At 31.4% G+C, this 72,089-nt stretch overlaps 1 protein-coding gene across 1 annotated transcript; it reads left to right on the top strand.

The window, feature by feature from the left end:
* The first annotated feature begins 18,198 nt into the window (after positions 1-18,198).
* LOC124539867 (muscle segmentation homeobox-like) lies at positions 18,199-43,004 on the top strand. Its single transcript, XM_047117227.1, has 3 exons — positions 18,199-18,903; positions 41,535-41,719; positions 42,222-43,004. The coding sequence occupies exons 1-3, from the start codon at positions 18,309-18,311 to the stop codon at positions 42,462-42,464; spliced, it is 1,023 nt and encodes a 340-aa protein (XP_046973183.1). The 5' UTR covers positions 18,199-18,308; the 3' UTR covers positions 42,465-43,004.
* The last annotated feature ends 29,085 nt before the right edge of the window (positions 43,005-72,089 follow it).

Here is a 72,089-nt window from a genome sequence, read left to right on the forward strand (position 1 = left end):
GCAGATGCACATACAGATGCTTCACATTGAAAAAACAATACTCACTTTTTAGTAGGGCTTTGTGCAAGTACATCTGGGTAGGTTACCATCTACACGTGATATATTCTAGCGGCAGGCATCCATACTTAGTATTGCTGCCAGTTTAACTGGCACAAAGGACGTAATATCACATTGCATTAGGATGATAACGCGTTGCTTATAAAATTTTATGTGGTGCTTATATTTATTACGTGGTACCAAAAAACTTTTTTGACAAATTTTGTCTGTCTACCTGTCTGTTTGTTCCGAATAATCTCTGGGACAACAGCACCTATTTTGATGGGACTTTCACGGGCAGATAGCTGATACAATAAGGAGCAACTTAGGCTACAGCAAGAATTTTTTCGTTTAATTTAAACTCGAAAAAGTCGACACAGTTAGTATATTCATGTGCCCTATGTTTTTTTCGAAGGCTTATATTTATTTCTGTTAATAGTGTCAACCTTTAAGTTAAATAATTGATACAACTTTCGAAATAAACCTAATGCTATCTCAGCATCGCTTCAGCACGCGACGTCGTCAAATTTGTAATTACGCGAGCTTTGCCTTGCCTATTAACTTATTACTGCGCGATGCACGCCAACACGATTAGCTTTGAAAACCATTTTAAAATAAAAATAACACGAAAAAGTTTTTATTCTACTATTTATAAATCCGTTTTAAGTCATGGCTTTTTATATCTGTGTTCTATTTTTAAATAAAAAAAGGACATTTCTCGCTTGGAGTAAAATATATATAGGAATAAAGTGAAAGAATAAAATTGTGTAACAATTAAGTAAGAACTGAAAAGGATATTTCAAATATTTATCATTTTAATCTCCTTATTTTATTGGCGTTCTTGTAGCTTTTAGTCGTATTTCCGTTTCGTTATTTAGCCCCGTTATTAAGATAAAAGTTACATTAATATAATTGTAATTTATATATTTAATATATTAAATTCATTGTTTCGTTTGGTTGATTACGATTGTGCCCATTAAAAATGCTACAACGACAACGATAAATTTATTTAGCTCTAAGTTTGCAAATATATAAGAGATTATCTTTAGAAAATAATAAAATTGATGTGCCTATTTGTAATGATAATACCCGCTTTTAACTAAATACTTATTACATGCATAATATGTAAGTACGAACGGTACATAAACCGAAAATGTGTTTTTGTATGTCTGTCTGTTTGTTCCGGCTAATTTCTGGAACGGCTGGATAGATTTTCACTATAAGACTATCACTAGCAGATTACTGATGTAATAAGGAGTATCTTAGGTTACAACGATAACTTTTTTTTTTTTAAATTAAAACGTGGACGAGGTCTCCATATATACATACCTAGTTATAGTATACTGAGATCTTGATCGCAATGACTCACATTGTTAATTGCAATCTTCAAATCTTAAAAAAAAATGCATTATTCAAGTGTTTATACTACTGTTATACAAATAATTTTAACTGAAATTTAAATTATTTTTAAGAATTCTATATTATCTAAGAATATTTAATCTATTTACAGACGTACCGTGTTATTTACATGTTTCAGCTATTAACATTAACATATATGGATTAGTATTAGGTAAGGGAGATAAATCGAAGTGATTAGCTTTTTTCCATTTCTAATTAGTAAAGATAAGAATTAAAGATTTAATTATACTACATAATAAGAAAAAAAACGTACTCACGTACGTAACATTTGTCAAAGTATGAGTACATATAGTACATTGAGTAAGCATACTAAACACAAGCTTTGAGACTCGTAAGCAACAGAACCTTCTAACCCTTGGACCATCCAAGGGTTAGAAGATGTGAATTTTAACCGACGATTCTGAGTGCAAGCCCACATATAATAGCTGAACATTTATGCGGTTAATTTTTGTTTAAAATTAGTCTTATGTGAAGGAAAACGTCCTGAGGAAAATTTCATGATGTGTGAATGGTACGTGTATACACTTACCCAAATTTTGTAAAATCCAAACCTTCTCTTCTTCAAGGAGAGGAGATCTTAGGACTGCAGTCACATTTACAGGTTGTAAGTCCCCATCACAAGAGATACGTAGTATTGGCAGTTTCTCAAGTGAGTCAAACTATTTGTGCAGGATTTATGGAAGTGTGTGCGCGAACACACATATGCAATTTAATAATCTGATGTCAGATCCGATCAGACAGAGTTTAGTCCAATATGACCAACCGCTTTCCGATCTATTGTCAAGTTACGTGAACCGGCCTGCTATTAAGAAGTATTCTAATCAATAGGGTACCATTGAAAGTCAGCGTAGATTCTGAACTTGGAAGCTGAATGGCACAACTGTATAGGACATGATTGCTATCATTGCGATTTCCTTCTTAATCTACAAATTGTTCCTTATATCTGCTTTTTTATACTTTTTTATAATTGTGCCGTGTCCTAAATATACATTTTATTTCTATTCGTACGACTGGAGCATGAGCTCAAGTCCTCGGCATCTACCCGATAGACCAACGAGTCACATACAATCTGTATAATTTAAATAACGTAAGTTCTGATTTAACACGAATCTGAGAGGAAACGAATGATGAGATAATGAAGCATTTTGTTAATTACACGCGTCTCGGAGGCGCATAAAACGTCTTAATTGTTTTGATTAAAACACTCACTCCCCAGACGTATGCTATCAACACACACAATTAGTGTTTCTGCTTGCCTCGTGTGACAAGCCATAAGCTTAGGCGGGTTTCAAATTTTACCCTTAGTAAGTTTTGGCATGTAAAAAATTTTAATTATGTATTTTTATAATATTTTATAGTTAAATTAATTTGACACCCCGTTGCCGAAAAAGGGTGTTGTTAAAAGTCTATACGCATGAACCGATTTTGATGTAATTTTTTTTTAATATTTTCAGTTTGAAAGGATAAGTCAAGTGAGAGAGTGTTCATAGCTGTGAATAAAGAGTATCTTATTTTTGAGATTATTTTGTTGTTACAGTATCTATAATGTTTCCAACATTAACTATAATTAATATAAAGAAAAAATCAAAGCTTTTCGTGGGGTGTATACATTTTTTTATGGTATACGTTGGCGGACGAGCATATGGGCCACCTGATGGTAAGTAGTCACCATCACCCATAGACAATGAAGCTGTAAGAAATATTAACTATTCCTTATATCGTCAATGTGCTACAAACCTTGGGAACTAAGATGTTATGTCTCTTGTGCCTGTAGTTACACTGGCTCACTCACCCTTCAAACCGGATCACAAAAATACTGAGTACTGTTATTTGACGGTAGAATAACTGATGATTGCGTGGTACCTACCCAGACGGGCTTGCTCAAAAGTCCTACCACCAAGTAAAATAAATGAAAGTAAAACACGATTTTAATAGTGTGATGCATAGGGATCGTCAAACCAAAAAAGTTGTGGTGGCCATTGAAAACAAGCTGTGCTTTCAAATATAGTAAAAACAGATAGAAAAATAAAAATCCTTATCTCCATTTTTATTTACCCACTTATAGTAAACAGGCGGGCAAGTACCTCATGGTAAGTGGCTTAGTTAATTCCTCCCAACGTCAATATATCACTAACAATGGAAATTAAAATTTGTTTTTGTAGTTACTCTGACTCATTCTGGTTAGTATATTTTTAAAGCGACAATGTATATTGTCTACTTTGCATCAATTAGCTCATTTGCAATTTCACCTAACTATATTCAATCTAAAAAAAAAAATACACTTAGTATCGCTAATTTCTAATATTTTACGCCAAATTTTGCTAAAACGGTCAAGTGTCAATTATTAAGTTTAAGCATTTTAATTAACGTATATAAACTAAGATACAACACAATCACACATACTTAAGCATTCCTTTTATGCTAAAGGAGTACTCTTTAGAAGTCAGTTAAGTCCTATATTTTATTTTACAATTGAATTAATTGATGAATATATCTAGTTATGCGAATCAAGTATTAAGCATTTGTTTTTGGAACGAAATAACACGGCTTACAGTAGAGTGAAATGGAAGATATTATAACCTTTCCCTCTCTTTTTTTCTCTATCTCTTGTTTTATATTCGGTTTTAAAAGCAACATTTAACTTTATACATACTATTTTTTTATGTGGTAACAAATGAGCAGGAGGCTCACCTGATGGAAAGTGACTACCACCGCCCATGGACATCTGCAGCACCAGGGGGCTAGCAGGTGCGTTGCCAGCCTTTGAGGAAGGAGTACGCTCTTTTCTTGAAGGTCCCATGTCGTATCGGTTCGGAACAACCGCCGGCGAAAGCTAGTTCCACCAAGTGGTTGCACTATTTAGCAAAAGCAACTTCGTTTCAACTAGGTGTCTTACCAGGTATCACCACCTTATTTGTTTAGGATGGCAGGGATACATCAATGATAAGTCAAGATATCCACTTATTGGACTTAGGTATTCTGTGTCATTTTCTCCATCCGACATGTATGCATGTTCATGATCGGTTGTTAGTAAAGGCATGAAGTACTTTTGTGTATTCATAATGTCAGTATATTTTTTTAATTATATCTTTTGTCAGTCATAGACCGTTACTTGAAACGTTGATTTTTATTCGATGTATAGTTGGATCTCGAGGTTCTATTTTTAATTTCCTGGTTGTGCCGAAAAAGAACAATTAAATTTTAATTTTTTCTAACTGCATCGAGTTATATTCATTTTTAATGTTGCCAATTAAAAAAAAAAACACTTCTTTATTTAAAATAAATCCGTTGTTTCGGCGTTTCAATTTGCTTCACTCGAAATGACATTCCATTGGATTACAAAAGTTACGGAAAAGAAATTGCACTTCTGTGATACCGAATATTCTGTGATGAGCGAGGGTGGTATTAAAGCATCTATTTTTATATTAAATAAATATAACTTAAGAACGTTAAAGGCTGTATATATTAACATTCAATCAGTATAAAGGTTGATTCTCAAATAAAATAAACGCAATAAAATTTTCGTAATAGTAAGACATACTACTCTTATCTCACTACGTAATAATAGTGTCGTGGTATTAGTGTACACGAACACATCCACGTAATGACACTAATTATATAGAGTAGGATCTTTATAGCATTATAATGACAGGCGCCCGCGCATGTAATGTGTTCATAAATAGAATAATAATTACTAACACTAATTTGCATAAAGGGTTAAGTAAAATACATTTATAGATAATAACAAAGATCATAATTGTGTAGATAATAAAATATTTGTTGTTTTCTGCTAATAAGCATTTTGTCAGAGTTTGAATAAAATAATTTATTATATTGGTAATTTGATATTCCACTGCCAATCAACAGTGATTTCATTGTTGTGTTGCGGTTTTAACGATTGAGTCACTGTTACTAATTTGAGTAAAAGGAAGGTTTTAGTTAGGCAATTTTTAATGTAGCCAATTTAAAAAATCAATTATTTATTTAAAAAGTAATATTCTTTGATGTTTATAAAATATATTTTTTCGATGTATTTTATTTGAGAAAAATAGTGGGCGCTGAGTGTTTCGGCTTTTCCAAAAGGTAGTATGAATAGTTATTTACCATACATACTTCATTTTTTAAATATTTTCAAATAAAATTGCAATGTACAGAACATTATTAATATTTTTAATAAGTTAGGTTTTTGTTAAAATTTAAGTATCAAAAAAATATTACCAAAGCACATATGGGACCCAAAGTATAATAAATGTTTACAATATCGAAACTTTGTGATTTTAACTACCAGGGAAACATAAAAAGCAGTGTGTTGTTAAAGCGGTAGGTATTTCTTCGTATTGTACGAACGTCTCATCTCTGGCTAAGTGGGTGCGGGTCACGCTTCCTCCACTCCAACTAATTACCGTGACTGGGCCAATATTTGACATCAATTAAACGTATTCTTTAATTATTGCGATGGAATGTCGGGCGCCGCCATCCACTGTTTGACTATGCGATAGCGAGAAGTACAAAAAACACTACTAAACTTAGCTTTCCATATTCCTTACTAGCAGTCGCCCGCGGCTTCGCTCGCCTTTTAGAGTGTTGGTTGTCAAGTGTCAGGCAAAAAATGTAGCCTTTTTTTGTGGTATAGGTTGGCGGACGAGCAGATGGGCCACCTGATGGTAAGTGGTCACCATCACCCATAGATAATGACGCTGTATGAAATATCAACTATTCCTTATATCGTCAATACGCCACCAACCTTGAGATCTAGGATGTTATGTCCCTTGTACCTGTAGTTACACTGGCTAGTCACCCTTCAAACCGGAACACAACAATACTGAGTGCTGTTATTTGGCGGTAGAATAATAGATGAGTGGGTGGTACCTACCCAGACGGGCTTGCACAAAGCCCTACCACCAAGTATAAGCCTATGTCCTTTGGAGTTCAAGTTTACTTCACACCAAATTTCATCAAATTCGATTCAGTGGTTTGGTTGTTAAACAGCGACAGACAGACAGACACGTTTACTTTCACATATTAATATAGATTCGACATTTTAAAATGTTATATAATTAATGCCAATAAAGATACAAATTAAGTACGAATGTAAAACGTACTTACAATATTGTGTACGGTAGTTTACATTTAGTAGGTTTACGCATGCCGATTGTACCGTAAGTTTAGTTGTTAGCTTATAAGGCTGTAAATCCTAAGGTCTGAGTCTCAGAAAGCCTTTAGTCACCAACGAAGAAATTGCAACCAACAATATCTCCTGTGAGACAAGCCATTTGCACTGATCGCCGCTAAAAACTACCGTCGCCAATATTTCTTAGAAGATATAGTATGTTCTATATGTTTTAGTAATGTAATCAATAGTTAGTTATCATTTCATTATTATTGTAGTATGTTGGTTTTGTAATTGTATGACGTCGCTTCAGAGTGATAGATAGGTACAGACTCAAAATTTTATTTAGTACAATGACGTATTTTCAAAAAATGTAATATGTGTAATTCGATATCTATACCTATATTTAATCTGTTGTACGAATTTATCGACTTGTATCTTCGTTGAAACTGTGACTTTTTGAATTTAATAAAAAGGTTGTATATATTAATACGTACCCAATACATTCGACATACAATATCATCCACCGGCAACTCAGCATTTATCTCTTAATCCATTGTTATACTTGTTAATTTACTTTGAACTTAATTAATATTCGGTAGGAGCCAGGAGGGATCGATTATAATTATATTTATTAAGAATATTATTTGTCTGGATAAAAATTTAAATTTAGAACAATTCTTATCCAGACAGGATAGGAATTGTTCTAAATTTAAATTTTTGAAATCGCTTTGTTATAACGTTAAAGCGTCGTTTATTAATTTGACTGGAAAATGATTGATATTTTTTTATAATGGTAATAAATTCGATAGTGAAGCTGAGAGAAGTCAAGTATACCATTACAGAACACTTTTTTTTTTAATTTCTTACATTAAAGGAAACCGTTAAAGTGCAACATAAATCTCATTCCAAACGACTTTCGTATACAATGGAATTCTATTCAAGAAATAACCACAAAAGTTGATATTTTGGTAAATCTTCAAGGTGGTCTTTTTACGGGGTAAGGATTGCGTATTATGGTCAGCAATGCGACTCAAATTAGCTGCCTTTGTCCAGAAATGCCTATTGTGTGCTGGCACGGGTCACATTTTGCTGTTTTTGTAACTATTAATAGTTGCATCTTGAATTTGATCTAGAATTAAAACCTATTTAATATTTACCAGGTAATAATATATGTTATAATTCTTCTAAATTCAAACGTTTTTAAACAATAATTATATTGTGTAAGTAGTTTTGTTTTTAAGTTATTTTTTGGACATTTTTACGTTTCATTTTACGTTTACTTATAAACTTCTATTATAGTCTTTAGTAATTAATATAATCATGATAGTGATTGTGTATGTATGGAATATAATTTTTTATCGGCTAATTATACATGAATCATTGACAAACATATACTTGGGTTCAAATCCGGACAATGCTACTAAAATTTAATGTGCCTTTTAAAAATATTTAAATAATGTTATGCTGTTTGGACACTATTTGTATATATTATAAAGTAAAAACAGACATTATGAGATAATAGAATATATAGAAGAATAAATTTCTGACAAAACAAAACGAGAAGGTTTAAAATTGAAGTCCACATTATATATAGGTGATTAATACTGAGTGCGTGGGCGCCGATAAGCAAACAGCTTTGAGAAGCCGCATCGGGAATTAGTCAAAGGCTGTCGTGTTTGTCTTTACTAAACACGGCGGCTACCGGTAGGATTCTGACTTACGGAGTTCAAACTTTGATTGCGTCGGAATAAACGGGAATAAATTAGTCATTCGTTCTTTAAAGAATAAACGAAGATCTAAGTCTCTAGGTATATTTAAATTTGGATGGAATTTAGTACATTTGTGCTATTTTGTTAGAGCTCTCTGAGTATGTTATGTTGGAAATCGATTTACATTGATGAACTTTCAGTGTTTCCTTACTATGTTGTGCATGTAATATAGATAGTATATACTAACATAAAATCCTAGCTCTTGAATCAAACTGTCTATTTAAAAAAAAACGGGCTACTTTCCATCCGGTTACTGTTTACCCGTCTCTACTTATATGTTAAAAAAAGTCAAATCAAATCAAAATAAACTTTATTCAAGAAGCTTTTACAAGCACTTTTAAATCGCCATTTTACAATTAAGTGAAGCTACAACCGGTTCGGAAAGTAGATTCTACCGAGAAAAACAGACAATAAACTCTTTTTCAACATTTAAAAAATATAAAGTCAAGTTAGTTAAATACAATTATTTAAAGTAATTAATGTCTTGCACAAAAGTCCGAAGCTTGAAATTTCACATCATATCCGTATAAAATTTTGGTCAAGTATATATAGTCAATAACAATAATTTTGTTCAAGTTTCAAGTAGGCATCTCTAAAATCAGCTGTCTCTGCTAGTCGGTGAATAGTTTCAAATACGTTCCAATAATTTGTAAGGGGCGTGAAATAATTTCATTTTCTATCATAATTCACTTTGCACCGTGAAGGAAGGCGCCATGTGGCGGTCATTAAATAAGGATCTTTAGTTCAAGTCCAGAGAATCGGTAGTATTGCTTAAATTTAAGATGAATCTCATAGTCTTGTATTGAATAAAAACATATGAAAATATTGTTATTCAAAATAAAGTCCGAACAGACTTACTAAAGTTTTACACTGCGGCTGTTAACCAATATGAAACCCAAAGCTCTTAATTTTTTTTTTTATAAAAGACGTTTTAGATGACTACTTTTAAATTTAGTATTATTGTTTAGCGTATTTAAATGTATGAGAAAGACATTTGGAATATTAAAAACTTTTAATAGATAGAAATACACACAATTTACTTGAAGCAATGAAAATTAATTTTTATTAAAAAAAAAGGCCGCATCTATAATTTCACATATGCTACAAATTTTGTTTAAAACTACCAACTGTCCGAAAAAGCGGCGTTCAACAAAACACCGTGGCATTAACAACACAATAGTAGATTTGTTTCTAATGAATAGCCCGCACGCCCACGAGGCCTCTATACGATAGCCTCTTGAATTGCAACAGACATCGAGACGACAAATGTTTTCGAATTGCATCTTAAAGCTGTGTTGTGTAATATTTGTATTATTACTAACATTATGACGTAAGAATTTAAGGATCAGCTGTTAGCATACATATTATCCACATGTCAATATTGTTGTTTATACTGTATTTATTAAAAAGAAAAAAAAGTACAATTTTGTTTGATTCAAAATCAAGTATTGTTTTTGTAGGTGTATAGTCGATTATAAATACTTTCTTTTAAAGTTTTCATCTTATTTACTTTATTGGAAGCATTCTACTCAAAGTTTAATTTCACGTGTTAAATATATTCTAGAACTACCAAAATGTAAATACATTTCATTAAATATATTGAAAAGAATCTCATACTAGGTTATCGTTACAGCGGTTTCAATAAAAACATTCGCAGTATATATTATAGGTTACCTAAAAGCTTGCACAAACGCAGATGCACTTTCTATTTCAATAAACTTACAATGAAAATTTGGATTTTTATTCTCTCGGAGTGCATTAAAAAAACGCTTTTAGAAATCCTCGTTGTTAGGGAGAATATTTCGATAGAATCTATTGATTTAAAGATCGGGATCAGCAGTTTTATAAACTATCCTCAAAATCATTGAGTAAATTACTATGAATAATAAAGGATGCATATTATATAAATGTGGGGCACCAGACATGAGAAGATGTAGAAGGGCACTAGTCAACGCTAACAGTGGTTTAAAATTTAAATCGTTTTAGAGAGACGATTCTCAGTAGGGTACTCAGAAAGCAAATAGACAAGTTTCCTTTAACTTTGTCAATGTAAATTCTAAGATAACAAGCATGATTCTTTAAAGGAATCCTTTGTTTGTCGGAGAAAAATTTAATGGTCTTTATGAAAGAAAAATGATTTGTTTTTGAAAGTGTAAGCTATTTTAGTTTTCTTGATATTCAAAGCTTTGGGTATATGTTTGCTGTGATATTTAATGTTTTAATATATTTATGGAATGTATTCGAATGTAACTTTGATTTTTAAATTTGTTTTATTTATTTTTTTAATTATACGGCAATTATTTTACACCTGTCATAAAAAAAAGAAAAATGTTTTCGCTTATTTTATAAAAGACCAGTTAATTTTGAAAAGAATGAAATTTTTAAATACACCAAAATGGCGGATCGGAAGCCATTTTGCGTTCGCAATTTTAATTGGAACGATAAAAGGATGTTTTTCGTGGAATATTTTAAGGGAATGCGGTCGTGAGCGGCAAAAAGTTTTATCTGTTGAACGATTAAAATTCCATTTTGAAATGGAACAAATAGGAACTTTTTTATCGGGCCACGCCTGCGCTGTCACCTCACCGGTGATACCAATATGGCCGACGGGACATAAGTGTGTGGTAATTAGGTTTTTTTTAGTTTACAGAAACACAACGTCAATTTTAAAAAATGTTCTTTCCTTAATAAGCTCAATGCATTTACGAAGTAAACAAGCCATATTATATTTTATAATACTTCAACTTTATTGTATCTAATGGCGCAAAAATGTATTAGGGTATTTTTAATTACAAATTTAAAAATAAAAAAAAAGTTGTGAGAATAAATAACCCTTTCTTAATAAACTGAAAGAATTATTGTTTAACTAATAATAAACTGTAAACTGGTAGTAAAACATTTAGGAAAAATAATGTTACTACTAAATCATAAGTGTAGTTACAAATAGCTCCATTAAAAATGAATAAAATGGCGTGGCACATAAAAATATCAACCGAATCATTTAGAGACCAGCTGTAAATCAATGTGAATGTATAAATCAACGTAAGCAAGGAGTTTTTATATTTAGATCTATTAGTAAATACAAACATTTTATCTGCTATACAGCTTTGTATTTATTTATTCCATTCCATTTTTAAAAATCATCGTTCTTTTTTGTAAAAGGTCCGTTTAAAGTAGGTTTTATTAGCATACGTGCTTTCTTCATAACGGTGAGAAAGAGATAAAAGTGACTTCTATTAATGCCATGGGATTTTCAACTATTGTCGTTAGCGTCTCCTTTATATTATAAAATTTTAATAATGATTCTTTTTCAATGTACGAATTCTACTATTTTTCACTTTTTGTATTATTTTAGAACACCGCGTGTTTTATCTTGCAATTCTGAGAATGATTTTTTCCACCAGAAACTATTTAATCAATTTTCAATAAAATAAAAAAATTGATTTTACTTGCCATGCCTAAATAAGTTTCATTCAAATAAAAAAAATATAATAATTATAAATAATAATAAATATGAGACATCACATACATTACTCTGATCCCAATGTAAGTAGCTAAAGCACTTGTGTTATGGAAAATCAGAAGCAACGACGGTACCATAAACTCCCACACCCAAGACAACATAGAAAACTAATGATAATCTACATCGACTCAGCCGGGAATCGAACCCAGGACCTCGGAGTGGCCACCCATGAAAACCGGTGTAAACACCACTCGACCACGGAGGTCGTAAAAAAAATATGTTTAAATTATCAATGTCGCGCTTTTAAAATAACAAAACAGTAGATCAACACGACACAAGGACCCTTTTCAATTTATATTACTTATTATTTGTTGTAACAAAAATCCAGTCATTATCCCTTTTTCATTTTCTATGATATATTATACTATCTCGTATCGTAATAATTAAATATATTGTTTAAAGTAGGAAAATGTCAATTAGCAGAAGCTTTGCCGCGACATATCTTTGCTTTAAAAAAATATGATTTATGACATGCGATGTAACACGACTCGTTATGAGGTTACAAATTGTCTATGCCTCTGTTTCGTTAATAGACTGATCACTGGTACTAGTGATGTGACTGTGTCGATAACTTCCCATAGAATAGTATTTGATATAAATATTTTTATCGTCAATCAACATAACTTTTTGTTTTGTAATAGTCGTCTTTAATATTATAATAATCTGTACCGAACATATTAATTATATTAAGAGTTAAATAGCTTTTAAAACTCTTCTTTAAATATATTCCGACATGATTTTGTTATACAATATACATCATAAAACAAAAAATGATTACGAGTTATTTTTAAAATAAAAATCAAATTTATCGATGTTTTCAACCCCCTAAAGATATGTGGGTACATACTGTAATAGATACATCCTGAGCAATTAAGCATTTGGAAGAACTAAAATTATGTCACATTTTTGTTTCAATATCGTCCTTATGTACCTTAAAATAGGGGCTGTTTTTTTTACTCAGAAGGTATCTATAATTCGTGGTTGGTTGGTTTTAAGGGAAATATTTTTGTACGGAATTCTATTTTGACATTCGTGTTAATCGTGCGCAGGTGTGCACCGGCATGTAAGGAATGCTATTAATATTTATACAGAGCTACATTTCTACCCGTATCTGTGAAAACCGCATGAGTTACAGATACAGCACTTAATGATCCACTTCTTAATAAACAAAAAAGGTTTTAGGCGCGTAGGTTTTATATAATAATTATTTTATTTTAGATTAATGATAAAATTTGTAGTCATTTAGAACTAGTAGTAAAATTATAGTAGAGTCACCTTAACAGACGATATAGTACTCGTAGCACTCTTTGAAAAATTCTGAATAATTATATATTTATAATGATTAGAACGCGTGTGTCTTAAACGATTGTTGTCGTTTCAAACTCAGAGAAGCAAAACAGAATTTTTTTTGTGTTTGATTTGTGATTATAAAATAACTTTCGTGCTCGGCGGTGAAGGAAAATATCTTGGGGAATGTTTTCATGTGTCTAATTCGATTACGATTATGATTGTTATGAAATTCTGCCTCATGTGTACAGTAGTGCATAGCATAGAGTATAACCTCAAAGGGAAACGAAGCCTTACTCCAGCAGTGGCATGTTTATAAACTTTAGATACTCGAAACATCGTAGTCATGATAAATGAAAAGGTTCCCATGGATAGGAAAAGACAAAATATATATATTCCACATTCAACGCCCACGTAGGAGTTCGTTATATATTATAATTTGTAAGTTGTTAGTTTATTTGAATTCGTATCTTTAACTTAACATATCTAGAAACGCGCATGCGCATCATCAATACGCGTTATCAGTTACAAATAAGATTTTGTTTTAGTTCACATTTTAAATTGTAATTTATTTATTAAACAAATTGCATATAATTATTAATAAAACATGTATTATTTTAAAATTTTAGGCAATACGGTACGAACGGTTATCAGGCTTTGATAAGAAGGTAATTATTTTTTTTAAAAAATCCTGTTTTTTTAATTTTTTGTGACGCTTTCATTTCAATTTGAGCCTTTTTAAATTTATTTCAATTATTTGTTGCAAATTGTCATAAGTCACATAAAACGTAGTTCATATGTATATTTTACATTATATGAAGAATTAATTTCTAATACAAAAGTGAAATACATTAATTTTAAAATCCCTATAAATTATTTCCCTTAACATCCTGGACGATGATAATTAAAAAAAAAAGTTCTTGTCAAGGTTTTTGCATAAACGCAGCCCCTAAATCATATGGTGAAATTCTTCAAATATTTTTACGGTTTTATTTATATTCCAAGTCCAGGATACCACATCATTTGTAGGGAAGCGGAATTCGTAAACACGTGGTGCATTTTCTGCCATTTCAAATACATGTCTGTTAATTGGCTTTTTTTGCTATAAAAATTTTGGTTTACATTTTTTGCGTTAATTTAAACTTTAATGAATCTGTAGTTGGTGTTGTTGATCTTGTTTGTCTTGAAAACTACTTGTGTGATTGGACGATCATTTATGTAGATAAAGATTATAGGAATTAAACCGTTACGATTGGTCAAAATAGGTTGTTTTTATATGTACCATTAATTATCCATTTTTATAGGAGTAGAAAACCGCTTGAAGTTTTGTTTCAGTTATGTTTTCGTTAAGAACCAATGTTCGTAATTCAAATCGTAGTTGTATGTTTTCTGATTAGTCGATTTTGAAATTGAATCACCCTTCAAAAATACGTGTGTCTGCTTTGCTATGCCATAAATATTTTTTTTTCTATGTAGGTGTAGTGACGTTTAAGTGCCGCTCTTTGAGCGTTGTGTGACAAATAAAAGTGTTCACGTAATGTCCCTTCGTCTCAGTTATCGATGGTCAAATTTATAGACTAACCAACTGAACAAGTAATATCGATAGACAGTGTACAAGTGTGTAACGAAAACGACGATGGATTCTTTATTCAATCACTCTTGGGCAGGTTGGATAAGACACAGGACACCGTGTATATCAAATTTCTAGATTGCTGCTACTGAGAACTCTTGGAGAAAAAACTCATCTCTACTAACTGATCTGGTATTCTATCCGGAATTCAAGAATTTTAATAAACAAATCTAGAGTCATCTCGTATAAATGAAAATATCTTATATCATCAGTAGCCCCAGTGGCGCATTTACAAATCTGCCGCTGTAGGCTAGTAGGCTATTCAATTTTTGTCGCACCTAATTTTTTTTCAATATTTATAATTTTTGTTCTGTCGTCCTCATTACATCAGTTTTTTCCCGTTACTATTATGATTATAAACTAGGTGATATTTCAGTAATTTACTACATTAGTTTTCCAACCCGCTATGTAGTAACGAGTATACTGATTACGGACGTAATGTGCATACATATAATTTTAAGTTTTTTTTTTATTTTTGTAAGATAATAACAAATTTGGACTAAATTTGCCTTCCTTCTAAATCTGGAACCCTAGGCTCCAGCCTACTTAGCCTATTGGTAAATTAGCAACTGATTGGCCGAGAAAGTCTCATGGAAAGGAATATGGAAAGTTCCACAATCGAGCCTTACGGTAGAATCGAACGCGTGCGTCAAAGAAAACAAATGACCACTAAATCTTTTACAAACATATTTTGCTATTTTGCTTTACATCTGGTAGTATAGTTGGTAAATATGGGTTTTTTAACCAGCTGCCTTGAAAATGTGGTTCAGCAATGTTTCGTTCAGAATGGCCTGCTCTGATCCAGTGACAGCATCAGGTAGCTATCGTATTTTGTTGGATTATAATTGCCTTATACTTAAAATATGAAACTACCTTATTCTTCATGCTCCTAAATCAAATAATTAACAAATAATAATAAGATGTTCATTAAACTATTAAGCTCGAAATAAGACAAGCGAGATCCCCGTCATAATAAACAATATTGTATTAATATCACGTCATTTATCTAATACGGAAAACCAAACCAATCTATCCCTATCTACAAATTTACAATAAATTTCTATTAGACGATTTTCAACTTTAATGCTTAAATAATAAGGTATGTAATAACCGCTATAACTTTGCTCTCTCACACTATTTTTCTTCGCACCCCATATAATTAACTGTCTTCCCTTCCGAATACTAAATGCCTATTTAGTACCGACTATTATAGTTAGAGGGGGATGGATGTAAGAGTTTTGCATAAGAGTGAAAGAGAGGGGTAATGTAGGGGTAATATACATCACCCTAAGTTTGCACGGCTTAATATTAGGGCGGTTATAGATGTGAGATATAATGACATAGGACCCTCTGGTGTATTTTAAGATGAAACCGAGTGTGAAGTGATAGGAAATTGTTTATTTTCTCCGAATATAATGCAGTTTATTTTAAAATTGACTTGAAATAAGTACAAGGTAATTTATCTGATAGGCATTTGTATATTTACGGATTATAACCTGAACAGCTTTCGTTAGTTCAAACATCACTTGTATTTAATAAACAAAAGATCATAGTTTAAAAATAAAATAATAATTTAAACACAGTTGTTTAACGACTCTTACAAATATTATTTAAAAAAAGTCAATTAAGAAAATTAAATAATGCATATAAAAATTAAGTACATGTCACATCACACTACAAGTCTTGAAAGCAATTTTTAAATATGTATATACTGTATTTATGTATGTGTGAGTGTAGGTAACTAGGTACGCATGTTGTAGTGTAGCAATGTGGTAGTTTCATTATGTAACGTAAAATATTCCCAAACATATTAAGAACATACTCTGAATTGTGATACACATCTACATTTTTAACACGCACACATCTTAAAGATTTTATATTCAAATATCTATTAAATAATTAACTTCAACAATTCACGTACGAATGTTATCTTTTTGTGGAATTCATAATAGCTATTATTATTACCAATTTATGCAACATATTATGTGGTTAAGAATTTAAATAATTAAGTGTTCGAAGGCATATGTTATGGAGCCTTATCTTTGTACATAATTGTTATAATTTATTATGTAACTCTACATTATATTAAAATTACACATTTGATTTAATGCTTGCTAGTCTTCGTAATATGTCTGATTAAATTCTAGTATGTATGTAGGTACCTACGAAAATTTCCATAAATAGGCATTACTACTAAAAACAACATAACTAGATACTAAAAACTCTTCGTTATATTGAATTAAAAAGGCATGTTTAGCGTTGAATTTTGAATCTTTATAATTTAACAACTGAAGATTTTCTAATAGAAGAAATCAAAGGACTCAGGATTTATCCCCTGTACCACGAAATTTGCAGCATTATAAGGGAACCAACAGGTACACCAGCTTCGCAGAAAAGGTAGTGATATACTTATAATATTGAGGAATACTTTGGGAAATACACAATAAATTCTTGTGCCAGAGGTTTAACCTTAGGACATCAAAGTCTGCTGCATTATGAACTAGATCTAGAGTAGCCATTAGACTAACTAGGCAATTTTCGTAGAGCACGTGAAGATAAGTAGGTAATAGTAGTTATAAGTAGGTTAATTTGAATCAAATGAATGTCAAATGAAACTAATATTAATCATTAATATTTCATTGACATTTTAATTCGTATTCGTACTTCTATAGAATAGAAATATTATAATGATTTAATTTTAATTTAATAATTTGTTTATCAAATCCACATCAATTATTCAAGTTTGATTTAAATGTTACCGATGATAGTGGAAGTTAATTCTATTAAAAAATATATAGGTACCTATGAAACTATAGGTTGATCTTATGTATTTGTATGTAAAAAGTAGGTAAAGGGAAATTTAATTTACAATCTGTGTGAAGATATTGAATCTTTAGTCCTTACGTAATATATTTTAATTAATCTGTAAATATGAGATTAAACTCTACTAATTGCCTTAAAATAAATAAATCAAAAGGCGAATGTCACTACAACGGCAGAGCGGCAGTAAATCACGAACGCTAATTTGAAACGGATCCGTAAACAGCGCGCCGAAATTCACCAAAACGCTGCCCCTGGCACTAATCTCATAAAGGGAACCAGCCGGAGAATCTCTCAAAAGGATTTAACAAGCGGCATTCACGACTGCTCATTATATTTTTATACTTTATACCTCTGGTGGCGGACATAAAGTGCGCGATCAAAACGCGCGAACCCCTACAAAAGGTAATTATGTTTTGATTCCTACAAAAAAATCGAGTATCACAAAGGAGACTAACGAGATAAGAGCGTGCTAAATCGCTCTCCCCTCGGCCCCCGCTCGGATCAATTCGGCTCCGAACGGTCGATTGGCGGAGCGGGATGGCTTTATTTCGGAGGCGGCGCTCGTCACGGACACGCCTCCGAGCCGGTGCGAGGGTCTCCGCCGCTCCTCGCCGGCCAGTCAACCTCCGACCGCGCCCGCATGCGTACACGATCCCACGATCGCGATCCTAGTGTGAAACTGTGCTAAATGGAACTGACTGGCGTTCAATGTTAAAGAAACAAAGATACGAGGACAAGGAAGTGAACATGGCGATACAGAGTGTTTCGAGATACCCGAGCAGCCCGGCGGAGGCGACCGAGCCCCCGAAGGCGTCCAGGATCAGCTTCAGCGTCGCCTCGATACTGGCCGACACTAAGGCGAATCAGGTCGATGAGACGGCTGAAATGATAAGGCATCATCGAACGATACCAGAATCTCCTCTAAGACAATCCCCGGCAGCGCAACCCGAGTTACCCGGCGGGAAGTCATTGTCTCCCAGGCCGTCATCCCAAACCCCTCCCCTGAATCTGAACGCCTCCGCAACTGTGACATCGTCGGATGACGAATACGAAGATTCTGTAAATCAGGAAGATTCGATAGTCGACGTCGAAGATTTGCAAAATGGAGTTCAGAGCGACGAGGACGATAGAACGTCGACGCCTAACGAGAAAGAGAGATTAGGACCCATAAGACCAACTCCGTTCAGCGCGTTGGCAGCGGCGGCAGCGGCCTACCACGGCTTGGGCTGGCCTGGGGCCCCCTCAGTCGTGCCATCGTTCGGACCACTGTTTCAATCACATTTCCCAGTTGGACATATAACAGGTTAGTCTTTAAAAATATATATTTTGGTTTTGATATTCTAATTTCGAAATGAATTATTTATAGAATATTTTATGTTTTTGGTGCCAATTATTTATACAATATTGGCATCATTTAGTCGTGTATTTCAATCGTCGGCCGCGTTGCGCCGGTTTTTGTAAGGGTACGCTGAAGTTTATAATTTACTGCAAGAAACGCCTCTTGTGTTTCCACACAGTCATCAATCACTTTTTTTGTAACCTTAAAATGTATCTTCATGTTTATTGACTTTTATTTTACTGGTACTTTCTCTGCCGGAATGTTTATGGTATATCTTATATCATGTTGAAAATATTTGGAATATTTCTCCATGGTTATTGATGGGGGTAATTAAAATAAGTAATAGGTCACTTACATCACTTTTATAGGTAGTTAATAGCTACAATTTATAAATTTCTACGGTACATATTTTAAATTAAGATGAGGTGTATGAACGCATAAATTGTACTCGTATTAAACAATTGAATATGCTGTTCTGTTTTATAAGTAACTAGATACCCAATTATAATTTTATAAAATGGTTGAGAAGTTAACATTAAAACTAGACGAAATTATTAATATTAAATAATTGTTTTTTAACTATACATATTCCTTTTAAAGAAAATATTCTTGTTAGATTACGTAATTAATTTGTTTTCCAATAAGATATCTGTGTTAATCCAACAAGTAGCAATATAAACAGTAAACACGTTTAAAGTGAAAAATTGTGTGTAAGTTTACAAAGGATAAACCTCTTGACAATTGGGACAAGATGCTAAAATCTCCGGTAACCCCTTAAGAACCGGTCTTCCAAAACAAACACGCAAATAAAGGGGCCAAATAAGCCTTACATAAATAACGGATCTGTCGAAATGCGAAAACAATATCAAGTAAGATGGCGGCTCGAACATGGCCGACGATTTAGCATAATATTCCCAAATGATCCAAGATTTCGTGGATCAGATAAATTTGAATTTTATTTTTATTCTTTTTTTGATATCGATAATTAAATACAAATAAATGTGTATTGTACTTATTGTAGTATATTGGTATTGAAACGATTACATAAATGTAATCAAATGTAGAGTTAATAAAACGAAACGTAAAATAGTACGTTCGATATTTATTTATTGTTTTCTAAATTAGAAGATCGTTGTAAAAAAAGAACTTGCAAAATATTTAATGGAAGCAAATAAAAGTAACAGCGATTACATCTTCGAACGTTTTTTTCGCACGTCTTTCAATGTTTGCTTAAAAAATTCATGCAATTAGGACGATTTCGAAGAAATGATTCGTTTATACGATTACTGAGGGCGGTGACATTAACTTTTAAGATTACTGCTTCATAAAATATATGGATATAAATTTGTAATAAAAATACATACATAATAGGTAATGTCAATTTTATATCTGATGCTAAAACACAGCAGACGTTTTAATTTGCGTGAATTGAAATCATTAAGAAAATTTAATACTTAATATATTTTAACTGTGGCGTGCTAATCGCTAAGTTTTTCTTCGAGTCCATTAAATCACAATATTCATGTTTTTAATATCATTAAATTAAACTTCGTTATTAGTCAAATAAAAAGTTATTTGTTAAGTAAAGTGCATTGCTTTTTTAACTAATTTCATTAAACATAATTAATACAGTAGATATCGGAATATTGTCTGTTTGTAAACGGTTTTGTTAATAAGATAATTTGTTCACAATTTTTATTATTATCGAAATATAAACCACAAAATAGTACTACAATTAAAATACACAAACAAATTATCTCCGCTATTTACTGAATAAGTTGTTTTTGTATTGGAATGTATCACGACTATCACGTGACCTGACGGATTTTAAACCTGGATAAGATACTAATCAGTAACCAAAAATAGTCAATACAACAACTATTACAAATTTTACTAGATCAATCGTTTGACATGGAAACAAGGGTTTATTATTGAGGTGCTGAGTAAGAGTACTAGGTAAAACAATACCCTACGATAACAACAATAACATACATTACATTAAACAATACATTCGATAAAAGAACAATCGTTAATAGAATTATAGAGCTAATAATGATAAAGATGCTCAGATAATCATTCTCTATATTTATTTCCGGATACAATACATGCGTGCATTGTCAGACATGTATTAAAAATGCATGATTTATTAAATATCAGTTTTTAATAATCACGGGATTATTTAAGCACTTGAAAACGTGGTACTTACTCCTGTTCGAATCTGGGATCGTTAGTCAACCTACACGTTATATTGACACATAATGTGAAATCATTCTACCTATCGAAAGATTTCTTTGTCCCTTACTCGCGTGTTTAACTTTTAGCGTGACATTAAAAGCAAATGTGCTTGAAGCACGGTTATTAGTAGGTACAATGAAGTTTTATTATAATGTTTTATTTTTAGTAAAAAAATACCTTCACTAAAACGTAGATAGATAATATAATTCTTATTTTAAATATGTTGCAGTTATCAATTGTGTGCAGTTAATTTATTAATGTACAAAAATAACATACGTCAAATCACTTTTTTAAATCGTTCTTCTTAGAATAAGCAAACGTATTGCTACATACAGCCTCGCCTTCAGCTTAAGCAAATTAATTATTGTAATAATTTAATTGTCATTCAAAATGAATAAACATAGGATGCAACAGATAATAAATATAAAACATTGCTTAAATTGACTATGACTAATTACAGCTAGAGAATAACTAGGTAATTATATTTTTATTGTATATAAAACTAGAAATATTAATGATAGAGCAATCTGGTGTAGTTTTTTTTAAGCAACGTGCTGTAGTTTACGAGTAAGAGATTTAAATTTTGATATTTTATCTGCATAATATACAGACTACTTATTACTTAAGATAAAATATATTCTAGAGTGCTATTAAAACACTATAAATTATTAGTAGTCCCGAATCTAGTAACTGTAAATTTAAACAAGTGTCGGATCTGTGATTTTTTCAAGTCGAGGCTTATAGTTCACGTAATATAATCTGTTTACGATTATAATTAAAAAAAAAAAATATTATTATTCTATTATCTATATTATAAATTATTAGATAATATTTTTAACTTCTATATTATTATGAATTTCGCGGGATTTTTCGCTGCTCTTTTACATTCGAAGTTAAATCTGCGTTTGCGCAAGCGTTCAGATATAATAACTATATTTGAAATTCGATTCACATGTTCGAAAGGGCATCTCTATTTCCCTAATTGATTCGAAGCACATGTTGAGATCATCATGTGATTATTGCATTGTATATCGTATATAAACGCATACCAAGTGAATTTAAGCCGGCATTAACATGCACTACGCTCCTTGTAATGGCTCATTGTCACGTGAACTTAATTTATTTTCAGTTTTACACTAATTAAGTGTAATTTTTTGCCTTTTATTGTGCAGTCGTAAATATGTCAAACATTTCTGCACTATCACTATCCATTAATTTACTTTATAAAACTGTTGAACTTTTGTATGCATATAATTTATTTACTAGTTTCGCGTGTGACTTCTGTCCGTTCGTTTTCGTATTTAAATTGCTTTGAAATAATTAAGTGAAATAATTAAAAAAAGACGTTAAATTGTTAGGAACAAAACGATCATAATTGTTGCTTTATTGTTCGATCATTATTCTTTTTTCTTAATCTTTATTCTAATTAATCTGTCAAATAAGGTTAAGTTTATACTTAGGATTTTACTTAGTGATATAAGATCTTTAAGAAAACAAAAAAAAAAAAATTGTTAGTGGCCAGTGTTAAAGTTGTTATGCATAAATCATTTTGGACTCGGCGGTGCAGGAAAACATCGTGAGGAAATCTGCCTGTGCCGGACGAATTCTCGAAGGTAGAATCACTTCTAAACCATCTCCTCGAAAGTGAAGTTTTTAAACTGGCAGGATGACATTTACAGACCGTTACTAAAACTTTTTTATACGATGCAAAAAGGCTACAAAAACTCCTTGGACATTTGCTATTATAATATAATTATTACAACATGATCACATATCATTTGTCTCAATATGTTAGTGTAAGTAGCGGATTTGTTTTTTTTTTTTCTTAAATTGATCGCTTCATTAATTTACGAAGACAAATGTATTTAATGCATGTATCACGAAGAAACTTTAGAGATGTGAACACATCGATAACATTTAATATAATTTGTTCAATTATCGTTCATAATTCGATCTCGGAGGAGGTAGACGTGTTCCTTTCACTTGTAACATTTTAATTCGCAAAACAATAGTAAAAGTAAAAATTATAATAAACAATTGTGATACGCGGTATTTACTATTGACATTCGGTTAAATTTGTGATAAAATTCATAGTGAAAGTGTAAAACAACGATGAAAATAGAAATTTAAAAGTGAATTCTTATCAATGTTAAGACAGTGACGGTGTATCAAATTGTTGGTGTCTACCATATACCCACTTTTATATATTATCAAATATAAATTAGTCAAATAAACAGCGCTTTTTCGCAAGTAAGATCAACTGTAGATTGGACCAGTGGCATAAAATTGGTATACACATACGATAATACCCGAGTTCAATCCTCAGTAAAAACAGAAATATTTTACATTTTAAATTTTAAACAACATTGTATTTTTCTTCGCATTATTATAACATTTAATATTATAATGGCAGAGAAACAGACATCGTGGGGATGCTGCAATGTAAATAAAGACAAGGACGACAAACATATGCAATGTATAGAATGTAAAAAAAAGTACCACTTCGGTTGCTTGGGAATTGATTCTTGTACGAAAGTGTGCACAGATTGGAATTGTCCCAAATGCAGCAGACCTAAACTAAAAGGAACTAATAATGATGAAACTCCAGTTAAACCATCAATAAGTCGTACAAGTTATAAAATTACCGATTCAAATGTGACCAAAAGATCATCAAAAAGACAAGCGCTTAGTTCTCCAACGTCACCTATAGCAAGTGAGGGAACTTCACAAGAACTGATACGCAATGTCATCAGTGAAGCAATTAATAAACAAATGTCAAACCTTATGATAGATATTAACAAAACAATAAAAGATTCCATAAGTACTCATTTTAAAAACTTAGAAAATAAATTTGAAGAACTTCAAGCATCAGTTTCTTTTATTAGCAACCAGTACGATGATATGAAAAAACAACTTGATACTCATTTGGAATTAGTTAATAAATTAAAGCAAGAAAATCAAACCCTTCAATGTACAGTGACTAACCTACAAAATAAAGTAAACTTAATGGAACAACATGCACGAGCTAATAATGTTGAAATACAATGTGTTCCCGAGTCAAAGAACGAAAATATAATCAATATTATAAAACAACTCTCAAAATCTGTAGGATTCAATATTAAAGATAATGAAATAGTTCACTGCACCCGTATCGCTAAAATGAATCCAAAAACTACAAGACCCAGATCTATCATAGCACAACTCAGCGCACCTATGATTCGCGACCAACTATTAGCGGCAGTTATAAAATTCAACAAAAATAATCCCTCCAACAAACTAAATACATCCCATCTTGGCATAGCAGGTAACAAGGCTCCCATATATGTATGTGAACATCTATCCGCATCGAATAAATCTCTTCACGCTGCCGCTCGTCAAAAAGCTAAAGAATTAAACTACAAACACATTTGGGTTCGTAACGGGCGCATATTTATGAGAAAAACGGACATCTCCGACTACAAATTAATTAATAGTGTGGAATGTCTCAACAAATTAACCTAGACCTAAGTTATGTTGCATGTAAATACGTTGATTCATTGCAAAAATGTTGGCATTAAATGTATATTACCAAAATGTTAAAGGTCTTCGTACAAAAACACTTGATTTCCATAGAAAAGTGTGCTGTAATAATTATGATCTTATTGTATTGACTGAAACTTGGCTATGTTGTAGCATTTTAAGTGCGGAACTATTTAGCGATAACTATAATGTTTACAGAAGAGATAGAGACCGACTCAATTCGAGCAAAAAACATGGTGGGGGAGTATTGGTAGCTGTAAGTACTAAACTTAACTCTCGGCGAATGGAATCCTGGGAGAGTTCCTGTGAGGATTTATGGATCACAATAGACATACACAAAAATAATAAAATAGTTTTGTGTGCTGCCTATATCCCCCCACCGGTCAATAAATCCGTATTGAACAGATTTATAGACAATGTTAATCGTGTTTCAGAATTTACACATTACAATACGCTTATCATTGGAGATTTTAATTTAAGCTGCATAAACTGGGATTTGGTAGGCAAAGCTAGTAACAAGTGCAATTTACCTTCTTTGGCTCAATCTCTTGTAGACTTTTCTCAAATGAACTCTTTTTGTCAAATGAATCACATAAAAAATCAACAAAACAAAATCTTAGATCTCGTTTTCTTTAATAGTGATAATTTTAAAGTTACGGTTAGCTCATCATCAAATGTATTGAGTCGAATAGACCCTTTTCATCCACCTTTAGATATTAGCGTCAACAAGGATGACAATACAGCAAAATTATTAGAGTCAAACTCCAAATATGTAAAATATAACTTTTTTAAGGCTGATTTCGCAGCAATAAATAGTTTCCTCAATCATGTAAACTGGGCAGAAAAACTTTCAGTGTACAATGACGTCGATACAATGGTAAAAATATTCTATTCTGTCATACGGTCTTCAATAGAACAATACGTACCCAAACAGACACACAGAAATAAAACTAAATATCCTCCATGGTTCAACAAAACTCTTATTAAAAGAATTAAAGAAAAAGAAAAACTAAGATCAAGATACAAAAAATATAAAAATCCTATGGACGAGATTTCCTTCATAATTCTAGAAAAGAGATGTGAGAAATTATCATTAGAATGTTACAACTCTTATATAAAACGCTCAGAAGATAACATCAAAACTAATTCTAAATATTTTTGGACATTTACGAACTCAAAAAGACAAAACAATTCTCGTGCATTTCCATCTACTATGACGAGAAATAATGTCGAAATTTCAGGTGCCAGTAACATTTGCAACAACTTCGGTTCACATTTTTCTAAAATTTACAATAGTAATACAGCTACCCAATACAACGTCAATGATATCCTAGCTAATATGTTTGATGACGCTAACAAAAGCTGTGTCTTATCATGTATTCAGCTAAATGAACACGAAATATTGAAGAAATTACAGAACCTAGATCCGCATAAAGGTGCAGGACCGGACGATATACCACCAATTTATTTAATTAACTGCGCATCATCTCTCGCTAAACCTCTAAGAATAATTTATAATGTATCACTAAGTTTGGGAGCATTTCCAACTAAGTGGAAGGTGGCAAAAGTGGTTCCCATTTTTAAAAGTGGTAATAACGAAAAATTAGAGAACTACAGGCCTATATCCATTCTTTCGGTGTTCGCCAAAGTATTTGAGTCTTTAGTTTATCCGTATATATATGCCCAGTTTAAAGGTGGTATTAGTCAGCATCAACACGGTTTTATATCTGGGAGATCTACTAACACGAATTTAGTTAACTATACTGAAATACTAATCGAGTCTGTTGACAAACGAAAAAGAGTTGATGTAGTCTATACAGATTTTAGCAAGGCATTTGACCTGGTTCCCATTTCAGTTCTCCTTACAAAATTATCAGTATTTGGCATGACTGGATCTATATTGGACTGGTTAAAATCATATCTTTATGATAGGCGTTTCTATGTAGTTGCAAATGGATATGAATCTATAAAATTCAACATAACATCTGGAGTCCCTCAAGGCTCACACCTAGGTCCTTTACTTTTTAATATTTTTATCAACGACCTACCAAAAAGTTTTCATCACTCAACACCTTTCATGTTCGCTGATGACCTTAAACTCCTAAAGGTTATTGAAAATTTTGAAGATGCTAGTCGCTTACAGGAAGATCTAAATCGATTGTATCATTGGTGTAAGGTGAACGGAATGGTACTCAACACAGAAAAATGTTCTTGTATATCGTTCACTCGGAATAAGCTTGAAGTTAACACCAGTTATTACCCATACGTCATTGCTAATGTCCCTCTAAAACGCCTTAATACAATCCGGGATCTTGGTGTGATTTTCGATGAGAAGCTTACATTTATTCCACACATAGATAATATAGTCACCAAAGCCTCAAAGATGTTGGGTTTTGTCCTGAGGAACAGCAAAATATTCCGAAATGTACATACCAAAATAATTCTATATAATAGCTTAGTAAGAAGTATACTAGAGTATGGTAGTGTCATTTGGAGGCCACATTATGCAACGCACTGCCTAAGAATAGAGAGGATACAAAGGCGTTTTCTCTACCATCTGGCGTTCTCTCAAAGAAAGGCTAAAGAACTCTCTTCGTATAATGAAAGGCTAGCATTTTTTAAGATACATAGCTTGAGCCAAAGAAGAGATTTGTTGGATTTGATGTTTTTATATAAAAGCCTTAACAATATCTATGATAATCCAGATTTAGTATGTAAGATAAAATTTAATGTTCCCTCTCGATATCCACGCAAAACAATCAATCCTCTTACAAGACCTTTTCGAAAAACTGTTTTGGGCAATAACTCACCAATTTCCAGGATGTCTAAAATTCTAAATGATAGTTGTAAACATTTGGACCCTTTTAGGGACTCACTTAAAACATTTCGTTATAAGTTTTTGAACCACCTGTAACCTAATTTTTATATATAGAGATTTCAATATTTTTTTACCAATAAGTTAATACATTTTCAATATAATGTAATAAATGTTTTATAAACTTCCTAATATTTGCATGCTGTATCTGCCTTAAAAGATAATGCATTTAGAACTAATAAGCTACACTGTAATTCTTTTTACTCAATATTGTATTAATGTAATTATCACTGGTGGATCTTAAATAAATAAATAAATAAATAAATAAATAAATAAATTACAACAAAAAATATCGGTCCTGTACTATACCTGGAACCAAATCAATCCAGCTTTTATGCCTGCTCTCCACTGAATGCGTAATCACGCATCACTTAATAGGTACCTAAAGTTATGCCAAGTTTTTTTTTAAATCTTGATTTCTTTCCAGCGTGTTCTAGTTTCTAATAAACAGCCAACAATGTTACTACTTATAAAAGATTGATTAAATATGCCTTTATGATTTTAAATGTAACATGAAAGTCTTATTTTACGTATATTATATTGTTCGCTATTACAGTTAAATTTATCTTTTAAAATAAAGAATACACGTGTAGGTACAGCGTTGTGTAGTTATAGAAAGTAATAGCGCTAATATCAGCTCAGCGAAGCTTAGTTTATTCACTGGATTTATATACTAAACGTTGAAAAATAAAGGACCCGTTTTCTTATCGGCACAATGGCCTCTTGCCTTTGCCGAGTTAAATACGCGTTAATACGACTATAACTTCGTATTTTCCTATTTGTTTACGAGTCCGCATAATAGACTATTAAGAATGTTAAATTACTAATACAAAATTGCATTGCTTCAGTGGAATTGATTAAGAAATAACTTTTTTTTTCACGCTTATCGAGCTAATGCTCTCGTGATTATTGCAATTTAATTATATCTGTGCCTTTTACTTAAATGTCATTGTATAGCTGATATCAAGAACACGTATTTAAAATTAAATTCGTAATTAATGTCTCGAAAAAGTTTTATTTAAAATTAAATGCTTTTTTTAATTTAAATTTAAAAATAATCATATTTGTTTCTGATTGATTTTTTTAAATTTATTAATGTTAAATGAGATTCGATAGCTTGCTTAATTAAATAATTTGATTACACTTTTAAAAAAAAAGTACGTCCGTGAAAAATACTGGCCATAAAATATATAATAAAATAACTAGACAAAATTTCTCGTCATTAATACTAAGCATTCTATTGTTTTTTTTTCTATAACGTATGATAAAGTATTAAATGAATATATAGCGGTGATAAAATGAGATATAATTTTCCTTAACCTGAAATAATGTGAACACAAGTTTCGATTTCACACCTATCGCGTTTTAATTCGTCAATCAATATTTATTAGGAACGCGTGTCCTTACAAATATTTGATTAAATGACACATGTGCGACATATTATTTACGTAAAAGTTATCCTGATTTCCGTTTATTACCTAATAACAACTCAATACTTACCTCACTTACCTTTAAGAAGTTTGGAGCCTGGTTAAAGAAACAGGATATAAATATAAAAGTGGTTTACAGGTAAAAAAGTAGATCGAAAAAATCTCGAGGAAATTTTATTTAAAGTGGTAAAAACGGGATACGATGAATGTATAATAATAATTATTAATTACATTTACTGTTTATTGTCACGGATTTTTTTAATATATAATAAATTTCGTGAATTTATTCAAACGTCATTTGTATTCCGACAGAAGTCGTTCGGTATCAAAAACCCGACGTAGCCAAAAGCCGGTGGCTTGTTTGTGCAAATTGACGAATTTAATCGCCTGCCTTGTTTCGTGAAGGAATGCATTTTGCGAAAAAAAGAAGCAAAGAACCGCGCGTTTTAATGGGCATTTCTAATTGGTCAACGCATAGGTCGAGGGCAGAATTTGAAATTGCGCAAAAACATTCAATGACCAAGGAGTTTTGATATGCGATTCAGTAAAAAGTCCGCTCGGAATGCACAGATATTAACATTTCACGTGAACGAAATATTCTTTCAGTTGTAAATACTGTTCTACGAATTGCGTGTGGTTCTCCGGCTCATTTGTAAAATAGTCAAAGACCAAGCTAACGTTTTGCTCGTAATTTTACATGCTTTTAACTAGTGCACTTAACATTTAAACTGCACTTCTGTTCATTGTCTAAAGTCGTTACCGGCGTCAACATTGCTGTACTTCTGCGAATAACTAAAAATATATTTGCTTAAAACTACCAGCTTCCTTCAAGATATTCCATTCAAATTTGAACCTTATGCTGAAGGTTTTAAAGCAAAGGGTTTGCCAATTAGCATGATTGTTTGCGAGCTCTAATTTGTTCGTGCAGGAAGCACGGATGGCGTGATGGGGATCCCAGCACCGTATAATCTTTACTTCTGATGTTATCTAAAGATTTATTATGCTCTGTCATCGTCCGCGAGATGGCAGCACGCGTCACTGAAGACGCTACTGGATTTATCTTTTTAAGATTAATTTAATTTTATGTTATAAGCCTTAGTATTACAGTTTATTTTAGTTTAAATTGAAAAAAAAACGTTACGCGACCTCCCACATATTGCGATATTTGCTTTATTGCAATCTAGTTGCAAATGGCAAATTATATTGATAGGTTTTATATAGGGATCCTTTATTTAATTTCGTGTTAAATGAGGCAATGAGTTCGTAAATCGGATACTTTTATGAAGCATTACTTTAAATCAATAGTTACTCGCAATCCAGACATTTAATCGAGCGATTCGCACGCAAACGAATCGAATCGATTAATCGCTCCGTTACCGTCCGCCAGGCGGAGCCATGCGTCAATAAAATACTTGTAAAACTATCGCGAAATGAATTAAAACAGATGGCGAGCCAATTAGGAAAGGCAATCGTGCGAGTACTGGCAGAAAAAAGACCTTAAATAACCCTACAATTCAATTTGTAGCTTAATATCTAAAACTTAAGGTATCTATTTGAAAGGCCGTCGTTGAAGTAATAGGGGTTTCGGGTTACCACTAACGAGTCGCCCCGATAAGAATTTACAGTTACCTGATAGACAAATATGGACGTATTTATCGTTGAGTTTGCACTTGGTCGCTCGGTTGTTCGTGTTATATTATTGTACTCTTGTAATGAGCTTAATACTGTAACTAATTTCGAATATGCCTAATTGGTTACTACATGCTCTCTTCGTTTGTGTGTTTACGAAACTTATTAAAATGATGCAAATTGTTAAACAACATTGTTTTTAGTAGAGAATAAGAGTTTCTAGTGTTATTTCAGGAGTTCAAACGTGATGCGATGTGATATCACAGAGTATTGAAATTTCTATGAGATTAAATGCATTGAAATCACACAAACAACACATTTGTGTATATAATCTAAACTCATTAAGACATTATTATTGTCAATGTATGATCATAGGCAGTATAAAAATTAGCAAAATAAAAACAGATTAAATCGAAAAATATTTGCCTGTAAAAAAAATCTTAGCGATAAAAATATCATCAATTTGTAAGCTAATTATTTAAAAATTCAAAAAAATGCCTATAACTTTTTAATTATTCCACAAAAGCGAACTGGAATAATTTAATGATTAATAAAATATTGAATAATATAGATAAGAATAAAGTTTTTTACATTAAGAAAGCGGACGATACTAATTGTCTATCCTCAATAAATTCCAGATGCTGTTAAGATATCGATGATTTTAGTGAATTATCAACGAATAATTTATTATTAATCGTCTCAAAAGAATTTATAATGTATATGCAAATATCCGTAAATAGTTTCCAAATTTTTATACAGTCTATTTTATAACTCGCTACTGTTTTAATGGGAGATCTACAGATTACGGAGAATAGAGATTATTGATTGATCCAAGCGTTATAATTAATTGCATACATAAATTCATTTTAAAATAATATTTGACATAAAAATATATTTACTCATAGATATCATATTTCTTATTTGAATAATAAAATTTCAATCAATTAATTTAAATTAATGCAATTGCTCTGCGACTAGTTTTTTTTAATGTCAAATTAAAAGATGGAAATTTTTAATGTGACGAAGAGCATATAGAAAAATATAATGTCCACAGATGAAATAAATAAGGGATCTGGCAACACTGATTATAAACGTCAAAACGAAAAATAAATTTACATTCGCAGAATCATAATCCGGGTTATAAATACGGATAACTATCATCGTATTATATTTATTAATTTTAATTAAAAATAAAATAGCGTGGCGAATTAGATAATTTGTCATCGCGGTTTGGTCACATTGTATTCGTACCATAAATAACGGACTTCTTGGAATTAATTTGAATACTCATTTAGGAAAAATAGCGCAGCAAATATTTTTAAAATACACTCCTTTGGTCACGAATGCCTTGCAATCGTTTCGCCTTTAATAAATTCCCGCGTTATTTTTTTATCGTTTTAACATCAAATCTGTTAGTGTTTCATAATTGGAATTTACTTAAACGATTTTTTTTTGTAGAGACACATACCTATGTCTCATGTTTTTGTGCCTAATATTTTTTTTATAAATACCTGTTTACACTCTCGTTTTTTCCACGATATAAAAAATTAGTTGCAAGAACAATTTTTCAATTTTTGTTTATAAAAAATAATACATAAAACATGTTCTATAACTAGGTGGGCAGCGTGCAGCGTGGGAGTCGGGACGCCCCGCGGCGTACCGGCGCACGCGCATTAACATGTTCATTTATTAATATACCCTGTAGAGTTCGTAATATTGACGATATAATTTTATTATATTATTATACGGTAAAGATTTGTCATTATTGAAAAATGAAAGTGTGGAATGTCGGTATATTTCGGCGATTAATTCAATTCAAAGCGTTATTTATTATAACGATATAATATGTAGATTAATTTTTAAATTCAAAAGCATTAGGAAGACTATTTGGAATGCGACCTCGACCTCTCGAAATGAATCTAGACTATAATTTTTAATTAAGAAAATGTCAACATTTGACTTGTTATTACTGTTTCTCCCGAATTAGATTAAAGATTCCTATTGGAATATTTTTGAGTCAATTACATCTTAAATACTAGGAATCATAAAGTATGTTCGAGTATATAATAAGCCATTACCGTTTAACACAGTTTATTTACCTACTAGTTTCCATCTTCGGGTTAGCCTATATATGAGGGAGCGAGAGCAGTTAGGTACCCTATATTTCTATATACACGAGAATATGTATGCAATATCATGATCGGTTGAGTGGTTAAGACGTGAAAGCGTAACAAACAAACAAATTCACTTTCCCATTTATAATATTAGTAATGTACTGGTATAAATCCTAATATATCGCGTTAGTGGGTAACGTACCTAAGTATTGAAATCTATATACTATTATACATGTGAAAGTAACTCTGTCTGACTGTCCGAATTTGATGAAATCTGGTATGAAACAAATTTGAAGCATAGGCTAGGCTACTTTTTTGCCTAACACATGACCACCAACATTAAGGCGAGCGAAGACGCGGGTGACTAATAGTTTATTGTTATGCATTTAATCATTGAAGTTTATCTCTTTGAGGTCGATAAGTCAAACATTGGGGTGTTTTAACGATTAAATATTAACATTTTATAAATATTACTTCATTAAATTAATCGCTGTTTTAAAAATGTAAAAAAAAATATTATTTGACCACAATTGTATTTAAATATCAACACTATATTAATATAGTTATATTATATATATTTAATCATATCTCGGTTAGTTATTTACAATTATAATTAATACTAATGAACTTTATCCTCCGATTATTTTTATGGCGCGATTATATTTTTAATTAATTTGACCGAATTCGTTGTGTAAACATTATTTTATTGAGGATAATATGTTTTATGATCGTACGAGCTCATTGAAATAGTTATATTTAAGAAAACAATGGAATTAAATATCAAAATTAAAAAATATATTATTTAAATTTCGAATGCATTCTAATTATGTATTTTAAATATTTCAAATTGAGTGCAATATTTTCAAGTCCTTACTTTGTCAATAAATATTGATACCTTTTGATCTTAAAAAGTATAGTATTATTCATTTTATATAGTTTTATCAATGCGCCGCTTACCATGGAATACAGAGAGAGAGATTGTTTTCTATGACTCGAATTACTTAAATTTTAGAAATGAGGTTTCTCAACATAGGTAGGTATAATTTATTTAGGTATAATCTATTTATTAAATATGTTTGAAATTAATTTTGAATAAATTAAATTATGTTTGTTTAGTTGAAAGCGCCAATCTCAGGAACTGTAGGTCTGATTTGAAAAAATATTTTAGTGTTAGATGCCTATATACCGTCACGACCAATACGAGTATCAATGAAAAATATTGTAAAAATGCGGGAAATTCTTTTGGAAAACCTTTCGGGAGATTCCGTTGTGTGCGCTGCGTAAATGGTCTGTTTAGCAAAAATCAAGGTACATGAAAGAGTCTGTGGAATAGCCGAACGGCGACAGGACGAGCAGCTAGTTAAATATGTAAGAGGAAAATGTGTTAAAATAATAAAATAAATATAGGTTGAAACGAAAAATATTACATAATTAATTAAATATCCGTTTAGATTCGCGCGCACACACTTCATAGGTATTTGTATTCTAAAAATAATTATAATAGTTGTGTCATTTTAGTGAAATGTCAGAAAGTGATATGCAACAGTAACTATTATAATCATAACATTAACGAATTCTCGCATTGAAGTAGAAAATCACCGCAGGGCGTCTTTCTACGTTTCACGAGTGAAATACGGAGTGTTCTTACAGAATAGCACTGTTGTAATCTTAATGATTCATAAATCCTTCATCCGGATGAAAATTTGGTTCATACTAGTGTGAAGCTGATTCAAATAGCAATATCATCGTAATTTGTTACAAAACTAATTGAAAAAAATATCAGCATTTATCTACAAATTTATCAATACTAAATATATTGGGTATGCGAAAAACTCAGTTAATTTAAAAAGTACCTTCTGTAGTATCACGTTAAACAAAGTTAAATAACTTTCTAAAATGTTACGAAATGTGTGTGGTTGGGTTGATATAAGATTTCAATTATTACAAATGCATTGTGCCAATTGTGATCATATAATACATCATTTTGAGATCATAATAGATTCATCTTCGCAACATATACAATCACATTGAAATACATATTTTGAATGGTCCCATAATTGTCTGGTCATGATCTCTTGAATAATCACGTTCTATTAAGGTCCAATAGAATTTCATTTACAACACAGGTGATTGGTTACTAATCGCAATTGACAGATAACTTTGGATTGTAATTGGATAAGGCATCTTGAAGGTGCAGAATCGTATTCTATTGTATCCAATCGCGTTTTTTCTGCTTTGATTTACAAGTCTATAAACGTATTATACCTAAATAGAGCAGGGTTGCTACATGTAATATTGTAAGGATAGTTTATTTCGATACAGATACAAATTATATATTATTATTAAATTAAAATTAACTATACAGTTCTAAATGGATTTCTCTCTCTCGGATAGTTATTTTATCTCCATAGCTAATAAACAGATGAAAAAAATTCGTATGTATAGGTACAAGGGAAAAGTAGTACAATTGATAATTTTTAAAGGTTTTTTATAGCTGGTCTACCTGAATAAATATGTATAAGGAATGTCTTTAACGTTCGAATTTCGAAAACCATATCTTTGCGGTTCTTTTCACTTTAAAAAAAACTTAATATGCATCGAGATTTAAAAAACGCCTAGTAGTTTTGGATGGGCGTTCATTTTGTTCGTTTTTGCAAGAAAAAGTAATTAATACTTCTTACATGCTAAGTGGTATTTGTTATTAAAAGATTGTATATACTCTGTGGGTAAATTATAATTGTATATGTATGTAAGAATTACTAATTTAAAAAGGACTAGTAATTGTAATAAATAGATAAATAAAAGTAGGATAACAATTTTATATTTAGAGATATTTAAAACTAGGCGGATTTGATTTAAAAATCTGTTCTAAAGTCGTCACATGTTCTAAGCATAAATATATTGTTTAATGACTAAAATGGCAACCCTAGGCGTGGTCCACAAGTCATGCTCCTAATTATAGAAGCATTCTCAATCAATTATACGCAATAAGACAATGAGTTACATTTGTACGGGTAAGAGAAACAATGTAGCTTCGTTTTTTATTGATTTTTTAAACTGTGAAGTTACTTTTAAATAGCTTAATAATACAAAATGAGAATTAATTTGCGACGGGATAGGATACGGGTTAATTAACTAATTATATACAATTAACATTATTGGTACCTTGGGTAGTTACTACAGCATTTATTTTAAATAAAAGTTTTCCCGTTATAATCAAGAAATATTTTTTTCTTTAATTATTCCTTTTTTAAATGAAGTTTCGATTTACATTTTTTTTTAATTCGTTACAATGCGCAAGAACCAAATCAATATGCATATTATATTAAAAACAAAAGTACCTAATATATCTATTTTCGTTTAAAACCGTTACAAAACCGCATACAAATGAATTGTCCACAGATAAAGTAATTTCCAGTTAAATCAGCGGTTTGAACAAGCAGTCAAGTGTTGTCAAGTGTTGGCTGTACGCCAAAATACTAATGTCCCATTGAATAGTGCTATTTGTATTGCGTCGGGGCTAAATGCGCGCTTTAGTTAATCGATACAGACTAGAGCCATGGAATACGCTGGAAATCACAGTTTATAGCTGTGCCTGTGTGTATGTGTGTGTGTGTGTCGGTGATTTAGGTATTAAGGTCGAAGTTTGTATTGGACTCGTTACAGGATTATTCGATAATGTCTACCGTATAATGTTTTAGTTTCGTAGTGACATTGACGTTTATATTTATAAATAAGACTAAAATAAATAAATATATAGACACATTAATAATAATAATCCATCAATAAGAACTGTTTTTACGACATCATACTAACTGGCAACACTAAGATGAGTAATCATTCAAGTTATTTTTACTTTCGCTTTACAGTAAATAAAACCTCACCTCTTTAATAAAAAATAAATAAATTGAACATATTTGGTACTGGCACAATTAAAATATTACCGTTGACTAGCATTAAAAATAAATCGGTACAAACCACTATATCAAAACACTATCAGCAAATTAGATCAAATTAAACATAACCTATAACGTTCAAGTATTAAATCCAAATAATTAAATCAAAGCCTTTTAATAACATATCCGGGGCACAGTTTAACGGCGGACTTCCGCGTTTTCTATGGCCCGGTTCAAAAGCGATCGAGGCGCGTGATGAATGATTCTATACAAGACATTTCGTTTGATCGCCAGATAAATATTGTAGGTGTACTCCGAGAATTCGGGAAGACTTGTTAATGGCTGGGACGGTCTTTGTTTGAACCGATTATGGAGATTTATTGTGATGTCGCTTCCTTTTTGCTTACGAATGTTTAGTTAACGATCGTTTACGTATATCGATTATTTCGTCGTTGAATAAAATAAACTTTGAATTATGTCGTTCGTTCTTTAGTCTAATAGCAAATTTAAAAAAAGAACGCACTTAAGCAGCTGAGTTTTTTAAAAGTGGAATGTAATTAAAATTTGACAAATGTTCTTTTTTTTTTAAACTATATAAAGTCAAATGTATTGTTGAGAAAAGGCTACGATGTTTTAATATGAAAATTCGCTAACTGTTAAGTAAGATAAAAAAAATCAACATAATTGAGATGCGCTATCATTAAAGACATCGCTCAATACAGTCATAGAGTCATCTATATTTACGATCGATCATTAGTGTAAAACATTACAATAAAATCGAATTTTCTGTAAACGCGACTCCCGCGCAAGAATTCCCGCCTCCGTTGCACAGACAACAAAAACGTCAAGTTTAAAACATCGGAATGAATGACATACCACGCCTCGCACGATTAATGGTGGTGCTTTCACAAAAAGCAAACTCGCTCATTAATATATCAACTGTCTTTTTAGCGGTACTGGAATAGTACGGTCGGCATAACATTTAAATTGATTTCATTAACATCAATTCTTATTATATACCGATGGAATCTCGGGCGTAGTGTGTCAACGTACATTGCAATTAATCTATAATAAAATTCCACAGACCATACCACATTTAAAGATAAATAAATTGAATTTGAATGTAATACTCTATAATATAGAGTGTACAGGATTATAGAGCTTTTTCTCTTACAAACTAGAGGTATCTTGCGGACTGGCTTGGCGGAGACTAGCAGTTCATTCTCTTTGACAGTAATGGCTGTCTTTCTTTGGACTTCCATTTGACACTTTTCATCAGGTAGAGTGGAGTTATAAGTCTACACGATTAATATAAAAAAATCATAAATATCATTGTACATTATTATATGATTCTTGTTATAGATTTAGTACTGAATTTGTTTGCATCAGTTTACAAATTGTCAAAAAATAATAATTCTCTACTAAAATAATGATTCAAGGGGTCTTTTAAAAGCTGAATTAAAACTTTAATACATGTTTTTAATTTTCAAATAAAATTAATTTTATATCAAACGAATTATCAATTCCGAGGTATTTTCGATTTGAGAAATGTAAGTACCTATTTCTCATTATTTCGGCTATACAGTAAGTATGCTTGAAATGAAAAAAAAAAAACACAGACAGAACGAGTGTAAAACAATGGCAAAATATATTTAAATTTTAAAACGAGTCGTATTTCTTTCAATACTCTTAAACGCGTATAATTCAGTGAACATCTGCAGCCGATATCTCTTAGACAATTAACATTGGAACAGACAGTTCTCGTGCAAGTATTTTTAAATATGTAATTTAGACGTGGACAATTTAAGGACGAATGCACATGCTAAGACCTATTATGGAGCGTAGGCAAGCCCGATTAATGGATTCTTTTTTATTATTCAAATTTCGAACATTTGGCCTTTTATATATTTTTAAAATGTTTACTATATTATTATCAATAAATTTAATAAACATTGTTTCGCTTTAAGGATTATTTATCAAATAATATAGTAGTAGTAGCCTGTAAAATTACAACTGCTGGGCTAAGGCCTCCTCTCCCATTAAGGCGAGGGTTTGGAACATATTCCACCACGCTGTTTCAATGTCGGCTAGTGGAATGAACAATGGTAGAATTTCGATGAAATTTGACACATGCAGGTTTCCTCACGGTGTTTTCCTTCTCCGCCAAGCACGATTTGAATTATAAACACAATAATAATAAAGTTGTAAACTAATTATAAATATTTTAAGATATAAGCAGCCTATTGCACTCTAATAATAAAGTCGCTAGTGCGTTTTTACTTTATTGACAACGACAGTCTTCCAGTCGCGTGTGTACCTAACTTTATTTTTGTTTGAGTGCGCCGGCAGCCGCTTTGACATCCTAACACGACATTAATACACATGAACTTTTTTTCGGCTGTCACATAATTTACTTTTTCCCTTGCTTCTTGCGGCCCATTAGCTATTAAGCGAGTCGTGGTGTTTGACATCGGGATTAATACGTTGAAATCGTAAACGTTGTGACAAGGTTAATATTTCTAATAGACGCAATGTAACGCGGATTTCATATACATGTGACACGGGAAAAACGTCTCTCTGACTTGACGATAGAAGCCAGATTAGCGTGATCATTTGTCCGAGATAAATCTCTCTATTTTGACATGAGCGAAATTTTTAATTGTAATATATTTGAGATATTTTTTGTCAAATTTTAAATACGTATGTGTAGTATTAGTTCCATATTGTTATTATTTTTTATGAGAGGTTTAAACATAGCTTTTATTACTATTAAATTTATCGTACTTATTTGTTTTAATTGTAACAAATATTAAATATGAAATGTATTAATGCGACTTGTGAACGATTATCAAGGAAATTACTAGTTTCTCTTACGGATGCTCCCAACAAAATCCTATGTAAAATTAAATAAACTGAAACAAAATATCGTCAACAAATGACAATTATTTGACTTTGAACAAGATGTCGTTATCAGCGATCTTCGCCTAACCTCACATAGTACTATACAAGTAGGTACATACATACGTACATATGTCAATTATGAATGACCGTTCATGAATTGATTTGCGTAATTTGTTTATCATCCTATCGACTTTCTAACGCAATTCAATCAATCAACGAACAAACACTAATTAGTTCGTAAACATTAATTAACATCGATATGAGCTATAAAATTTTATCATAAATTAGTTAAAAATAGCAATTATTCATAAAGATTAAGCGATTCTTGTTGTTTAATTTGTTTACAGTTACGTCAGCCTGTTCGACCGGTTCTCGTGTTATTATGAGCTTTAAATTTAATTCAATTAAATATACAAATATCACTTATCTAAGCTATTAGCTGTGATAACAGCGTTTGTTAAGAGATTTGTACTTGGTTTTTGTTAATTGATTTTCTAACATCTAATAGATATATCATATGATCGATCTATAGATTTTAAATAGGAATTTCTGTAGGCTCTGTCGAGTAATTGTTTGTATTTTTATAATAGGCTGTCGGATGATACTTGATGGTAAGTAGTCACCACCGCTCAGAGACGTAGACGCTGTAAGATATAATAACCATTCCTTACATCACTTAATTGCGCCACCGACCTTTTGAGTTGTGATGTTATGTGCTTTGTAGTTACACTGGCTCACTCACCCTTCAAACTCGAACACAACGGTATAAAGTATTACTATTTGGCGGTAAATATATGATGAGTGGGTGGAAACAAAGGAACATAAGTTTTTTAACCCGTCCGCAACTAAATGGTGTACATTTGTGTCTCTGTAAATTGAAGATGACCTTTCACTATCAGCATATCATGTTGTATCGCTAGAAGTGACCTAATAGTTATAGTTTGTAATGTGGACTACAAATCTTTTAAGACCAGTCTTGAGTTTGATAGATAAATTGACAAGGACCATATGATGGTTGGATTAAAAGTAAAAATATAGACAACAATACTTACTATATACACTTTACTTTCTCAATCTTTACAATACGCTTGAAACATCAGCTGTAAATTATATATATATTTAAAAAAGCCACAAGCGCTTTATCACATATTGGTTACTATGTGATAAAGCGCTTGTTGCTTTTTTATATAATAACGAGGAAACATAAACTCATTTGAGTTTGTAAATATGAGCTCTAATCGAATATCTCAAACCGGTCCAGTTAAAAAAATACTCGGTTTTGCGTATTAATACTTGTTTTATCGCTAAATCATTTAAAAATTACTTTGTATAGATGTTATCGTCAGGCCGCGGTCCGTTTCCTCCGCGTTGCGCGTTATACGATTTATTGAGAAATAAGCGGCATTCCACAGAAGTCTTCGGTTATAGAGTCGTATACAGAACTATTAGTTTTATATATTATACAATTTTAATTCAATTTGTAAAGAAATTTATTTACAAATTAATTTTATACATAAATACTTTTTGTTATTTAAAAAAAAATAAAGAATGTTAGCTGGTATTTTTATTAAACTAAGGAATTAATTTATACAGCCAATAATAATACAAAAGGTCATTGCACTATATTTCGTTTGATTATTTTGTACATAAATATCGTATAGCGTAATTTAATTGAATACTTAGTTAATAGATTGATTAGATAAATACAAGTATCACTCGCTTTTAACTAGTTACTGAGTTTGTCTAATTATAATATCACAGATTGTTGATATCGGAACATGGCAATTGTTTCATTTAGTTAATTTATTTAAATTGATACATAGTCCAATTGAAATTTTGTATTGTCATCATTGATACTAATGTAATAATAATGCTGGTTTGAAATAAAAAATACATGACATTTGATTTAAAAAAAAAGAAAAACTGATTTTAAAAATGGAACATTAAGGTTATAGTAGCATGTGAATTATTATTAATGGAATGATTTCTTTCACAGATGCCAATGGCGAGCCACCGAAACTGAAATGCAATTTGCGTAAACACAAACCGAACCGCAAGCCCCGGACTCCATTCACCGCTCAACAGCTGCGCGCTCTAGAGAGCAAGTTCGTAGACAAGCAGTACCTGAGCATAGCTGAACGGGCTGAGTTCTCGTCATCGCTTGGACTGTCAGAGACACAGGCTAGTTACATATTTAAATATAGAACTATCAAAAATTACAATAGTACCAACTTGATAAAAATACTTTAAAAATTTTTTAGTATTCAAAAATAGAATGGAACAAAACGATGAAAGTAAATGTTTTTTAAATGTATAGTTCAGATAACTTGGTGTTGAAAATGACAAAAAAACATTACAATGGAAATGAATTATTATAAAATAATAAATTTTTAATGGAACCTATTAGTTTCGTCGTAATATTGTAATTAATAGTTATAAACATATTTACAGTATGTTATATATTTTGATCGTTTCTGATTTCTTTATTTTATAATAGATAGATATTGGTATGATTATAACAAATACCGTATATAATTACCTACTGTTTTAAATACAAAATAAGTTTTAAATAGGTTATAAAAAACGTTATCAGTTACAAACATGACCTCTTTTCGCACGTGTGACCTTTAGACTTAGAACGTTAGTGAGGCATGTTACAATAATTGAAATTATTTGTCATCAGGTCAAAATCTGGTTTCAAAATCGTCGCGCCAAAGCGAAACGCGTCCAAGAAGCCGAGATCGAGAAACTCAAAATGGCGCAGTTTTCCCGCCATCCCCACCACATGTACCCTCACCCGTTGCAGCAGTATTTCCCCCACCACTTGATGGGAAGGCCCCTACCACCGATGATGCCGCCGCATTTGGCAATGCATACGTCTTTACCTGGCTCACCATCTCCAAGTACGCAGTCAAATGGACAGTAATAAATATTGAAAATAAATTGTATATTTTTCAAATTCTAAGGTCAATTTAAATGCATAAATGAGAGCAAAGAACTTCCGACATGCATGAGATATATCTGTTATGGTTATTGTAATGTATTGGTGTTAAAATTAATGATTGAATGCGCGCTTAAACGACCTCTTTAATTTAAAATCTTTACCATTTAATTTAATAAGTTATAAGTTATTTCTGTGTATTGACGCTAAGGCTGTATGGTGCAATACGTTCACCTATATCAAGTGATGAGAAAAAAAATGTCGCCAAAATAGATAAGAAAACTCCCTTGTAATCTGTCATGTTCGATTTTCTTATATCTTTGTAAATTATCTTGTAAATATAGCTTAAGTTAACGTATTTTACTTAATGTTGTATTATTTAATTATAATTAATTCTTAATCAAAACCTTTATAGAACCAAATCATAGTAACTATAATATTATACTTATTTTTAGTACAAAATTATCCTTACGTCGGTTTTCAGGAATTCAAACGTTTAAAGTGTAAATAAAGAATTTATCTGTAAATTAAATATTTGTACTTGTGTAGTAAATATATTAATACTTGATGAAATATATGAAAGTTTTATTTCACTTTCCTCAACATTATTAAACCCTCCTTAGTAAATTTTACTTACGTTTTTTTTTAAATTACTAAGTAGATAATTAAATTACAAAATTCATGAGTATTATTTTCTCTGTAAATTATAATATTATGTAAGATGATATTATTTGGATTCCGTACATTAATTTTATTAAAAGAATATCGAATACAGTAAATTGCAGTCTCAATAAAAAATGCAGGTATTTCCGATATGAAAGTCATAGATTATAATCAAATTCTTCTGTCCATACTTATATGCTATTAGAATTTAGAATAAATTACAATAAGCTATGAGGTTTATTTATTAAAATAACTGGCACAATTTATAAATGAATTGATTACCATTGATGTTTTTGTAGATCTTGTGTATTCCTCGAAAATAAATTTAAATGACGCCGGAATGGTACCCACTTGAAAGCCAGTGTTGTGTGCAAACGGATCCAGATTTCCGAGACCGTTAATGTATTTATTATATTTACTGATTTTAATAACTGGCACTGTGGAACTGTTGGAGCATTACCGTAGTTGTTTGTTGTCTTGAGTGTGGATGTTTGTGGTTCCGTCGTTACTTCTAGTAAAGTAAAGTAAAGTAAAGTAAAAGCCTGTACATTTCCCACTGCTGAGATAAGGCCTCCTTTTCCATTAAGGAAAGGGTTTGGAACATATTCCACCACGCTGTTTCAATGCGGGTTGGTGGAATGCACATGTGGCAGAATTTCGATGAAATTAGACACATGCAGGTTTCCTCTCAATGTTTTCCTTCACCGCCAATAAACACAAGTTAAGCATACATATATAGTGGTGATTGCCTGGGTTTGATCCCGTAATCATCGGTTAAGATGCACGCGTTCTAATCACTGGGCCATCTTAGCTCCGTCTCATCTGACTGCGTTACTTCTGATTTTCCATAACACAAGTGGTTTAGCAACTTACATTGGATCCTGAGTTGTCCAATATTTTAAATCTGAAGATAACTCTAATTAAACCCTTTATTCTTATTTCACATCATTTTTGAGGATAGAAAATGTGCTGAAATAAATTTCAATTAGAAAAAAATAATTAATGGTAAAGATTAAAACAAATTAAATTAAGCTTAGTATATTAAAACAGTATCGCAAACTTAAAAGATTATAAAGATAATGTCCTCCTGACCGATTTCAAAATTAGATGAACTAATTCGGTTTCCTCCCAACGTTCATTGGTCGTCTATTGCGTCATTGTCTCCAACCGACCAATGAGATTAGCCTAATTAGTTGATTTTACTTTCATTAGCGTATAGAAACTGGAGCTATGTTGTGTATACTATTGTAGAACCAATAAAACCTCTTTGAAACAGACAACTGGCACAAAACATTTAGATCGATGAAAATGTCTTCAAAATATAGAAGTTTATAAGGTATGTTGGTAATTAAATGTTACAGGATTTTGTGTCCTATTAAAACTGTAAAAAGTCTACATTTCTGCGGTTGTAATGCTGCCTCTGATGAAATTAAAAAAAAAAGTAAATCAAAGCTATCCATAGTATAGTCCAGCGGACGATTATTTTTTTACGTCTGTAGAGATCTGTGGTGTCAAGAAAAGCTTGGTTTACATGACAGCTACGCTTGACTCTTTCCAAACGCGATTATTATGGTAACAACACTTTACTAGTATGCGTATGTACTTAGTGCTCAACGGTTGATCAATTGATTTGTTGACAAGATCAAAGGTAGTATGCTAGACCACGTTATTCACTTACTTTGCCTGCCAACCGAAACACACCTGTCGCAAGATGTTAAGATTAGTAATTGAGAACCTAATTAGGTATCTGCCTAGAAGCAAAAAGTTCTATCTCCAGTAAATATAGTTGTATATTACCTATTAATTACATCAATTGTACCTATAATTATGAACTTAAACAAACATTACTAGAAAAATCTTTTAAATAATGTTTGTGAGATAAAAAAACATTGACGTCATTTTCATCGGTTATACAGCGTGATTTTTATTTTTCATGTAACTCGTATTATCGCTGAACGATTTGTGATAACGGTTATGATGTTGTCATATGAGCGTGGACCACTAATTTAAATAAACCCATTAAAGTTAATTGTCTGATAGCGGTTGGGTCAGGTCGCGCGATATGAGCTGATAATGTTATACAGTGGGTTCGATTTTTGTGTATACAGATTATATTATGATCAATTTATTACAGGAAGTTGTATAACTTAATTAAGAAAACTTTTTAAATTAATCATATAGATTGTATTTTCATGATATTCAACGATATATATAATGCCGATATACAATAATAGCAATACTCTTCTCTAAAGTTCAGCAATGTATGTGAAATCATATAATTATTTTTGTATACAGATATTTTTATATGTCCTTAAAGTACATCACTCTGTATATAGCTTATTCATAAAAAATCTAAATATGGCAAATGATTTACCTACATCGACGATGCTTGGCCCAATTTAGTTTGGTTATGTTTTTATCTAATTATTATTACACCACTTAGATATTCTCCCGCTAAACAACAGTACACAGTATTGTTGTGTTCCGGTTTGAAGGGTGAGTGAGCCAGTGTAACTACAGGCACAAGGGACATAGCATCTTAGTTCCCAAGATTAGTGGCGCATTGACGAAGTTAGGAATAATTACTATTTCTTACAGCGTCATTATCTATGAGTGATGGTGACCACTTACCATCAGGTGGCCCATATGATCGTCCGCCAACCTATTCCATAAAAAAACTACTTAATCATCATCATCACATAATATAAAACAAAGTCACTTACCACTAACTGTCCATATATATGCTTAGATCTTTAAAATTGCGCAACGGATTTTGATGCTGTTTTTTTAATAGATAGAGTGATTCGAGAGGAAGTTTTTTGTATATCATACATGGACATATACTAAAGAAACACTGATCATTTTAGAAGTTTCTAATAATTATGATGTCGTAAATAAACAAATTTTGTAGTATATCTGTATAGTATATTTAGTATCAGTATTGCACCCGTGTGAAGTCGGGGCGGGTCGCTAGTATATCTATAATCGATGTGGTTGGTCGCTATTATGTTACATAATATATATATTTGTTTATCATAATATGGTCGTTTCGTATAAATTGATATTGTTGCACTTTATAAATCAGTATATGATTACACTAATTAGTGAGATAATGTTTTACGTCATATATTTAATAAGAACGTGTATATATATGTATACAAGTTGATAGTAATTGGCCACCACCATTCATAGACATTGGTGCTGTCAGAAATATTACTATTGCTAGCATCGCCAATGCGTAGCCAACATTGGGTGACCAATCCTTATATTTGTAGTTACATTGGCTCACACATCTAACAATACTTAGTGTTTTGCGCAAGAACAGAATGGGTGGTACCAACACGGAATTACCATTAAAAATGTTGGTTTAATTTCCAAACGTAAATTAACCTAATAATTTGATAAAATTTCCAAAAGGTCTTAACTCGTTTCGTGACTGTTGAGTTTAAAAGATATTTAATTCAAAATCTTGACATTATGCCTTACAACGTAACTTTCATTGTTTTAGCTGTTTAATAAAATAGTTCTAATACATTACCTTTACACAAGACCATGAAATTAAAGCTTATAGATGCATCTATTAAGTACTTTAACGTTCTTCGAAACTCTCCATATCTCCATAGTTTAACGTATATCCATATGAGGTCATGTTTGCATTTAGGTTTATAAATAAAATATTTTCGTTTAGTGGTATAGAAACGATTATATTTCTAATGTATTCCTTAACATTTTAAGTAAAGACGCCCAAGCACAGCGGAGAATATCCAACGCAGTAGGTGCACAAAAGTATGCTCAAACATAAGTACGTTATTTCTACATTCCCTACCAGTTACTTGGTGGTAGAGATTCGTGCTACTCCGTCTAGGTAGGTCACCAGATAAGCGCCAAACAGCAGTACTTACTATTGTTGTGTTTATATTATATTCCAGTGTAACTACAGGCTCAGAAACATCTATATTAATAAATAAATTATATTGTATTGTATTTCTTTACACATGTCAAGCCCAGGTAAGCACCTTTAGAGTATTATTTGCTGTTTATAACTCACCTCGAGTTCAGTTCTGAAGGAAAATATGGTAAGGAAACTTGCATGTGTCTAATTTGAATTAAAATTCTCATTAAAAGTCGCATGTGTCCAACGACACTTTGAGCAGTGTGGTAAAGTAAAGTAAAAAAGTAAAGTAACAGCCTGTAAATTTCCCACTGCTGAGATAAGGCCTCCTCTTCCATTAAGGAGAGGGTTTGGAACGTATTCCACCACGCTGTTCCAATGCGGGTTGGTGGAATGCACATGTGGCAGAATTTCGATGAAATTAGACACATGCAGGTTTCCTCACGATGTTTTCCTTCACCGCCGAGCACGAGATGAATTACAAACACAATTAAGCACATATATATATAGTGGTGCTTGCCTGGGTTTGAACCCGTAATCATCGGTTAAGATGCACGCGTTCTAACCACTGGGCCATCTCAGCTCTCCGTGAAAATACATCCTAACTCTAATGTTGTCTTAAATTTTCGCGATTATTACATTTATTATTATTTTATTACAGACTATTATTACAGACTAACGGGTCACGGGTCTACCCGTGACCACGAACGCTGTAAAGTGCTCGAAACGTCGGGATGCCAAAAATAATTAATATACGCGATTCAAATGCGTTATAACTAGTTTTATTTAAACATCCTAACTCTCTTCAAAGAAAAGAAGACCTTAGCCTAGTAGTCGAACATTGACAGACTATTATTTTTTTTAATATAAATAATACCTTGGAAAAACTGATTTTAAGAAACTAGCGACGAAACCCAAACCTCGCACGGATGCAATGCTGATACAAAATATACTACAGAATGTCCAAAAATGTGTTTCTTTACGACATCACTCTTGAATCAATCTTTCTATGCAAAAACCTCGTATCAAAATCCGTTGTGTAATTTTAAAGATCTAAGCGGACATAGGGACTGCGCTTGTTTTTATTTTAGTAACTTAAAGAAACAGTTATTTTAAACGCTCATATACATTTCAAGTTTATTTATTCGTTGTAAATATGTTCTAATCACAACCTGCATTGGAGCAACGAGGTTCCGACGAGATCATAATAGTTATTAACACAAAGTTGTCGGATAAAATCAAAGCCTTTATGCATTTACTCAGATATATTATTATTAAACAATACTTTAGAAATATCAGAATCAGCGCACCAATCACAATTGATTCTGTTTGGGATATAAATTTGTTATCTTTGATTTCCTGATTAATGTTCGCAATAGTCTATGATACTCTTTAAGATAATCAACTTTAGTTATTTAATATAAACCGATTAAAGTATAAGATACTGAGGTATTTAGTTTAAATTTTTATTTATAAAACTTTTAGTTGTGACTAGCGACTCGCTCCACCTTCGCAGGGAACAAAATAATATAGGTACGAGAAATACGTAAGAGTCGAGATGGCCCAGTGGTTAGAACGCGTGCATCTTAACCGATAATTGCGGGTTCAAACCCAGGCAAGCACCGCTGTTTCATGTGCTTAATTTGTCTTTATAATTCATCTCGTGCTCAGCGGTGAAGGAAAACATCGTGAGGAATTGTCACATGCAGGTTGCATGTGACAAATTTCATTGAAAATCGGCCACATGTGCATTCCACCAACCCGCATTGGAACAGCGTGGTGGAATATGTTCCAAACCTTCTCCTCAAACGGAGAGGAGGCCTTTAGCCCAGTAGTGGGAATTTACAGGCTGTTGTTGTTGTAAATACGTAAGGATTTTAACGATTTCTGCTAATGCGCCACCAATCTTAGGAACAAGAAGATGTGCTTGTAACACTGGCTCACTCACCCTTCAAACCGGTACGTACCCAAACGGATCCCTACTACCAAGTAAACGATGTGGATACATTTTAAAACAATAATTATTATCAGCTTCTACAATAAACATTCCTAAGGCGTAATTACTTAAACAGTACTGTCTTCTTCTTTTATATGTCAAAATAATGATGACAGAAAGAGAGGAACTAGTTTTAAACAGCCTTCTTTCTATAACTAAGGCCGTATCTTGCTAATATCATAAATAAGAAACTTTCAATGTTTGTTACTCTATAACGCCAGAACGGCTGAGCCGATTTGCATGAAATTTGGCACAGAGATAGATTATAGTCTGGAGAATGGGTTACTTTATTCCGGATTAATATATCAATTACCTAGATACCCCTCTATCTCTTCGGCAGGCGGAAACTATTTTTAATAACGAATAAGCCCCGGCCAGCGTTAATTCCATCGCAATAACGAAACACTGTTCGAAGTTCATTTAAAACTAATTTCGCTTACGCACCATTAAGCGCAAATGTAAAACACTCAACGGATCACTTCAACCTAATTAATCTGGCGAGCGTTTGTGTTTGCAATTACTCGTAATTAAAAATAACTTATTAATTTCGAAGGCGAGTCGGGTGCTCGTAATTGCTCGAATTAATCACATTAATGTTGCGTGCCTGTTAATTTTCAGGCCACAGGCGTTCGCTTTGTGCTCGAAATCGGCGGTTTGGCCTGAAGCGCTTCGTATAAGGAGGTTTGTACATTAGATTATAAGAAATAGGAAGTCGTGTGATGTTTTAATGATTTGAGTTTAATTCATGGATCGAACTTTTTGTTTTCTTAGAATTAAGACTTCATTATAGTATTGTATGATGATGCACAAGCCAATCCAATGCCTCTAGAAGTAAAAAAATTTGAACAAGAGTTACCTTTTTTATTTATGATATACTCGGTATATGGACGACTGGATAGAAGTGGTGATCACCGTCAATAGATATTAGCGCTGTTAAAATATTAAACATTTTCATCGTCATATGTATTTATGTATGTATCGCACATGTTACGCAAAGACGATCTAACAAAACTTTAACTAATATATACTACAAAGCATTGATGACCTTTTTTTCGTAAAGGAGAGTAATATAAAGTTGGAAAGGATACAGAAACTATATTTCAGAGTTTTTGAAATTCATATTATAAGCTAAATTAAAAGATAGAAATTTATCCCCATTAACTATTTTCATAGTAGATATTTACAAGTTCAGTAGTCTCGTAACATTTTGATTTCATTAGAGTTTATTCCGCCTTGATTGTCCGCCTTAAAACAATAATACGATCTAGATCATCTCTTAAACATACTTTCTTGAGTATTGGAGATTGCCAGAACATTGCTTACACCCATGCGCTTGTAGTGCTTAAAACGAGGCTTATCTTTTGTGTGAGTTATATTAATTCCAATTTCCACCAACCCGCATTGGAACAACTTGGTAGAATATGTTCCAAACCTTCTCCTCTAAGTGAGGGGAAGCCTCAGCCTAGCAGTGGGAAATTTACAGGCTCTTGTTGTTTTTTTTTTTTTTTTAATAAAGTATATCTTAGTAGCAAAGAGTATTACTCAATATCTATACACGTATATTTAACAAAACTGCACGGAAAAATAATAATAGTGGCTTTTTTAGAAATAAACTATTTATGTATAATTTTTTGAAGAGAAAAATCTAATAATTATCTTGGAAGGTTTTCCTAGCATCATTTACATTTAGAGCCGACGGCAATTTTTGTCGAATCAAAACTTTTTGTATAAAATATTATGAGTTGATTTGAGTAATTAATAAATTACAGTATTTCAATTGTAATACTAAAGTAGGCTAATTTATTTAATGTGGTAATCATTAACCAAAGGTGTTTTTTTAATTACTTTCTTCACGCTTAACCTCAATTTACCAAAAAAGCAAATTGCGTAAAAAAAACCTTTAAGTAACTTAAATTTTAATTAAATTATTAAAATAATTAATGTCGTTTTTTTGTAATATTGCTCCAAATATATATTTTAATTTATTTGTTTTAAAATCTAAATCCAAATTAAGATATACTTTATTCATAAAAGCGCTTTTGTCAAATCTTTACAGCGTTGAATTGAATTGTATATGTAGATAACAATAATATAGCTACGTTATAATGCATTGAAAAATTGCTAATAGTAGTCATTATCGGATTTTGTTACATTAAATATACTTAAACAATATTCAGTGACGATCTCCATGGTCGAGTGGTGTGTATACCGGTTTTCATGGGTACGCCACTCCGAGATCCCGGGTTCGATTTCCGGCCGAGTCAATGTAGATTACCATTACTTTTCTATGTTGTCTTGGGTCTGGGTGTTTGTGGTACCGTCGTTACTTCTGATTTCCATAACACAAGTGATTTAACTACTTACTTTGGGATCAGAGTAATGTATGTGATGTTGTCTCATATTTATTTATTTTATTTAATTTATATCATCTTTATTAATATTTCAAATGTGAAAGTAACTCTGTTTGTCTGTCGTTCTGTTACGACTAAATCGCTGAACCGATTTTGATGTGAAGCAAATTTAAACTCAACAGGACATTAGCTACTTACGTAAAACAAAGGAAGCCGGGCGATTACTAGTATGTTATTGGCATATCTCAATACAAAGTTGAAATAGCTTTATAAATAACCCCGCTTCGTGTGTACGGACCACGCAGCACGCTCATTAGACGCAATCCAAGCGTTCGCCACATAGCTGGAGAGGAGATCTGTCATCTCGCTTGCAATTCCTGATTCAAATGACTGAAACGAATCCTCTCGTAATTGTTCTATTTGCCTTCGCTGTGGATGAGTGATTCCTTGCACTATCACTTGTTAAATAAAACCATCTTACAGCTATTTGTATACTTAAATCAAGTTTTGTAGAGTTGAATTGTCTCTATATAAAGTGTTATAACGTACTGGCGAATTGAAAAGTGCTTTGAAATAGGGTTTTATTTTACAACACCTATAGGCTCGCAGATGCCCGTGCCTTTTTTTACATTCTGTTTTAAACTTTTTGGCGATTTATACATCATATAACATCAGCAGATCTTCGCTAGAAATCAATCTTGTCGTCTTCTTGGGAGACGTGGCCCACACAATTTTTTTTTTATAATATTTTAAAATACTATATTATATATATATAAATATATATATATATATATATATATATATATATATATTTTCATATATTGTGTTATTGAATGTAAAATTTATTTTTAGTGTGTGTGTACAATAAAGAGTTATTATTATATACATAATCTATAATAATATGAAATAAGGTTCCAAAATATGGTAAATATTATCTGCGTCAAATTTTGCATTGGTGCGTGTTTATTCTTACTTATGTGTGTTGACATGTGTCAGGTAAATACTGATTACTTATCTCTCTTTCACAATTGCTTTAACACTTGAAAGAGGAAGACAAAGCATATTTGACAGATCCCCTAAATAACATATAAGGACTGTTCCATTCATATAGGTATAGCCGTGAGTTTTATTGTAATGTCGTAATTAAAAAAAAAATCAAAATAATAATTCATATTAAAATATATAATACTTTATTATTATTTATATAAATAATAAAACAACGAATATTGTTATTTATAAATAAACAAATTATATATATAATAATAGCATTAAAACATTTTAACATCCGCTCCATAAAATCGTCAGACATTCTTCAATCAGTGATCGTAATTAATGACGGGCATAATTATTTATTGGTCCGATCATAATAATTATAATGTAACAATTATTGTTCAGTAAAAGATACATTTAGATAACTTATCACTCTCTTCTTATATACAGACGTAAATACAGTGTATTTCAACAGAATTCGTCTTAAATTTTAATAAGATAAAAATCATGCAAGAATAATAAATAAAAAATATATACGATTTTATAACAAAAATAAGTAGTGTTACCATAGGGTGACATTCATTGAAAATTACTTAATTTTTAATTTATAGTCTGTACAAGTAATAAAGCTGTACCCAGCTCTCTGTAAATAAATTCATTTTGGAGTACTATCTTCTTATATTCATCACTATCAATACAGAAGTTAAACATGCTGTCTGTTTGTGAGACAGTGTTAACGCATCTCGTGAAAATAGCTTGACAGATTTTGATTGAATTAAAAATAGTGATAGCTATTCGGGGATAGCCGTGGAAAAATGCCTCATTCTCAAGTTATGCTTAATTTTATTAAGATAATACTAATTAAACGGGATGAAACCACAAAGCAAAGTTAGTTGAACGTATATTTTATAATTAATAATAAATACTGTTTTCGAAACACGCGTCGATAACTGTATAATAACACTTAATGATACGAAACTGTCTCTTTTAAATAAATTATTTTTATCTCATTTATCAGTGTAATGATATATTATTATTGTTATTAAAGAAACAGTATTTAAAAACAGGGCACTGATTGATACCCGAGTACTTTTCCGTTTCTTTATAAATAACCTATTTGTTATTTGAATAATTATAATGACGTTGATATAATAGCTCAACGGTTTAGGGTTTTTATAGCCATTGAATAGTTTCAGGATTGATATAGTCTAATTCAACACAAAATTCACTCATAAGGAGGAGATTTAGAGCTAATCACACTACAATGTTACATTACTTACAGAATCTGTAAAATCTTAAGTGTAAAACGAACTATGTACAAGTTTTAAAAATAACTAAAAAATATTAAATATAAATTTTATTGGTATTTAAACAATATATAAGGTATTTAAATAATTAATACATGTATCATAGTTATATGAGTACGTATGACAAGGTGAAACTTGTCTTGTTTGGCAGCAAGTTCTTTGGGTAATCTCATCCAAGTTTTTAACTAGAATATGTTAAGTAATATGTGTGTATACAAAAGTAAATTCCATCATATATTAAGTATTGTTATTATTTATATATTAATTGATAATACGGCTGCTTGTGATATATCGGTCTAATCAAACATGGCGTCAATGTAACATGGCGGCTTTATAACAATAATTAAAAAGAAAATATTTAATAACAAAATACTACTTACTTTTTTTAACTATACTAACTATTTACTGTAGAAGCTTCTAGAAAAACACGTAATGTTATTTTAGATTTTAATAAAACATTTTTCTCATTGGTGTGGAACTAAATAAAATATATATTAAATGTATGTACTTATGTCGTTAGTATTGTATAGACAAATAGACGTACTAATTACGTTTACTAATACCTAGATTCATTAGCAATTTCACTCGGCCTGTATTAAGACGTTTCCTCACTAAAGAAACGAGTTGACACAAGTCAATGAGTGATAGGGAATGAGTTGAGTGTTTTATGACTTCCTCCGTTGCAGATAAAGCTATTTTCAGACCGAATGAATGAACGCATGAATGACTACAAATGAATGATTGCTCAACCATTGTATCTGGTGATGGCTATTAAAGATCTATTTGAAAGGACTTTGCAAATATATCATATTTGAGTATGGAGATTGTGTAATTTATTTAGTTATATTGTTGAAGTCAGGTATAATAAAATAAAAATATGCTTTTTTTTATTAGCACTGTTGTTAAAGACTTTATAATCTTCTGTTTAACAAATATGACGTCTGTTTCAATATCGATTAATTTAATAAAAAATATTTATATTTTAATTCGTACAGATAAATTTTTGGATTTAAAACATTTTATGTTGACATTTCATTGATTTAATTTGTTCTAATATAAATTAAATTCAAACAAATCTATTTTAAACAATGCTTTGTCAATAGCTATAGAATATTGATACACTTTTTCTCTCATATATAGCCGAACTAAGTACTGAAGAAAAATTTGGAAAAACCTTTCCATATTTTATGCTGCCTTATATGAAAGCGGCGAATTTTGATTAAGTTAAGCTATAAATTATACTTTTATTTATTCATCGAATAAAGAAGTTGTTTGCACATGGAATATTTATTGATAAGAAATTGTACAGTACAGTTTTAAAGCGATAATCTATACTGATATAAAAAGGAAGGGTTTGTTTGTATGAATGCATTATCTCAGAACGCTCTGGTCCGATTTTTGGTTGGATAATGATTGAGATATATCACTGGACTTACATCCGTAAAATATAACCCACGTAAGTGAAGCAGTAACATGTAAAACGAGTGAAACCGCGTACAACCCCTATGTATTCATAGGTTTAGTGTACTTGGTGGTAGGGCTAGGTGCAAGCCCGTCTGGGTAGGCACTACCTCAGTTTTTCTACCGCCAAACAATAAAATAGTGCTCAGTATTGTTGTGTTCCGGTTTGAAGGGTGCGTGAGCCAGTGTAACAACAGGCACAAGGGACATAACAAATTAGCTCCCAAGGTTGGTGGCGCATTGACGATGTAAGAATTAGTTAATATTTCTTACAGCGTCATTGTCTATGGGTCACGGTGATCACTTACCATCAGGTGGCCCATATACTCGTCCGCCAACTTATACCATAAAAAAAAACCTTTTTCATTTTACTGTGTTAATGGTGTGGCTGGGAGGGAGGTGCGTTTTTTAATAAATCGTTATATACAAGAGAGGGCTTTTATTTTGACAGTAAAGCTGTTTATATATTTGTATTTTTTCATAATTTCTTACACACTTTATTATCCTTGTATGTAAACACATAAGGGTAAATAATATATGAAACTTAATTGTATGAATTTTAATAAAACGCTCAACCGATAGCTGCTTAAGTCTTGGTAATGTCGTCACGGTAGCATGCGTAAGCGATCCCGTGACGTCCGCCGAAAGACGGAGAGGGTACCGCTGGTTTTTTAGTGGGTAAACCCGGTGTGCTTGGGCGCACTCGGCGTTCAGGACTCCGGGGAGTCCCACACACCCCCCCACTTTCCATCACGTGGGGGAAGCGCGCAAAGCGTTTTTCCAGCGTAATAAAAAAAAAAAAAAAAATAAAGTCTAGGTAATGTGTGTAATTTTATCATATTGAATATAGGTAGGGTACGATGCGTTGATTGCGCAAAAACTTAACAACCAAACTTTCTCTAATATAATCTGGTATAATAAATATTTTTGTGTCTGTCTCATATATCTAAATAAAGTATTTCAAATTAGGTAATATTATTAATAAAAATATTATTAATTAAAAAAGAACTTTTTAGAAAGAAACACTTGGGTTTCATCATAGGACACTTATTACTGTAAATAACAGCATTGTAAATCTGTTTATTTGAAAAGAGCAACTATGCGAGTTTCTTGCCATTTCTTCTCGCTAGAAGCTGCTTTCCGAAACGGTGGTAGTATTTAATTATTGACGATTCAAAAGCGCTTTACTGTGAAGTTTACTTGAATAAAATTGATTTGATTTGATTTAAACAATTATTTTTATATGTATTTTACAAATTTATAATAATCAAGAATTAGTCCTTACTTTTTTAAATTGTAACGAAGCTAAGGTGCTACTTTTAAGTCCATAAAAATATGACACAAACATTAAAAAAAAAGTAGTAACCTAAACTACTATTGCGAAAGACATTAAGTATGAAATAGGCGACGGAACTACTATATTACCCATTGCAATTAACAAGCATCATAAAAATAACTAGCCGTTAATTAATTACATACATTTATACGTAAGTACGGTACGTGATCGGGTTATTCGAATTGGTCGTATAATATAAATAAAAAACTAAGAACTAAATGCGTAATGGAAGTGACATTGAATTCTATCGATTAATCTTTTATATATCTTTGTTAAAAGGATATGTTATAAGTTATGAGGTTATTTTATATTAATTAAATTTATATATAACACTAGCTGTAACTGCGATTTCGCCTGAGTCGAATATAGTATTTTATAATTCATTTAGAAAGAAAATAAAAATTTTGAATTGTAAACTTATTACTGGATAATTTGGAGTCGATTACTGGAAGAGAGCTATGCTTTATATTAGTGAAATTATATTTGGAGTCGGTTGAACAGTACTCTAGGAGATATAGAAACTCTTTGCAATATTGCTTTATAAACTAGAATCGTTTATAAAATTATCGCAAAGAATAATATTTTCAATAATAATCGCAATTACGGTTTGGGTTTTAAAATGTCTAAATAAACTCGTTGATCTTACGGTGTAACTTTTTCAAGAAATACATATATTATATAAATATATGTACATATGTGTACATATATTTATATAGTATATCTTAACTCATAATTAATTGACAAGTATTTTTTTTAATTAATATGTATATCAAATATTACATTTTAATCATTATAATTGATTCAGAAACATATTAATTATCAATAATATATTATGAATAATAAATTTGTGCGATTCTTGCAAAGTTCCAAATAGGAACAAAATAATATTACCTAATGCCTTAAGTACTTGCGAGATATTCAAATTAGCTCGATGTTATAATTACAAAAGAAACGGAAGATGAATAGATATTTCCAAAAAAAATGTGAAGAAAATGTAGAGAAATGTACAAAAAGTTGAACACAATACTGAAACATATTAAAATATTCTGAATTTTCGAGAGGTACACGTGAATCTTAAATAAGGATTTCTGATTTTTAAGCATGTGTTTTTAATTTAATTCGTTTGCGGTATTGGAATCAATGTGAAAACATCTACATAAGTAAGATGTAAATCTACCACATGCGTATCCATCACATTGGAACAGTCTGGTGGAATAATCTCAATTTAAAATCCTTAAATGACTTATACAATTGTGGAAACTTTATAAGCTATAACTATTTTGATCATTAATTACCTTTTCATATCACGATCACTCAATCAAGTATAAGACATTGTAGATAGATTTCTAGATAAATCTTCTTATTTTCAAGCTATATTTCATCACAAATTTTATTAGTAAATGAGGTCTATACGTGTATAACCGTTTAATCACGGAGGCGATTTATCAAACCATATTGTATTGTATATACAGTAACTGCTACGACTCGGCTTTGCACGGATAGAGTAAGGATTTGAAAATAAATCTATATTGGTTGTCATAATTTTTACAACTTGAACAGTTATCATATTTTATCACATTTAATGAGCTATACTAACTAACCTAACCTAACCTTCACATTAATGAATCCGTCCATTACTGTAGACATAGGTTGACGGACCACAATTTTTCTATCTTTATTTTTTTACTGTATAGGTTAGCGGACGATCATATGGGCCACTTGATGGAAAGTGGTCACCATCACCCATTGACAATGACGCTGTAAGAAATATTAACTATTGTGCCTGTAGTTACATTGGCTCACTCACCCTTCAAACCGGAACACAACAATACTGAGTACTGTTATTTGGCGGTAGAATAACTGATGAGTGGGTGGTACCTACCCAGACGGGCTTGCACAAAGCTCTACCACCAAGTAATTGGTCATCATTGCTCATAGAAAATGTGGCTGTAAGAAATATTAACCATTCCTTTCATTACCAATGCGCCACCAACCTTGGGAACTAAGACGTTATGTCCCTTGTGCCTGTAGTTACACTCAGCCTTTAAACCGGAACGCAATAATAAAAGTACTACTGTTTGGTTGTGGAATATCTGAGGAGCGGGGAGAGCAAGACGGGCTTGCATTAAGCCCTACCACCAAGAGTTTTTGGTATAAAAGCAAGATTATATTATAAAATAAAGACGCGGCGGGTCTTTAGTTTATAATATATTACATATTAATATGTCGACTCCAACTAAACCGTATCTGTATTAAATAAAGGTTTTTTTGTGGTAAAAATCTTAGTTGTTATAAGCTCACAAGGCGTCAATATAGAACTAGTTGCATAGACTAAACGGCACTAAGATATTTTATTATATCTTTAAAAAGTTATGTAGGGCGAGCCGAGATTACTACGTGATTGCCAATCTTAACCGGATATAACCAGTTCAAATCCAGGCAAACCTATTACTTAATTATTGTTTAACATTCAATTAACTTTCGACGATGAAGATTAATTTCTTTATCATATCTGTTATTGTGAAATAAACAAAACATATTTTCAAACGTGAGAAGATTTCTTTGGTCAGATTGAGACTTACCTAGATGATGGTATAGTAACCATATTAATAAAACAAACAGTGATAACATACCACTTTCCCGTTTGACATAATTTCTCAATTCTATGTTCTCGTATAAGTGTGTGCCGTTAAACAGGACTAAAACTTTACGTTTCACATTTAAAAACCTTAGCACGTCCTAACATGTATTGATAATTACATGTTCGGTGCCTTTGTGCTCCCGCAAACGATCGCTCGGTGGGTTTTTAAGGCTAAAGTCTTATTTAGTGAGCGATTTGTAGCTATTCGAATGCCAAGCCCTTTGCACTTGCTTCATTAGACAAATTATGTTCTTTTTAAGGTTTTATTGTCTTTTTTTTTCATCATCAAGACTAATGAGGTTCTATATATGTTCAGTTTTTCATGTCTCTATATACTATGTGTGTAGGTTAAGTTTATACCGTTTAAAATTTATTGCATATCGTGTATTTGTTTTTCTTCTTTGAATTTATTATAAGTTAATATTATTATTATATTACACATGTAATTGCATTTGTAAACATAAATAAACGCTCTTTTCCTCGCCCTCACAATTTAATAATTATAATTTAAATAAATGTTCATTTCTTTAATAAGTATTAGTTCTAATAATTATTAAATTAAAGCTGTGATAGTCGTAAAGCTATATTAAATACTTAGGTACTTAGCACTTTAACTAATTAGGTATTTAATCGTAAAAAAACCATTGTTACTCCTCCACGGTGCAAATTATATGTTAGCGTTCCAGCTGAGACAGAAATGAATACCAATCCAGAAGAGGACATCTGTAAGAACTGGGAACATACAGCTGAACACGATATGTCAAAATGTATGCGATAATGACTATAATCATCATAATTACACGTATCAAAATGGCATATCGATGTGAATCTGTTAATATTTCACGAGTGAGATACGAATTGCATAGAACAAAGAGCGAAAATGCAATATTATCTATATAGGCGTTCACATTATATCACAGACGTAGAAGCAACGAATATATAGACATATTCGTATAACAATAAATGTATAAAATATGCCAATATTTTATGTAATAGTTAAAACTAGCGTGGGCGTACAAAACACATAAATTACCAAATGGAAATTTAAATAAAGACGGTCGTTGAAAAGAATCAAACGAAAAATATTTATTTATTTAAATGTTGGAGTATTGATAATGTATTTAATTATTGATAAATATTTTATAATAAAATTGGATTCCATGTATGTATTCCTTATTTTTTTTAATAATATTAAGTTAAACCATTGCTGGTCCAATGTGATTATAAACATTGTATAAGTCAGCGGTAAAGAATTTCATTGGTACTTTTTATATCCTCATAATAAAATTTAAATAAAAATGGACTGGTATACAAAAAATAGATTTATAAATATACTATAATTAATCACGAATTTCTTTACTACCAGTCCTAGTTCTATACCAGTGATATTTACATGATATTGGAATGCAAATAGATATAAATATGCCTTTACATTATATTGCATATATTCGTTATATATGCAATATAATGTAGAGGCATATATATAATGTAGAGTATATTCAATCGTCTCACGTGAAGCTACAGCCTTACAGCTCAATAACTGAGCAATCAGAACACTACGGAGGGTCAAGCCGATACTGGGCCTCGACAAACATAAAAATGGATAGTAAAATTTTACGAGTACCGATTTAGTGGTGGCCGTGAACTATGGAAACGAGAGCGTTTCGGTTTTTATGTTTTTACGTACTCATTTTTACGTAATTCCGTGGCGTGTTAAATTTTATTGTTATTTTTAGGGGCCCTTAAATTAAACACACGAAAAGTCGGTCCGAAATTTATTACATTCGATTCATGTCGGAAGTTGTCTTTTAAAGTGAGAATGTTATTCGGAATATAAAGTTTTTATTTATTTTTAATCACAATCTGTTAACTGCGTGATATTGATATTATTATATAAAAACTTTTTTGTTACAGGTTATAGAATATCATAATTTCGTACAAGTTATCGAGGCAACCGGTAGCTATGGCCACCCACAGAAGATATATTTCCTAGTAGACGCTCATCAACCAATTAACTGGTAAGTATACCCGAAAGCCTTACCGTCGCGGGATATTTAAGGGGGAGTGAAATTAAGGAATGAATTAATGAATATTTAGAAATATATTGTGTACTTTTTTCTTTATAGACAATTTGTAACATCAACAACATATAACAACATATTAATTTTGGGTAAGAATGTGGATGAATATGAGTCTGCCATGCCATGCCTATGAATACTATTTTTTTTTTGTTTAATATTTTAAGAAGTTTAATGTATATATATTGCAAGCATTACCCATGACTTATAAATTCTACATTGTAAAGATATTCTTGATAAGGATTAATAGCACCGTCACTTGTAGTTTTTCAGTCCTGAAATTCGCGCCTTTAAACTCCATCTTTTAAAACTTATTAAAGGCATTATACGAAATTTATATGAGTTTTTGATATTACATACCATATAAGATAAATTTTACAGTTGTAACTAAATATTTTATGAAATATAACTTAATTCATTCCAGTAATACCAACCTTGGATTTGTTTACAAAATAATACAAATGCTTTGAAGTGGCAACCCAATTTAAACGTACAAAAAAATTATGAAATATTAAAAACAATATATAAAGACTTGTTATGTTAATAAATAAAATTAGCGGTACATTTATATTCCTCCCACGTGAAACACGTCTCGTTTCGGAGACCGAGAGATATGTGTTTCCTCTTAAAACTTGCAACGAAAGCAGTGACGTTTTATTCCGTATAAACCTTTATCAACTCATCTACATATTTATTTTTATGTCTCTATTCGACGTTTTCCGGTAGCAGTTAATAGTTTGGCTCCATTAATGTTAATTATAAATGCTGGATTTCCATTTGAAGATGCGCCATCGTTTGTATATTTTTAGGAGCGCTTTATATTTTTCAAAAAGATATATTAATAAGCAATGATATTTCTGTTATATAAAAATAAATGAGCTATAACTTTCTATAACATTGTTATAGAAAATACGGATTATGAATTAAATTAAAGCTATATATAATGGTAATGTACAGAGTAAGTTCTAAAACGTTTTTAACTCAACTTCTGTTGCGATCTTTAGCAAGTGACAGAAGAAATTCTGTCACATGTGAATCCGTCTAATTTGAGAAGCTTCATTGGAGGCCCAATAGTGTTCATTCAAAGGCTATTTCCATACTGTACCTACTGTATATTATAGTGCACACTTATTTATATCAAATAGAGTTCTGTAACGTCTCGATTTACCCATGCTATATCAACAAATATTGTAACGTCAAGAGTCAGGTTTATAAGCGTTTGAATAAATATTATAAGCTCGCGTTACATCAAGCTGTATCTGTGGATGATCAACCTAAGGCCCTGTTCATCCCGCATTAGTTTTATGAACTATAAACCCGCTCCGAGCTCAATTTGTAAACGAAACCCGAGTCGTATACATAATTTACGTTTATTTATAGGTGATTATAATATGGTCAGTTTTAAGTATATTTGAGTGCCTTTACTCTGCGTCAAAAGCCGAAATGGACCAGTGGACAGAACATGTGAATCTTGATCGAAGTCTATACACGTCTGTTTAAAGTCGGACAATGACCTCTGATCTTTCAGGTGAAAATTATGGTGCTTATAATAATCATGTTTAGCAATGAGAGATAGCATAGTAATGAAATCTGCATTCTGCATACGCTGGGTGAAGATTTTTGGTGGAATTAGCTCCATACCATTTCCCTAAGGGGTATAAACTCAAGCCTTTTATAAATCATGCTATGCTATGTGTTAAAAGACTAATAATTTTCCTAATGCCAAGGGTAAGCCCTTTCAGATAGCTGTAATCAATTTTTCTACCATCAAATTTTGTGGTGAGGCGGGTGAGTACTGTAATTACTAATAACATTCCGCTCATTGGTCTAAGAAATAATTATAAGGTCATATTTTGTAAGTACTATTTTATCATCGGTTTTATCTCTGCTGATTAAAAAAGTAATGACGTCACGCTAGATTTGAAAATAAATTACTATTATAATAATTACCGTATTTATTGTAATTAATATTATTAAATTTTATTATACATGGCGTTCAAATAACATGATATATTTTGGTAAATCTCATGATTCAAATCAAATCAATTTTATTTAAGTAAACTTCACAAAGAAGTGGTTTGGAATCGTCAACATTTAAACTCTACCACCGTTTTGGAAAGGTGCCTCTAGCGAGATGAAACGGCAAGAAACTCGCATTGTTGCTGTTTTCAAATAAACAGATTTAAGTACGATACTGTTTTCACAATAAGTATTGTCAATGCATTCAGTGATTTTTGAACCGAACTTTTGCGCGACATATAGTCCAAGATTTTTAGATATCCGCTCTGCATAAAATCCTTCTACGTGATTTACTTTACAAAAACAAATAATTTGGTTTTTATTTACTTCAATATCTCGGAAAATATCAACAATAGGAGGAAAAGTTTCCTATAAAAAAGGTGGGAAATTTTGTTTTCTACAAAAAAGATTTCTTCGGTTTTTTACGTAAAACTTACCATTTCCGAGATATATGCGAAAAATCGTTTTCCAAGATGACGGCTAACGCTCGCGGTTTCGGTCGACAGAAACTCGGTTTTATACTTGGGGGGCACCCTCCGACATAATCCAATCGAAAAATCACGTAGAAGGATTTTATGTAGAGCGGACCGATTTTTGGTGCTAAAATTCCTGGACTATATTAGAGTAACTTGCATTAATACTAAATAGTCACCTCTCTTGGCTAGAAAGAGTGGAAAGTATTCCTCTCTTTCTTACCTCTTTTTCTTTCTATGATATACGTTTATTAAGCATGGTTTATTGTTTTCATTCACACAGTATTTTTAATAACATTTTTGTTTCATTATTATTTAATTACTTTCAAACGTTATTTAATACAAGTAAAACGATGGATGTCCCACGACTTCAATCGTTTTATTTATTTAAAATGTGAAACGCAAATGTCTAGATACGAAAGTAAGTAGGTACTCAGTGACAGGAATGGTTTGACAATATGTGTCAAATAGTTGAAATAAAAAAAAGTTATCGTCGATCAAAATTAATAATCGCGAAAGTCACTCGGCTCAAGTACTCACTGACAGACAATACAATACACAAGATATATATAGAGCTATTAAAACGGTGCCACTTAAAAACCGTGTTCAGACGCATTAAAAATGTGATAAGTAATTACATATGAGTTTAATTACTGAGTAAATCCGAGCGTCAAAATGTTTATTCATGTGTTACTTGATTTCAGTTTAATTGGTTCGTTAAGACTTAAAAGGAAGAAAAAAAATATATTTTACACAATACAATGAAACAGCATACACTTAAAACACCATTAAGTCGGTTAACTTTCAAAATTTCTGCAAGTAAAGTTCGCTGATTTTCTTCTGAGCATTGGTTTCAATTAATTAAGTACCTATATTAACATTAATTATTTTAATAACCTGTATTCCGATTAATAAGAGATGCTAAAGAAACCTTTTAGTGTTTGTAAATTAAATGTACGTCATTCATTACGTAGTTATATCATGTTTTGTTTTATTGCAAAAAAGTTTAGCGAGCGGTGGAAATCACACATACTCTTATACGTTGGAGTAATAAAGAGATATTATATATCCCGTTCATCGCGCCAAAACCTTGGTTTAAGATGCTCATTTGAGCTTGTAGTTACACTGGCTTATATCTCTAAACTACATATATTTAACATTATAAATGTGAAAGTAACTCTGTCTGTCTATCTGTCTCTCTTTCACGACCAAGCCCCTGAATCAAATAAGTAATAATGAAGCAAACTTCAGGTCCAAGGAAGGACATAGGCTACCTTTATTATCTAACTCATGATAACCAACTCCCGTAAATACGAGTGAAGCAACGAGCGATAACTAGTATATAAAAAGTATTGCTTGGTGATAGAATGTGTTAAATGGATGATAGCTACCCAGATGGGCTTGCACATAGTCTCTATGCGATCTTAAAGCGACGATATTGTAACAAAAATGTAACAACAAACTGTTTCAATATACCATTCAATGTATAATCACTTTTATATAAAAAATAATCAATTGATCCCAATGAATTATTTTCGCCGGCTCTTCTCGTGTCTAAAGCATTTTACCTGTGAATATTTTTTGTCAATCAAACAAAGAGAAAGTTTAACGCTAAATACATTAAGAATTTGAATTAAAAAAATATATATTGATAAATCCATAGAAATTAATTACTTTTAAATACGCTTGTTTAATACTTCCAACGGACAAAATTTAAGTACTACTTATAACATTTAAAAGAGCTATTTCTATATAATATTTGTAGAAATCATTATAAACATAAATATAACAAAAATATATAGGTATAGATAAATATAATATAATAAAGTTAACGGTTTCCCGCGAAAGCGGCCATCGCAATGCGTTGCAGCGCAAATAATAATTTAACGTAAAAAATCACGATTTCTTGTTAACAAATTATTTTGTAAATTAATTGTTATTGCACTAATATTTACAATAATCGCCTCTAGTCACGGCATTGTTGAATTTTTGCATAATCACGACATCAGATAATGACCAACTAGTAATTAAATTTTACAGTTTTAATTGGCGCATGCGTTCGCTAAGAATGAGTTTCGACCAATCAATACGTCCGTAACATCCATAGTTAATGAGATTTCAGCTTTAACCCACAAGCAACAAAAATGTTGTATTACAAACAAAAAGAAAGTATGTTACCCAATTAAATACGTAAGGAACATACCGCATCGCAAAAATGGATTTTTCTTCAATTATATTAATTTAATTATAAGTACCTCTGGCTCTGATGAATAGTCATGCTAATTTGATGAATCAATGGATAGCTGGCATTATTTTCCTTAAGAGCTAGCTATCTAGAGCTAAAGTAAATTATTATGTCGTATGCTTCAGGATCAAATATATCTTTATTAATAAGGGTAATTTTTTTGTTAGGTAATAAATGTATAGATTTATTTAAGTAAATATTTTTTTTATTCTTTATATAACTATTTTAGTCCTTATTACTTCCTGCTTCTGATTTGTATTAGATATCAGTGGAAACTTGATTACTTTATTTATTATTATATTGTTTTTATGTTACTATTCCATTGTAATTTTTGTTTCCCAAAAATAATTAAATATCATAGACCGATAAAAATACAATAAGATACGTAAAAATACAATAAGATCTTATACCAGCTGATATTTTACTTACCCATTAAAGTAGGTACTGATTTTTTTTGAGTTTTTAGTAAGAAAATAAGTTTGAATACTTTTTAGCAAAGGTTATATTTGCCAAACATATTTTTAGAATTTATTAAAGAAACAATTAAAAAAAAAGCTTAAATTACATTTTTTTGTGTAGACGGATAATTAAAATCGATTTCCACAAGTCATAACATTACATTAGAAAACAAGTATTACAATTTTTAGTTCATCGTTTCAATGCAACACAGCTTCACATAAAACATTCTAAACTCATTCCAAAAACAAATACCGAGCTACGTACATAACTCTTGATTAAATTCCATTTTTAAATCCATTCCACAGATAACCTGTTCGTTTGTCGGATCTACGGTGTAAACCGGCCGATATTGGTAACCAAGTGAGGTAGCAGCATAATTAGGCCGGTACGTCGCCAATAAATTATACAATTATCAAAATCGCCTCCAGCCCCTTTATGATAACAGTATCAAGTATCGTGCTTCTACGAAACAGCTGAAGAGTGTATCAGAGAATGGGATATCCAAGTGCTTAGATGCGGCAACATGTATTTATTTATAAATTTAGTAGTGCATTTTTAAAAATAAGTTGTAGAAAATCTATAAAATATTTGTAAGAAATCTCAGATTTTTTTTCTTACAAAAAGTTTTAATGTATGGATATAAGACTACTTACAACAACAACAACAACAGCCTGTAAATTCCCACTGCTGGGCTAAGGCCTCCTCTCCCTTTGAGGAGAAGGTTTGGAACATATTCCACCGCGCTATTCCAATGCGGGTTGGTGGAATACACATGTGGCAGAATTTCTATGAAATTTGTCACATGCAGGTTTCCTCACGATGTTTTCCTTCACGACGAATAAAGGACATAAATCAGCGGTGCTTGCCCGGGCTTAAACCCGCAATCATCGGTTAAGACGCACGCGTTCTAACCACTGGGCCATCTCGACTCATAATAAGACTATACATAACTATATATAATCATACATTTTAAATTATATAAGTGTCAAGCGTTAAAGTATTTCGAAATGCATAATTTCATTTAAGTTTAATATTTAATTTGGACAATAAAACTTTTAATTTTATTATTTTTAATTGACACATCTGTAACATTCGTATGTCTGTAACAAGAGGTTATCTCGTATGCAGTCGACATAACAATTAGGCTGCAGAGAAATTCATAAGTCACACAGTTTTTATATATTTACATTAAGATAAGCCGGGGTCAGACTATAAAACTATCAGTTTATTATTTCTGATGTGTTTTTAAATCGACTCCATTTTGAAATTGTTAATTAAGCAACGAAGGTATGATGTCATTGTAAAACGTTTTTATTGAATATAAATTTATAGCTATGACATTATTTTTAAACTTAACTTTTGTATATTTATGAATCCATTTGTATTTGAAATGTTTGATTATTGATTTTAACGATTTATATTAGAATTTGATATCGGTATTTATACACAAATAAGTCTTCGCTTAGCTTGTAAATTAATTTTAATGCTACCATAATGTTATCAGTTCCTTGTATTCGCTTATATTTTAAAACATGTAAAACAAAGTTGAAATAAAAAAAACATAATAGAACGTTATGGAAAACAATGATTTGGTAATGATACAATAATTACCTAAGCCTTGGAAACATGTAATAAATATGGTGAATGGCAGGATAGGTTTCATTAAACATTTAATACTTAGGTTCATAATTGATCCAATATCCACGTCTTTTTTTATCAAGAAACAATTCTGATCCATCGCTGAAATTATTAGGTATTATGGCTCATCAAAATCTGTTCTGTGGCTCAGTACACCCAGAACAGTATACTAAATTTTATTCTCGTTTGTTTTATAACTATCTTCTATTCTTTGGAATTATCTTTTATCATTTTTTTTATTACGGCTCACCTAAGTGTTCTTCCGTTATATTATTCTGTTCTACAAATGGATCACTATGCTTTACCCTACTTCTATTCTTTTATTATATCTTTTTATCAATTTTGTTTATTATGGCTCACCCAAGTTTTGTTATATTATTCTGTTCTACATATGGATCACTGTGACAGCTCACAAAAATCTAAAATATAATCAGTTTCGATATTTGTTTCATTCTCGACTACTTGTTTTCTAAATTTAAAGCACACTATCAGCCTATCAGTACGTTTGCCGTTTACAATATAGTATAAACATAATCACCCTGACCTACAGATTATATTAATGCAGTGACTTTTAATTTTAATTGCAATTACTGCAGACAATTAACGTTTTATGACACAGTTTAATGATAACGCTGTTTGTTTTTTTAAAGTTTTAGGGTTACGTAGGAGAAAATAAATATTAAACATACTTAGTGTTATATAATTATACTATCTATCCGACTTCGTACAGATGATTTGAGATTTTGTCTTTTTTGAAAATGGAAATCGCCTAGGAATAACAATTACATCAAAATTGGTTCAGCTTTTTAAGTGTCATTGACATCAATAATATACACATAAAAAGGAATTATATATATTGTAGAGCATATTACTGTTTTAAGATATGATTATATAATCAAAACAGTTAAAATATTAGTTAATTTCTACTTTTTTATTATTACTTTGTATTTTTTACTTAAATGTTATCAAGACAGAAGCCTATAAAGCCTTATTAGGCTTAATAAATGTAGGTTATTTGTACGAGGAACAAATATTTTCTTGGTAGAACGTCTTAAAATTGACAACATTTTTATTTTATAATTTTATGATCGATAAACACACGGCAAGTGCACTCTCTTATCGAATTTATATTATTTTTTTAACGGCTTTTATATGACGGCTTAATAATAATTACACACGCACAAGCATATATGTAATGGCACGCATTAAATATTCACACGTACATATGCATTTTAACACATTTATACGTAGTGATTTACAATACGGACACTCACACACACTCAGAAGTATACACGTACATAATAACATTACCCCTACACAGAATTGCATGTTACAAACTTAAAATAAACTAAGGACTTAAAAGGCGATGCTTAACATATTTTATAACAACTATGTTTAAATTTAATAAGCAAAGAACGAAGGCGTTTAATACGAAAAAAAAAATCATCTTTTATTGCAGAATGTGTTATTGGAATATTACTTTGTATAGAAGTATAAATGTCTAGGGATGTTCTTTGTAATTAAAATGTATCGAATAATAACATACAATAATACAAGCGTACATCTTACAGTGTACTTGAAGCTATATCATTATTACAAAAGAAAAGTATAAATGACAATGAAAATTTGATATATATGATACAGAGAAAATAAGTTTCTAATTCAAGAATAGTAGAGATAGTTTGTATCTTTAAATATTCCACTCTTGGGTTGAGGACTGAACTCCTAAAAAGAGACGAGAGATAGATGAGAGAGAGAGAGAGACGAGACTGTTTTGAGGCTTTTCCATTTCGATGAGCGTTAAAAACAGACGAAGCAGTACTTTAATATCGGTAGATACTCCCCATTTCTCAGATATCCCACCACTAAACAACAATGTTTTAGTATTTTTGTGTTCTAGTTTAATGGACGAGTGAGCCAATGTAACAACAGGCACAAAGGACGAGATGGTTAGTTCCAAATGGTTGTTGCGTATTGGGTATGGGATGGTTAATGCGTCAACCGTTAAAATCGATCGCGTCTAACGCGATCGACTATACGCTCGTTTCATATTAAATCGTACGTATGTATGTGAAATATGAAATTGAGAGAGGAGAACAATTTTGACGACTCGAACGAGTCTCATATATCAGTTAGCCACGGTAGCATGCGTAAGCAATCCCGTGGCGCCCGCCGAAGGACGGAGAGGGTACCGCTGGTTTTTTAGTGGGTAAACTCGGTGGACCTGGGCGCCGAGTGTGAGAAACCGGGGAGTGCCAACCCCCCCCTCCCAGCTTCCATCACGTGGGGGAAGCGCGTGAAGCGTTTTTCCAGCTATAAAAAAAGGGATGGTTAATGCAGTGCGAATACTAATAATATAATTTACTTTATCTTACTTAATTTAATGGCACAAGGGAAATAAAATCTTAGTTCCCATGGTTGATGGCACATTGACGATGTAAGGAATAGTTAATATTTCTTACAGCGTCATTGTCTATGGTTGATGGTGATCACTTTCCATCAGGTGGCCCATATGCTCGTCCGCCAACATATACCATAAAAAAAAAATTATATTTCACCATGGAGTATAATTATGATTCATTAAGACAATTTCATTGGTCAATCCAGCATAGATATATTAGTTACATAAATGAAACATAATGACTGGTTTGTATCAGCAATGTCTGAGAAAACTGAGGATATCCGAGCCCAAATAAATAGTAAGGTGCAAGTGAATGATGTAGTTTGTAATGTTATTAACATTCTCAACCTAGGAACTAAAACATAATAAAAAAGGACAATTTAAAACAGCACTAATTAAAAATTGATAGGCATTAAAAAACAATGGAGTTCTTGTAATACCTTGTAAACAAAGTTTGTTTCGAGCAATCTAATTAGAGAGTTATACCAAATATTTACTATCGATGTTTTTGCTAGACTTATACACATAATTGTACGAAAAAGTAACATTTAATTCGATTAAATGAGAAAAAATTGTCAAGTCAGTAACGCGCTTAAGACCGTATTAATAAATACTTCTACGCTGAAACTATTTCGTTACAAAAAGTTTTAATGATGACCATTAATAAGTTCTCTACGAATAAATATTTAACCAATATCAATGAACATAATTATCATGAACATACTTATTAATACATAATTTTATTTGTAGTATTGTTTTTGTGACACAAATTAATTTCGTTACCTGGCTACTCTTATTCAATTACTGCATAAAGTTTTAAAATTCGAATTAAAAGCAAACAAAATACATTAACATTTTAAAATAAACAAGATAACTAATATAATACTTTTTGTAAATGAATTTTCAAAACACATACTTACAATGTAATATAAAAGACGACTACACCAAAATCTTAAGAAACTTTTTTTTTAAATAACCACGTCACAGATTAACACATAAATCCCTAAAGACTTACGTTTTTTTATAAATGATAAAATGTCCACTACCCAATACAAAATATGCCAATCTATTAATTTGTTGTGTCAAAGGAGTATTTAAGTTGCACTCATTTTTATAATAGATTAAATATATAATTCCAACATGTCCACGCTGTCAATGTCACATGTCAACTATAGTAACCCTCTCGAGCTACATGTGGTCGCAATGACCCGTTCAATTGATCGTTAATTACATTGGAGGACATGTTTTTTGTTTAGACAAAAAGGCAGCTGGGTTTGCCGGTTTTATCAGAATATTATCCTTCGCGGAGTACGATACGAATTTTAAGCAGGACTTAAGCACTGCACTTTTTGTAGTGGGTGGATTACGAATCCATTGTTAAATAAAAAACCTTTAGTTGCTATGTCTTTTCGTGGGTTATTGTTAATTACTCTCTAATGTTAAAAATCTATCTAAATAGCTTTTAATAATCAAATCAAATCGAATCAACTTTATTCAAGTAGGCTTTTGCAAGCACTTTTGAATCGTCATTTTACAATTAAGTGACGCTAACACCGGTTCGGAAAGTAAACTCTACCGAAAGAATCGGCAAGAAACTCAGTAGTTACTCTTTTTCAACATTTAAAAAATACAAAGTGAAGTTGGTTAAATATAATTATTT

Source organism: Vanessa cardui, chromosome 23 (assembly GCF_905220365.1).
Source record: "Vanessa cardui chromosome 23, ilVanCard2.1, whole genome shotgun sequence".
Lineage (NCBI taxonomy): Eukaryota > Metazoa > Arthropoda > Insecta > Lepidoptera > Nymphalidae > Vanessa > Vanessa cardui.

Excerpts from the sequence above, each read along its gene's own strand:
- LOC124539867 (XM_047117227.1), top strand. The coding sequence starts at position 18,309 with ATGTTAAAGAAACAAAGATACGAGGACAAGGAAGTGAACATGGCGATA. Across the intron at positions 18,904-41,534 it reads CCCAGTTGGACATATAACAG|ATGCCAATGGCGAGCCACCG; the intron begins GTTAGTCTTTAA and ends TTTCTTTCACAG. Across the intron at positions 41,720-42,221 it reads TTGGACTGTCAGAGACACAG|GTCAAAATCTGGTTTCAAAA; the intron begins GCTAGTTACATA and ends ATTTGTCATCAG.